Genomic DNA, 72,089 nt, shown 5'->3' with positions numbered 1-72,089 from the left:
ATGAAGAGGTCAATTAAATAGGTTTGATCATTCAGAAGTATTTCTAATTCTTTCTAATTCCTTGAGGGTCTATGATCAATGCTGACCTGGACCACACCACAGCTCAGAACAAAAACAAAAGAATAGCACTATTATGGCAGTAAGGAGGTAACTTTGCCATTCTTTATGCTTGGCTCTGCTCCTTGCTGTCATTTTCATATTCCAACTCACTGTGTGCACCCCCTTTCAATTAAATTCATCTCACATTAAACCCAAATAACCATTGGTGTCACCATTCCACCAGCTGTATCACAAAAAATAATTAGATGCAAATGACCTAAATGTAGTCTCTCAGGGGAGGGAGCAGTATATCCATTGGCTCACACAGGTTCATGATTCTGTAAAGCCCTGTAGTTGAAAATACAGCACTGTGTACTATAGCAGGTAGTGGTAATAGTGTTCTGTTGGTGCTGAAGCCCCACTACTGTCCATTGTCAGTCTAAATGGAAAACAACATCTCCCTAACAGACAATCTTAGCAATTTCATTTTGCAAATTATTTAGATTTGTGCTTCACAAACTAGAATGAAATCTTGATTTAAACCTTTTAAAAATGTGTAATATTCATTCAACCAAACTCAGGAGTTAACAGATTCCAAGCTGTACATGAACAAATAATGTGTTTCTCCTGGCAAACAGGACATGACTGATCGAATTCAATTAAATCCCAAAGTGAACAAGAACAGTAAGGCTGAGAGTGGGAGATAGAGACATGAACTTTAATGGGTACAATATTACCACAGTATTGATGGTTCTATTATAGCTGACACTGTAACACACACACATACTTAAACTACTACATACAACTGAAAGAGGGAGGAAAAATGTATATTATATATATGGCATATAATAATATGTATATTAAAATCCTTATTACCACTATCTCTATTATTCTACAAAATCTTGAGTGATACCTGGGAACTGTTCATAGATCACCGGATTATCACATCAAAAAGTTAAAAGTTCATTTTCTGTCTTAGCCTAGCTGTCACTCTTGCAGTCTGACCATTCCTCTTACTGCCATCTTTGTCTTTCTCAGTTTCCAACACTGTCTTACCACCCCACTATCTATATCAGCATCACTCAACCACTTGGCAGGCACAACCCCTGTCGTTGTATCACAATACAGTCTTCTCACATTATCACATCATAGTTCAGCTTGGAGGTGTGAAAAATTACTTATTAATTTCTATATAGAAAATTGCATCCTTCATTTGTATGTGTGCATCTGTTTCCAGAGTTTTAGTGTATAATTGTTGCTATGGATTGAATGATTAGTATCACACTTGGTGAAAATGATTTTCTGGACTGCTACCAACTCTGCACCTTGGGTGAAAATGACTCTCTGCAGACAGCAGATAGGATATCTCCTCTCAGCATAATTCAGAGGGCACTGCTCAGCTGTTAGCCTCTCATTCTCTACTGCTTATTACCAGACAGTGTGATGCACTGTGAAGTATTGTCTGTTATTGTTTGCCATTGTGTGCACAGAAGTACCTGTTGTCCCTCCTCTGTTGTGTCCTTCTCCGTCCTGCGAATATGTGCAGGGCTGTAACAGTTAACTGCTTTCCAGTGAGTACACACAATGTGCTTTTCTGATCTGATTAATGTACTAATTAAGACAGAGGAAACTTGCATCCCAGGGGCGGTTTCCGAGGCAATACTAATTAAATCTTGGAAGAATGAGTGATCCGCAATGTGATCGGATGTGACGCCAAATTGCGAAATGAAGATGCAAGGAGAGGGCGGCCCATTGCCAGAGTCGAGGGATCACACCCCGGCCTGTCTCTGCCTGCCCTGATCGCCAATTCCCATAATTCCCTTCTCTCACTCACTAACTCCCATATTCTTCTCTGCCATGGAGATCTGGACCATATTTGTCACTAGAGACATGTTTTTTTTTACATAAGGGCAACTGAAGTACTTACATCAAAAATATTAAAGTAGGGGTTCTTATTAGTTTACATTTTTCTGTGTTAGTGTCAGCCCACTCAATGTTTTTTTTTTCCCATTTTTTGGGCAAATCCACTGGGATTCAAACGAACAATGCTTAGATCTCAATAGCAGGCTCCGAGGCTCTAATTCAGAATGGAGCTTTTTAAGTTTTGTTGCCAGACATGTTCAACTGACTCAACTTCATGTCATCATACTATGTTTTTAATTTCATGATTTATTTAAGAACTGTATTCCTATATTAACATGCATAAAAACTGAGTGAATGGTAATAATTTCATATGAAATTGATGTGTGTTGTTAAAAGGTAGAGGTTTGCCAGAGTACAAAATTTATGCATTGGCATTCTATACTTTGTCAAATGAAACTATTTGAATTCATCTATCACTAGTACTAATCTGTTTATTGTCTAGCTTATATAAATTTGTAAATGTATGCACCACCTAATTCTGGGCAAATACAAGAATGTTTGAAAACCTGAATTATACATTAATTAATATTGCCTTATTCACATCTGTGTCTCACAGAAATAAAATGAAATTCCATCTCCACCTCCACCTGACAATCAATTATCAAACCCAGTGAGTATGCCACTACAGTGCATGTTATTGTACCTTGTCATTCCCTTTGGCCTGAGATTTCAAAGCATTTCAAAGGGAACTTTTAGGTGTCATTCATATGAAGCTATTAATTCTGTTAGAAAATAAGAAAAAATGAAAACATTCATTTCAAGACATGGCTGCATTCTTTTTTGGTGAAAAAACAGGGAAAAACGCAAGCAGATTCAACCCGACAGTTTCTGATATTAATCTATAGTTAGAAACTAGTTGATTGTCATTAATGAAATGACAAAATCCTGAGTAGGAAAGGAATGAATTATGTTAGCGTTCCCTATGAGTTTAAGGCATTTTTGCCCTGGCATTTCATTGAAGGCTCTGGTTGCTCAAAAAATTTTCTGGGGACAACAGACCTGATTACATCAGCAGCATATAATTGTAAAGGCTGTATTTGTGTATACTGCAATGTGACTTAGAAATATCAAGCGCCTTTGCAACAGACTAACATTTTGCAACATACATACAGTCCAACAGAGATTACCTTTAGGGCACATAAACTTCTTACCAGTATGGGTCTTTCTTAAGACATTACACACATGCTGTATGGAAATGGATGAGAAACCCAGAGATTACCCAGCACAATAGAAGTAATACAACTAGTCTTAGCTTTGCACACCTAAAGTACTTTCAAGGTGAATTTACAATTCTGTAACAAATTGAATTCAAGGAATAAACCATTAATACATCAAAACTGTATATGTGTACCAGGATAAAAGGGTGCCTTAAAGCATACATAGTTGATTACAATTGAACAAATAGCAAGGTGTGAATTATGGCGTATGTCTGATATATACAGTTATATTTCAAGTTGTGTTACTGTTGAAGTACTGTTTAATTATATACTGCTTGTGCTCTGAAAAGCTTTGAGAGAGCATGCTTTCATATTTTTATCATTCAAATCAATTCAAACATATCACACACCATGCTGTACTGTCTCAATCCTTACATACACAGTAGCAAAAAAAAGTTCAAAAATGACACCACCATGTACTGAGTGCAGTGATGTGAAATGAATTAGGAAGATTTGTAAATCCTGTGCATACACTCCCTCTAAAAGCGATCTGCTGTTTTTGAGGATTTTAAAAATTAAATTTTCTTTACATCATTGGGGAATTTCAGCATTAATGTACATAGTATCCTTCAAGCACAAATAGAATTTTCTAATCCATCCAGGGCAAACAGCCAACAGCTCTTGGTTTATTTATTGTTGGTACTTAATTTAATGTATCCTGGAAATATTACTTCAGATTCCAGGACATACTTTTAGAATCGTTACTAAACATAGAACATGATTGTAGGTCCCACGGAGGGTGTGTTTGTTTCTGGGATAGAGTGGGTAGATAGAGTTGGTAAGAGTGAATAAATGTGACCCTTGTGTTTTTATGGACCATAATTCATTATTTTGAGTAATAAAATTTTGCAGTGCTTGCAAGATTATAGTTCAACAAAAATAGAAAAACAGTTTTTTATACGTTTTTCGACTTACCTAGGGGTATGAACAAATACTGACCAAAGTGTATGTATGTAGTGTTAAATCATTTAGTCTGCATGTGACTGAAGCCAGCCTTGGTTTCAGGATGAGTCTAGGGTAGGTACTACAAACCCAGGTTCACACAGTCATTTTCAATGATGTGGCCTTGGGTGTTATGAAAGCTGTATACACATCAACCTGATGGCCCCTGACCAGCCAGGACTGGTGATTCAGGATTCATGACTGGACCATTCTTTACAGTAAATGGTACACAAATTCATTCACACCAGACTGATGATGCTTTTTGAATCCAATCTGATTCTGTAAAGGGAGAAGATAATATGCATCCCAAAGAAGCAGTGAAGCAGACCTTATCTTCATAACCCAGGATAAATGCTAATGTTTAGATCAAATTTGACCTGAATTTCCTTCTCATGTGGTGGTAATTTTGGGGATGGCAAAAAGATATTCTGAAATTAGCTGTTTAATTATGTAGTTTCATTTGTAAGATAATGGTACAATTTAAAAGATGACTCTAACCGCCTGCCTATATAAAGTCTGTGTAAATACAGTATACATATATAAATTTGGTGTACATTACATTACATTCATTTAGCAGATGCTTTTCTCCAGAGGGACATCCAGCACAAGAGAACAGAAGTGTATCCATTCAAGTTGAATGAGGAAAAGTATCAGATCAGGCTAACAACACTCCCAGACCAGTGGGTGTGAGCATAACACCATTCAAGCCCTACTACAAGTTAACTTTGCAACCTACCTTGAAAGCCTATAAACTAAGGGAAGCCAATTACACACATTACCATACATCACAGTCGTATTGGTTCCCATTAGCTTCCCTTTATATCTGAATGCTGAAAGTTGTACCTGCTCTTTTTGGAAACATATTTACTTCTTACGAGCTGTAAAAGCACAAATGGCCCTCATGTAGCACTGTCCTGCTCCCTTATAGGAGGCTAAAATGTGGTTGCTGACAGCAGACCAAGAATATACTCAGGAGAAGGAAAGCAAAAGAAGAGAAAGGTGTGAGTCAGAAAAGGACCAGTTCTGACCACAAATGGAGCTATGGTGACTGACATGTTGTCTCCCCATTACGGCAGGTTATGCAGGAGGATTGTTTCTGATGGATGGAGGTGGGTGTATAGGAGAGGAGCAGGCAGGGAAAAGATTCAGCCATCTGTTACACTTTCTCTTGATTTAGACACTATGCGGAACACAGCACACCTTGGAACTTGTTTCTGAAAATACAGTCGGAGACAAAGACAGCTTATCAAAAGGAATAGTTCTATTTCTGAGTTTTGACAGAATAACATGCATGTGATCGCAAGTATGAAGTTGTTTGACAAAGTGTTTTTTTCCCCTTCAGAATCAACTTGCAGCTTCTAATTTCAGACAGAGAAGAAGGGACAAGTGTGAAGGGATCCATTTAGCATGTGTCTGAGTGGAGCTTGAAGTAGGTTGATAGGATGGTGACTGATTATTCACATGATGAATCAAGTTGGTAGTGGAGGGTTCAGTCAATGAACCTGTGTTTGTTTGTATGGAACAATAAGGAGATAAATTTTCATCCATTCTGAGGGTAAATGAGGTTCTAAAATCCAGTGCACTCAGATTATAAGAACCATATCTTTCTGGGACATTTATACCCTTGTAAGAAGTCTAAAAAGTCTAAAAAGAAGAATTCTAAAAAGCGGAATTAAAAGTGAAATGATGAAATTGACATCTATTGACATCATACAGCATTTTTTCTCATGTAATATCTTTAGCTAAATCCTTACAGCAGGGAACAATCATGTACACAATATTTTTATAGAAATGTACATATTGTAAAATAAAAATGTCATTGGAGGCATTAGTTGTTTGAATGTCAAATGTGGTGAATGTAAGCATCCTGAACTGAATTCTTTCAAACATAAATGCTTTTGCGCACATGGATTCATTTTATCCCCGTGATAACTGGTGATGTGGAGGCTACAAAGCCACAGCACAGTTACTGTTTGATCCCAAACCTGTCCATTGTGACGGACAGCACACCAGTTGTAAGCGTGTTGCTGGTTTCCCTGTCCAACACATTGCATCGTCTTAAAGGCTCTCCAGGTCTTTTAGAATCTTATCAGAATAGATTACAGAATGCCCTGTTTCTCACCTTGATCTCTTGATTGGTGTTTTTCTTTGGCAGATAGCACTGTGCTTTTTCCTGCCACGTGAAAAACTGTTTACAGAAGAGATGTTCAGGCAGTTTTTTATTGTTTTTACATACATAGCAAAATACATTTGTATAGATAGATCATGTTAATTATGTATAGAAATTGTCAGAGTATGATAGAGTTACCCTAACTAAATAGAATGGGTAAGAATACCCTTAATAAGTGTGCGTACATGTATACATGCACATATATGCATTCATATGCGCATATATGCACAAACACACAAAGAAAAATATTATAGTTGTTGCAATTACTAATTTCTAATGCTAGATGTTGCAATTACTAATGCAGAATATGAGATTCGTGAATGGCTGAAATTCCCAGACCTTCTTATAAAGGGAGTGCATTGCATTACCATTATGCCTTTGAACTCATAAGTATGTATTCTTATAAAAAATCTAACAGACTGGTCCAGTGCCCAGCTGGTACCTATCTTTAATGCTTCACTTTATCCTTTTCAGTAATTTTTCAACCCACCAGACGGACAAAGGTTTTTTCCTGCCCTGAAAGAACGTACAGAAGGACGCACTAAAGTCCCCTGTAGTGTGCCTTTCAATGTCTTGAGAGAATATCAGGCAGATACAGTACATCAGGCAGCAGTTTGGCTTGCAACACAAAGGGTGAAGGTTCAAGTCCCAAGGAAACCACTGCTGTTAAAAAGGCCATCGGGGCAGCAGTCCTAGCACCCCCTTGAGACACTTTCTGTGAGGTGGCCGAACATGATTGTTCGGCCACCTGCTGAAATCCCTCCACTGGCTTCCTGTCGCTGCCAGGATCAGATTCAAGACCCTGACCCTCGCCTTCTCTGCAGTCAACAGGACAGCCCCTGCCTACCTCCAAGAACTCATCCAGCCCTACACACCAGCCCGACCCCTACGCTCAGCAGCAACTGGATGCCTTGCTCCCTGCATGGTCAAGGCAGGAGGTGCTCGTTCTGCCAGACATCGGCGTTTCGCCTACATCGCTCCCCAGTGGTGGAACGAACTCCCGGTCTCGCTACGGACAGCTCCTTCACCCCAGTCCTTCAGACGGGGCCTGAAGACGCACCTCTTCAGACTCTACCTGGACTGACCCAGCACACAATTGCTGCCCCCCCCCCCCCCGCCCATCAGTGCTGTCGTAAATTGCTGTGCTTTTTAAATTGTGCTTTTAAATTTTGTCTCTTGTTGCCGCCTTTACCCTGACACTCATTGTGCCGTTTGAAGTTGTTGAAGTTTGCCGTTCGAAAGTATATCGTACTAGTTGCCCTTTAGACTGTAATTGTAAAAATCTGATAGTACTGCGTCCTCAAACAGACCTTGCTCTCAGCTGAGAACTGTCTCATTGTGGAACTGTACACATCCTGTCCCCGTACTGTCGCTGTACCTACTGTATGCACTTTTGTAAGTCGCTTTGGATAAAAGCGTCTGCTAAATAAATAAATGTAAATGTAAATGTAAATGATTATAGCATTCTCATTATCTGTAATTCCACTCCAGCAATCCCATTGGGCAAGGGCACACCCATCAAACATCACCCCATAATCCTCAGCCTATCAAGATTGTCATCCACCTGACCAGTACAATGTTAATTGCAGCCCACCCCCTAGTGTGTGCCAAGTGGAAGAGAAGAAAAACAAGTACCTAAACTTCAACTTCTTGGAGATTTTCTAACTCTCTATGTGGGCCTCTGCAGCTCCTTTTTGGACTGATTATGCTTTCCTGACCTATGTGTGCTATGTGTGCATCTAACTGTGACTGCCTCAAGTTTTATCATTGCTGGTAGGATGAGAAAGACAGACTAGGAATTTGGCCAGAAAACCTCCTACTCTGTGTGTGGCATGAGGTCTTTAATAGGGTTAGGTATCGTTTGGGTTTTTTCTGATACTTTTAAAATGGTACTGGTGCCTAAACGGTGCCTGAACCGATACTTTAAAAAGAAAGTACAAAATGACGGTCGACAACATTAAAGAACAGCTTTTTTATTGCGAAGGCAAATTTGAACTTGAAATTGAACAATATATTACATGTTAACAGTTTAAGGTATTTACATAAGTATACTTAAATATATAAATATAAATAAATAAATACAAAACACTTAACAAATGTTAGCATTGTTAGCATATGTATTCACTCTTTATCTTCTTTGTAGCCATGTGTTTCTATCTACCACATGGAACCAGCATAGTGCTGTTGCTGTGATATCGACATTGAATAAATACGAGTGGCATTTTTTTCCCCCGGAAGCATTTCACATGGCCTCGGAAGACTGGAGGCATGCTCCCGCATCATTTATGACTAAAGGGAAAAAAATGCGGGAAGAAACCTAACGCCACATACCGAGGATAGCAGTTATTGCGCTAAAATGGCTATTCAATGTATTGTGACAGCTATAACGCCCAGCCCCAGCACCCTGGACCGAAATCTGCATTGCGATTCGGTCCAGTAGATACCAGTCGTATAGGAACCTAGTCTTTAATAACAATGGTTAATGAGAACCTCTGTGAAATGAAGTGTGAAACTGAGGGTGTGATGCTTGGGATTAAACAAAACAATCTGTAAAAATTTCAAAATGCTTGAGAGAGAGTCCTCACCTATCCCCAAAATCCAACTTTAAAAACGTTAATGAACAGTGTGTGTGATAAACTGTGCTAAATGTTGTGTTCATGGAGGATCTGCCACTATACCCACCAAGTTAAAAATATGCCTATAACAGATCTCTCTCAATCAAATTAATTTAAAACAGGAAAAATGCTTGAAATGTTGATTTCTGTGATTTGTGTTGTGGTCGACTTTTAAATCATTTATTCATTTTTTTAGTTCTCCTACTGTGTTGTTATGCATGCGGTGCATTGGATAGCACAGTTACAGTGCTGAGCAGAATAGAAGATGCCAAAAAAGGAATTTATTTTTTTGTAGAATGTTAACCAGCTAACAAGTAAAGGCAGTGAGGAGGGACAAGGAACCAAAACAGCCAAAACGAGAACCGACAAAACCCTGAAATGTAACTCAGAGAGACGATGACAATGGTGTCAAGAGGCAAGGCTCAGAGACACTTCCACAGAAGCTCACTGACAGGTCCCATTTCCTCAGATTCCAGATTCCCGTCTCATCAAGCATCAGTCAAACAAGGATTATATAAGATCTTGGCCTTGTTTGACCCTGTGTCTAGTGATCACCCGCAGTGTTCTGTTTTTTTTTTTCCCTCACTTTGTCATTGTTTTTTTCCATTTGTGTTGTTTCTCTCACATCAGTTTGATGTCTGGCCTCAGTCCTGACTGAGTCCTTTCTCTTCCACTTTTAATTGAGCTGAAAAAGGATTTTTTTTAGAAAAAAGGGAATTGTTTAATTCTGAGTGAACGTTTATGTAAGATTGTATTCATAGACTGAGGTTTTTCACCATTTCAAAGTAAGGGATGGTGAGGACCATCTGAACTTCCCTGCAGAGTTACAGCCTACCAGAAGAGCTGCCTTTTGTGCAAGACAATAGAAAATGCATCCAGTAACATTAAGTGCTGTTTGTCTACTTGCTGACAGCAGCTGTCTGAGTTTTGCATAAGTTCTTGAGGTCTTATCCTCAAAGATTTTTTTGCTATCTGCCAGTACCACACTCCCTTAGGGCAAACAGTATAGTAGATAACAGAGTTATTCTCCGGTGAGTCAAGGATTTTAATGTTGAGGTGAAAGATGAGGGCCAGACTGGTAACAGGATAATTACTCCTCAATTTAAACACACACACACACACACACACACACACACACAAACTGATATTCATGAAAAACAAATATGTTGCAAAACACAGAATATCCCAAATATTCATGAGAAGCAAATACACCATCTTTGTAAAAAAAAAAAAAAAAATTCCTATGGCCGTAGCCTAACAGTGAATGGCTATCAAAGCAGGGCTGCGAAGAACACCAGCTCACGTCTCCTTCTAAAACCTAAGTATGTTCTTCATGCAAACATTGCTCTATATTTGCAGAGTCTTTATTTTTCCAATCTGACAAACAGTGCATTGTTTTAGGTGACGATTTACACCAAGAAAAGCTACATAAACAATGAGGTAGCCACACCTGATGACCCACACAGGTGTTTCTGAATTAGGTTGAACCGTTGCTGGTTAAGATGGAAATGTCTCCTTACTGGCTCCATCCTGTGCATTATCTACGGCAGCAGCTTGGATGCCTTCACTGTCACGTTCACTCTCAGTTAACTCAACAGGTAGTTCTGCCTCATAAGAATGAAGGGCTTCATCATTTTCATGCTGACTTTGTCCATTCTGAGTACCACCAGCTGAAGAGGAGATATCAACATCTTGATTTGCTAAAGAAACCTCCTCCCAAGAACCTGCAAATTCATTCTGAGTCTGATATTCTGATATTCAACAGTCTGTTAAAATGAGTAAATTCAAAAAGTTAATCAATGATACAGATATCTACATGTTAACATTTAACCAGTTATTATAAAACAACAATCCTAATTTTGTCAGCTGTAATTCATCCATTACAGTTATCAGGTCATCACGGGTCAATGAGGTGTTGACTAGCCAGTTTGACCAGGTAGACTGCACATAGCCAATGCCTTCCTCCCCCTCTGAACACTATCTACCCGTGTCACAGTCAGCTCAGGCTGTATAGACTGAGAGTCTCACACATCCAGTACAGACCATGCCTCATGTTCTCACACTCAACCTGAAGATCTCACACTTTTCAGGGTGGATTTTTTTTTTCTTTTCTCATTTGCATTTATTGCCCCTTGCCAGAGCATCATTGGCAACAGGAATGCAATGAACAAGCCCTGTAACCATGAGCTAGCACATTGCGAATGAGGTGGCATCATTTCAGGTCAGCTCTGTTACTTACATACTCTGTATTATTGGAAGAAACACTGAGATATTTTGCTAATTGTGCCCAGGAAATTATTTCTAATGCACACTGATGGATTTTTAAGTGATGGAAAAGAACATGAATTTCTAGGAATGTTCCACTATGTTTAGCTAGCTTGCACAGAATTTCATTTCGTGGAGACAAAATGATGTCAGCCTGCCTGAAACTGCTTTGGTTACATTCATTTACTCAATTGAAAAGTAATTTTGAAATAAATTCCTATGAAGACTATACCCTGCTCCCATCACTGTGTGTTTACCTTCTGGTTAAATGACTAGCAAAGTGACGTAACCCTGGTTTCTCAGACTGGATAAGAGATAAAGAATAAAAAAATAGGGGGAGAAGTAAATGTTGGAAGACACCTTCTCTTTTTTAATCAATAAATTGAATCAATATTGTTGAGCTGTAGACCAGAGGTTTTCAAGTTATTTTGATGTTGTACCCTTTTTGGCCCAAGGGTTTAACTCAAGTGCCCCTCCTATAATGTTTGCCCCCCTCGGATTTATTACCTGTGATTATTTACCTTGACCCCAGGTAACCCCCTACAGGCCTCTGCAATGCGCCTGGGGCTATCTGTGCCAGTGCTTGAAAACCTCTGCCGTAGCTGCATGAGAATGCCAGCATCCCATCACTGTATGAATCATAGGGTTAAAGGAAGCTTCAAAGCTGTGTAGGGGAATTTTCAGAAATGTTCAGTCCCTGGAAAGAGAGAAGCTGAGAAGGTAGGGACAACTTAAAAGCACTGTTGTGAACATGCTTGTTTGTTTTGTTAAAGTAAGAAGTCCATCTTGTTACATTAGAAGTTAAATAAATTCACTGTTTTGATATATTGTAAATAATGTCCTTGATGTCACGTTTCACCACATCCTTTATGAAGCAGCTCAGATAAGATTCACTTCCAAACACCATTCTTCTCAACTGCACACAATCTGCCAAATATCCACTGTTTAATAACTTTTGTAATGACCCAGTATTGTTCCAGTGAACTCATTGACTTCTTTTTGGCAGATGAGTTTGAATTCTCTGTCGGCCATTTATCCACAGCTTGGCTAGCACAGCCTTGGTTGTATGTTGATGTACATATTGGAACTAAATTCACTCATATGCTTTCCTATCCTAACCCATGGTACACATTTTGCAAAGAGATAGTAAGGTTACTAATTTATACTTGCACCTGCCTTGGAAGAGGAGCTTTAATACAAGGATTTATTAGCAATTTCTTCTAATTGGCCTCCCTCTTTAGTACTTTGGCCCTGAGTACACCAGCCAAACACATTTCAAACTCAGCAAGCTTTTGATCCACCTGCTTTGAAAGAGGAGTAAAGAGACAATGTTGTGTAAAGATTCAAGAAAGGTCTAGCATCTCTGCTTGAGAGAGATGGCAAGCTTTATTTGAATGTTGCTTCCCCTCGACATGAAACCAGGCCACAGCTTTTATCATCATTGGCCCTACCCCTGGCTCAAGCTCATCGGTATTCCAAACCAGTGCTGTGCAAATCCCAGTAAATTACCCAGTCAATTTACCACCACCTAATAAAAGCCTCAACTTCTCTCAAACATGTGGGGAAAAATGGGACATTTCTTTACCACGTGTATCCGTGCCCTCTGATCCAGCTGCCCATCCCTGACAATGTACTAATTTAATGCTCTGAACAGCACAGGCATACACATGGCTGGGCTAAGGGGGCATCAGTCTCTACACTTTTGACCACAAAGCAAACCAACACAGTAAGCTCAGCTGCACTGTGGCATTGATGTTGACCCATAACCCATGACCATGACCCTGAAGATTAAAAAAAAAAAGTTACCAAGGCACAATCTAAATTCCCCCTCACTCACTCCACTACACAATGTCTCAGGCACAAACTGGCCCTAGGCTGCTGCAAGGGCTGTTCTGTTCCTGGGGAGAAAGTTAAGGTTACTGTAATCTACCCTTAGATGCATCTACTACACAGAGGAAGATAATGAATATTTTCAGGGAAGTTTGTCTTTGTCTTGTATCCTGAAATTATGGTATTATTGTATTTGGTAATGCAGTAAATATGCACAATAAATGCACATGACAAGAAAAAATACGTCACTCCACTAATAAATATTTCAGAGATAACAGATCACTTCACACAAAAGGGTGGAGGAGGGCAAGCAATCTGGACTACAGCCCTAGAGTGAATGATAATATGAAACACCAGTGAGAAGAAAATGGCCTCATCCAAAAGTCTTTTATTTTATAATAATAACTTTTCTGCAATCATACAGCCCTGCAACACAAGCTCCTCTTCATAATTTGTGCATTTATCAGAGGTCTGCTCTGTCATTAAGGAAAACAAATAGAAAAAAATGGCATTCCACTATGTAGAATTCCAATACAAGCAGCCCTGCAGAGTGTTTTTTTTTTTTTTTTTTATAGCACTCAAAGACTATACTGTATTCCCAGTTTGCTTGCCTCCTATCAAGGCTGGCAAATTTCAATGTCATATTTATGGTCAGATTTGCAAGCCACTTGCTACTTTATTCATAATTCATTCACCCTTGTATTTGTCTCCTTTATATGAAGAGGGCATAAACTGAACATGAGTATACAGAAATGACAAAAGATTTACATAAATATTGAGCTCGCATGCTGCCAGTGAATGACAACGTTCTACATCATGATAATGTGTGAGGAATGACACTTAACACGACAAGTGCCCTATCTTTTTTGGGAATTTTTTTTATGAAGTACTCATATACACAATTACACAAAACATCCTGCACTCCAAAGTGCTTCAGATCCAACACAGTCTGTGCATTAAAGTACACCTGTTCAGAATACTGAGAGGAAGTGAGTAGAGGAGAGGAGAGATGAACTACATGAGATTAGGCCCACCTAATTATGATCTTTTTTCAAATATCCATTAAAAAAAACCTTATACAAGGGCCACATAAACTGCATATTTTAAACCTCTGGGAGAGCACATTGCCTTAGCGTACATTCTGACATGAAGAATAGCTTCACAAAGAAACACCTTTTAGTGTTCAGTGTGGACAAAATTAAAAAGGATCCCAAATTAATATGGATGCTGTGTGAACTGTGAAGTGTGTGAGGTAAATATAATGACTAGCACATAAACAATGGATACTGAATACAGTATGATGGCTGAAGGTACGCATATGAAAATGTTGCAGTATAGCCAGAAATTTGCCAGCAGCATATGGGGAAAAAAACTGCCTTGAGCAAGGGAGACATGAGTCTGTTTAAAAGCAACTCTGCTGGGAGGAAACAGCAGCAACAAGAATTTGGCATCTCCCAGAAGCCCACAGGAGTAATGGATTTGAAGAAGTCACAGCTCAAACAACAAAACAGCTGCATGAGAAAGCACACTGGCAGGATGGGGGGAGGGGTCCTGAGGGCAGGAGGAAACAAGCTGGTCAGATCAAACAGTCAAAGGATTGGGACCAACTCAATCTGACTCAGATCAACATTCAGGTAAGGCAAAGGCTCTAGGAAAAAAAACAACCAGGAAAATGGGAAGCTGGGGAAAGAGAGCCAGGCCCTGTCAATCTGCCCAGCAAAGCAACAGGGTACCCAAGGGAATGATGTATTGCAAGTTCATCTGAGGGGCCCATAGGCCAGAACACGGTTCTCATAGAGGAAAAAAAAATAGACCACTGAATAAAAATGATAGCACAGACTCCCCAGGGTGCTTAAATGCAAGCTTCTGTGGCTGGGAACCGACTGTACTGTATATAACCCCAGTGTACTTGTATATAATTATTTGTGTCAGAATAGAGCTGACCATACATCTGAAAAAAAAAAAAAAAACAGAATGGCAGTCAGTGCTTGATTACCATATGATGGCAGCAGCTATGCATATGCGTTCTCACAGATGTGTCTCAGTACATCCATGCATACAGCCAAATGTCCGACACAATGAAATGCAATTCCTCAGGGCAGTACTCCTCTGCGACAGTGAACTAACGTTTCAAAGGAGCAGCATCCTGCCAGGCTGTCACCCGTGTCACAGTGAGCGTCGCCCTAATGAATTCTCCTCCGCCCGTGGTTATGCATGGAGGCATATTTAAATTTGCCGGCCTTGATTGCCGCTATGCTCCTGTAAACATACCTCAGTTTCCTGCCTTGTTGCTACTCATCATATGTGCTCCACACTGGTTCTGAACTACCCCGTCCCACCACAGCCTCCACCTGCCCCACCTGGGTTTTTGATGAAAGCGGGGTCTTTTTCATCCTCTGTTCTTACCCACATGAATATGAAATACGTTTATATTGTATAATACAGTATATTATAATATAGTATATTATATTGAGAAATATGGTGTTCAGCCCAAGAATATATTGCAAATTCATTTAAAATATGTGCAAAATAGCAAAGCAGAAATATATGGCAATATATCAAAATGCCAATAATTTACTTACCTGCAATGTGTTGATTGAACTAAAAAGTATATTCTCTAAAATATATTCTCAATGTATAATTTTATACAGATAGTAGGCATATGAGAAAGGAAACCAAAATGTTGAGAATGAAAGCCATAACTATAATGTAAATAAAGATTTGCTCCATGTTATGGCTGCATACACATTTCAGATTTAATGAATGTCCAAAGCTTACACATTACCCCACCAAAAATCATGGGACATGGGCAGTTATGAATAAAACATGCCTTTATTCCATGAAAGTAAGGCGTATTGGCCTCATCCTTAATGACTGCTTCGACATGTTGTGGAAGACTGTTCATTTATTTCTGATGGAAAGCAGACAGTATTGTGCTCTACCTCTTGTTTAAAATATTAGTAACCATATTAGCAGATACTGAAGAGCAGCTGTCTGAGCTGTGTAGCTCTCTGCTCTCGAAAAGCGAATTCAATCCAGCACATACAAGCACATTTCATTGATAAAAAATAATGCATGTGTAACAAAACACAGCATGAATCAGAGCAAACGTGAAGCCAAATAAAGAAATGAACAGTTGCAGCCTCAAAATAACAAGCTAACGGAGCGGGTTTCGCTCGATAGCCTTTGTGTCAGAGTCAATGAGAAGGAAGACTCATGCGGACACTTATGCTGGGGCTGCACCAATGGGACTCATTCCGATGAGATAGTCCAGAAGCAAAGCAGCGTGGTGTGGCTCGAAAGGTTGCCACATTCAGAACAATGATTCAAAGTCAGTAGTTTCTATGATGTGATCAAATTTCACCACCACGCTCCCACCACTCACAACTGTTAATGATACATATTATAAAACATGCATATGCACTGGAGCTGGTATTTATCCTGATGGCACAGTTGACCCATTTCTCTCATCTCTGTACGATATCACTGTCATGGCGGAGTTTTGAACTGCAGCCACCTCAAATTTCATTTTGGTTTACCAGCACAACCTCCCTGCCTCATCTGCTTCAACACAGTAGTTTCCACAACTGACCAATCTTTGATCTGATCTGAGATCTGGATCACCTGGGTGCTGTCTTATAATGAGTGATCAAAGAATATGTTTATTTTTGTTTAAAATCTAAGAGAATCAAATGCATTTAAATGGAGGTGGCAACAGAAGTCACGTGCATGGAAGTTATGTCATAGGCACTCATATAGACCAGTGTTTCCCAAGCTTCTCCTGGAGGACCCCTTGTCCTGCATGTTTTAGATCTCTCCCTGCTCCAACACAGCTGATTCAAATGATCAACTCGTTATGAACTCCTGAAGCTGAAGAATAACAAACTGATCATTTAAATCAGCTGTGTTGGAGCAGGGAAAGATCTAAAACATGCAGGGCAAGGGGTCCTCCAGCAGAGGTTTGGGAAACGTTGAGATATCGACAATTAACATCAGATGAAGAAAGCCTATGCTACTGTACCATAATGTCATACTCAGGTAATATGTAGCTATGGCTGCTACAGCCATATAGAACATAGAGTAAATGTAAATGTATTTCATCCTAAAGAAATGTGCTCTGGAAGACACAAAACAAATGTGCCAGAACATTCTGCATACTGTTGAACACCTGTGATACACTGACCTGGGGTAAAAAAACAAAAAAACAAACGTATTTATTGTATACAAACTATATTTTTTGTCAGCTTGGGTCTGCAGTGATGTTGGCTTCCAGCTGTTACCGAATGCATTCCTTTATGCTTCTTTCTGGTCTGCTTCCCTGTTATTTTTCACAACTTAATATTCTTTTCTTTTTCTAAACCAGCAGAGTTCTTGTCAACTGCTGTTTGGCAGATTGCTTTGTTTTTGGAGGCCAGAGGTTGGGATTGAGTCCCCCCATGCTGTGCCACGGTGCTTCTCAGGATCTCTTTTCAAACAGCACGCTGGGAGGGGTTTTTGCTGCTAATTTACAAAACTGAAGTTCTCTAAAGCGCAGCCAGCCGCCGCCGAGCCACAGAAATGACTACGGTGGAGACGCAGGGAGTGAGTACTGTACGCTGGCGGGTATCGATTTGTTTACCGGCAGCTCTGATCCAGCGAAGATGTCGTTCACATCTCAGACCCATTCAGCCAATCAAATGGAGCAGGAAATTGCTCTCTCCCAAATAATATAGAGAAGAAAGTCAATTAATAGCCGTCGTACCCTTCAGATATACAGAATTCAAGCAAAGCAGGCCATATTTTTTGGAGTAAGTAGAGCACATCAGAATGGTACAAATGGAAATGATTGCACCTCCCTCACACAACCCCTGATAGTCACTCATCACAGACATCAAAACCCGACAACTCCATCCTCAGTTGGTGAACTGACAGTGCAGAGCAATCTGTGGAATGTTGTTGCAATATTTTATGGTATGATTATGTTGTTACTGTTTTTTGCTGCTGCCTATTTTCTATCAAAAGCAAAGCAACTGAAAACAGCCAATTCCCAACTTGTAGCCAGCATCAGTGATTTTTAGGGGTGAATTACTTTGCCAGAAGTATTATGCCAAGTATGCCAACTCGAACATTTCGTTCAATTATACATATATATATAAATAACATTTTTCACATAGTTTCCATATATGACATTGTTCTGCCATGCCTTTAGCGAACTCCAATCTCCATTCCAGCTTTGCTTTCACATTTCTGATCCACTAAATATATCAACCATCCATTTTTGTTTTGAGATGCAATGCTAATTTCTGCATTGTAAACATCATATTGGGATATTGCCTGGTGGTGATATTCATATTGCTGGACATTTCACAGCTTTAGTTCACAAGTGATGGAGATATTTTTTCCTCTGCAAAAGATGTTGGCTACAGTATACAAGTAAGCAAATACACATAAATGAAGAGATGCATAAACTGTGACGAGAGCTGTTCTGTTTCTTTTAAAAACAAATGGCCCCCTCAAGCGTTAAGTTGCTTTGACAACATCCCTCTGTCACAACCACAGTTGCCACACAATTTTTTAACTGTTCTCTGTGGTTGAAATATTGCATCCATATGAAGGTATGTACAATGCCAGAGCCCTACTCAGGCTGTGTGAACTGTTTTCCCATGTTGGACACGCACAGCATGTGCCCCAGATGCACTTGCCACATGCAGTAAAACGGTGATGAGCGTTGCTCTGCATTGTTTTTTCTTTACTCTGGTGCTCCACAGGTCAGTCAGCAGGTAGCTCCTAATTTATCTGATGGTGTGAAGGTCCACTGGGCTTTCCAGGCAGAGGAGTCAGTGCCTGCTGCTGCAGCGTGTGACCCTGTGGACTCCGCATTAGTACGTCCCTTTTCCACAGCTGTAAAAAAATAAATAAATAAATAAGAATAACTGGCATGCCGTGGGTAGAGTGACCTCAGTTACTCCCCTGTGTTCCCTGTCTCTGCGCCTCTTGGTCTGAACATTGTCTTTAAATAATGAGGATATGACTAGCCACAGCAAACTGCTTCGAATTTGTGAGCATGCTATTTGTCAGAAGGAAGGGCAAGTGAGAGCATTCATTTTGATTTTAGGCTCAGGCTACCACTTATGACTCCACATACTGCATTGCTGGAAGGTGTGGCATGAATGTGAGCAGGGATGTGGCACAATACACATAATAATTTTTTTTCACATCTTTCACATCTCTGAGCACAATTACCTCAGTCTGCACATTCTTTCCAAATGATGCACTGCTTAAAACAATGTTCTGCAGCTGGCAGAACATTTGTTAAACTCAGGAGCCAGTTGCAAGCAATACCAAATGGTGCAGACACACATTGCATAACTGTTCCAAATTCTGTGATGTGAGAATATGGTACTGTGGAGTAGATGTGTGAAGAATATATTTAGGCTTTAAAGCCTGAAGGGTTCCGGTACGTTTTTAGGTTTCCAGGCCCGCAGGGCAGCAGAGACTGTTATGTCTATAGTTTGCTTTTCTTTTATAGTCTTCCAAGCCTATTTATTTTTTTTTTCTTTTCAGTTCTTGGGACATGTATCTTACAATGATGTCATCCAACTCTATTGAAATTATGTACATGTATCAGGTGCACCCTGTGGCTGTGCTTAAAATCACTTTCAGAGTGGTCACCCTGTGTCCAAGTCCAATGTGGTTTTGTATCAGTGGCTTGCTAGAATTCATAAGTCTTTTAGACAAAAAGCACCAGGTGATCATATTTGCTGCTTATAATCTCTAGTTTAGGGAGTCTGGACATTCACTGTGAAATTCACCTCTCATGTTCAGATTTGGTCACTGTTTACTGTAACCACAGCCCCTACATTTTGTCATCACGTGTTTCACATATTTTTGGTCACATTCATAAACCTCCAAGGCCTTCTAAAAGGCTTATTACTTCTAAAGTGTCATCCTTTGATCTAAATTTAAATATGATGGCTCATGTGGTATGACAGCCATATGGCATATGATGCAAAATGTGCAGATATGCATTGATGTCATTTGTCCTGGTCTGTGACAAGGATAACCCTAAAATAGTCAAAATGTATGATACATTATATGTGAATTGTCTCTAGCTATTCATTTTACAAATACATTCAGGCTATTTATTCAGCCATTGCTTAATATAAGAAAATGTATACATATATTGTGCTTTCATTTACTGTATTGTGTAAAATGCACATGGCAAAAGCTCTATACAGGTGCAAGGAAGATAAAATATACTAATAGAAATGACTGCAACTTCTGTGAACAGTCTTTGCAAATCAGACTAGACGTTCATCAGACCATCAAGCATGCAGTACATACATACTGCACATTATATATATACAGATAGCCTGCACCTGGTCCCAAAAAAAGATGAAATATGAACATGTAGATCAGTCAGTAAACGTTACATTATCTTTCACAATACCTACACAGAGTAAAGGAAGCTATTTTGTCATACAAGACACAATGCTGTGACCACAAACATTATTACAGTCAATGCTGAATCACATGCATAATAATTTAAAATCTGGAAGAGTGGATGCAGACTTCATGTGTGCAGTGGCTGTGACCCTGCTATTGTGTTCAGTCTGTTCCTCACAAAGCGGAGCTTTTCTCGGCACAGTACAATGCACTCTAATTTCTCCCCATCTATTAATTAAAACACAACAACAGAAAGGAGAAATCATAATGAGGTCTGAGTGCAGGCGGTTTGTGTGTGGCTGCCATATTTAATTTATCAAGACATGCTGCTCTACTGTGCCACTAGATTTATTCTCTTTTTGACTAATTTGTGATTCTAGTTACGGGTGTCTCCAATCAAAGGGAGTAAAATGTATAGGTAGTTCACCTTCCACACAGGTGACAGCAGATGTTCATTTAACTGGCGCATTTCGGAGACAGCAGACATCAAGTAAGATGAAAGCAAAGCGTGAACTCCACGGTTCTACTTCTCTTTGGTTTATTCTCTCGGCTCAGCTGTGAAGTAGGGGCCTTGTCTGGATTCGGGCACTCGGTTTTGTGCTTCCCCAGAGCTTAATTTTAGATACAGACGGGAGGTTGAGTGGTGGGAAGATCCATTCCAGGCTGCGTCTGAGATCATCCAGGCAGGAACTGCTGGGTCAGGATGGGATTAATGCCCCCAGTGCACGCTATGATGGATGAGAGCCCAGGCTTTTGGGGTGGTGTGGTGACCCAGACGTAGAGGCCACGTTGGTCGGCTTCACTCAGGCAGACAGAATGGTGCAGGGCAGAGAGGTCCAGATTAGCGCCATCAGATCAGTGTTAGGCGCAGTCAGATGCTCCTGGTCCACGCCATCAATCTACAGTAATTACGCAGTACACAACAGCAAGAGACAGAAAAAATTTAACAAGTATTATATACATACAAATATTATACATTTGTAGTATTTAAAGAAAACAGATCAATCTCAATATAGGAGTTCGAACAGCATCAGCTGCAATTCATCAACTGTCAACAGTTGGGTTAAAAATTGTACTTTTTAGTAATTGTATTGTTTTGGTTTAGCCCATGAAAATGGAAGTTACTCTTCAGTTTGTATTCTTAGATTTTGTTCTCCAAAGGTTTGGAAGCCAGGAAAATTCTATAATTCTTTGCAATCCCAAGACTTTTCTATTTTCTAGTTATCATCATTTTAGTAAAAAAAAAATAATCCAAGAGCAAGAATAAATGTTTGTACAATGTATAATTACAAATTTATTTATTTCAAAGAACAGTAATTATTCTTCAGTATGACTTCTAGCTCATATATTTGTCTCTTTAAAACAATGACCAATTTGTGACAGCAAATAAGCTAATCATTTTAGCTTTGTACCTCATAGATACAGCTAGCAATATTCATCTATCGTTGGTGTTATAGTCAACATGTAACATCCACACTTAGCTGATTTGTTCATAGAGATGATCCTGTTTTGTAAAGAGGTGATTGTTAGTCAGCTGATTGTTGATAGGCTAGTATCTGTGAAACTCAACACAGCTTCAACAACTTACTGTAGTATAGCAACTATTTTTAGTTTGAATGGGTGTTTCAATTTGGACATACTTTAAACTATAGAAATGCTCTAATTGGCCTGTAAAAGAAAGCCATGCAATTCCCAGGTTTTTCATCCAGTTGTTAGAGCAAATATTAACATGACCAATATGTAACAAAGGGGCACAGTTTATTCTGCGCATTCAAAAGAGCTGCAATTTCATACTAGCTGCATATGTTTAACACAATAAGTGAAGCATATAAATTATCACTGTCAAGATGTTCTGTGTTTCGTAAATGAGAAATAAGATAAACTTATTTTACATTGACAAAAAACTTTTGGCAATTTCTTTTCTCAGAACATAATTAAAAATACAGATCTGTTCAGTTACATAGACACACAGAATAGACACTGCAGAAACTATGAAATGTATTCTACATAAAATAGTTTAGAAATGAAATAACTAATTTGGTGTCACTGTCTTCACCAACCTTGCAGAGACCGCTTCTCTAATGGGGTCCATTTTTGCATACACTATGCATTCCTGCTCTTTATTATGCTGCACACTTCATACTCATATTTACTCACCTGTTTCTTCTTCCAGCTTTAATAACATTTTAAGAGAAGTGAGAGGAACACTAATCATATACCGACCGATCAGATCTCATTTATTTCTCAGTGATATTGCTCTTTTTCTGATGCTGTTGCTTTTTTCAAGCCAGTAAAAATGTGTTTAATCACTACTTCAATCAAGCCATGCCATGAGTCAATAGAGACCAGGAGGCCACAGCGGCGGAACAAATCGGCTTTGTGAGGATTGGTTTGTCAGCAGGGTTTCCTCGTCTCACAGCTGTCAGGCACCCTATGAAGACGCCTGTGAGCCACCCAGATGATATCAGTGACGTGTCTGTCCTACAATTGCATTTGCCTCAATGTGATGTGGGGCTTGTACTGTGAAAAACAGTTGCTGTAGACCTTTGAGTGTATAAGAGAATTGCATTCACCATGCCCAACACTCCTCTGTGAGTGCAGAGTTTGAGGCAAACCCTAATATTTGTGTGGTGATTCAAAAAGGCAAGGTGGAAGGGGGAGTATATAAAAAGATGCATGCATTTGCAATTAAATCAAGGAAATTACCCACTTTTTATGCAAGGCCTAATGTTATAGAATGAACAGATAATTCAAGAAACAAACTCTTCCAAAAAGGTATTAAATCTAGGTAATGAGACAAAAAAACAGGAAACTCAAACACTGAAGAAATAACTGTTTGCTTCACACCAGATAAATGTTAAGGTATCAATGCTCTCATAAGATTACAGATACAACACAAACACACCATGGAGAATCTATCATCAGTTTTCTGTTGTCTATTAGGGATCATGCTATAAACATTGTGTCTCTGTGCGTGTGTGTGTGTATATACTGTATTATATATAAATATAGATTTTAAAAACAAAACCATTTTTCATTGCGTAAATTAGAGCATAACAGCCCCAGTTAAAAATAACCCTCACAAATCATTAATCACAAAGCATATGAAGAGTAAACTGGAATTATACAGCCACATTACAGCACAACATGGGACACACATGTATTCTCTTCCCTTTGAGCTTAGTGTAGGTCTGATTCTGATCTCAGGTCAGTGGCAGGGTGAGACTATGATACTGTGTCCTGTCCCTAGATATTGTTCATGTTGAGGGAAACCTATTGGACCACAACCTCCTACCCAACCCACATGGCATAAACAGTCAAACAACCAAAACAAAAGCAGTGACAGTACACTACAGAATAATCAATAAAGCTGTGCATGAAATCTAACAATACCAACCCATCACTGCAGTCTAATCGACTATCTTAAGCCCCTTAACTTGCAGGACGCCATGTTTTTGCTCTGATCCTCACATTTCAATTCTTCATTTGTAAATTTTGCAAGCAGCTTATTCCATTAGTTTGTTATAGCTCATTTATCCATTTGATGTTTGCCTGTATTGCTTATAAATGTGTGACTTCCAAAAGAAAGTCATGACCAAAGAAACACACTATATATATAGAGAGAGGGGTAGATAGATAGACAGATAGATAACTGTTTGGAAATAAATCTGTTAAATTGTCTATCATACCCAACATTATAGATACATAAAACATATTTTATGACAAATGATACTACAGCAACTTCATGAGGTCTTGTACAGCGCAGAGCTGGCCTTTAAAAGTTCTCTTTTTGTCCAAATGACCCCCTGGTGGCCTAAATTTCAGTGCATTTTGTATTCATTAAAGTGTGTCCCAGTGTATCACAAGAATAAAAGCTGAAGAGTAAAGACTCCCATAATAAAACTAAACATAAAGTTATCACATTAAATCTAAATCCACATGTAGCTGTAATATTAGAAGTAGTAAATTTTGTACATTTCTATGAAGCCAAATATAAATGAATAGAGAACAATATTAGTACTGTATAAACACAAATGGCAATATGAAAATATGCCATGCATGATGCCACCACAAAATACAACATGGTACAATCAAAAGATTAAGCCTAGGGCCCTCATTCTCCCTACGGAAGACTCCCTTATGTAGTGTTGCTGTTTGAAAGCTGTCATGAGTGGGAGCTAAATGGGCATAATAAGAAAAATCACAGACAAACATGCAGTTTCATGTTTCATGCATGGTGAATGATTTTGGTGTGGCAGTTTTGATGTCCGTTGTTTTTTTCAACATTCAACATTTTTACTTGGGATTGTTAATTATTTATTAATGCTGTGGGAAATATGTCTAATTCAATTTTTTTTATGATTGGGATGTATTTAGTTGCCATAGATACCATGCAAAGGCAAGTTCTGCAGTTTATGGATTCATGTAAGTGCCTTGATAGTTTTTAATGAATTTTCGCGTTAATTAAATATTTCATTGGAATAATGTTGACGCCTAAACTCAGGCAATTCAGACTTCCTGTTGTCCATTAATGATGTCACAGCGGGGCAGAGTTCATTTTCAGAGGTAGCATAAAAGGCAACCAGGGCCTCAATAGAAACACAGTTTAGTGATGTATGATCAATTATCCATGGGTGGGGTGTCAGATTAACTGTGTTGGTTGGGAAAAGAAATGAATTAACCTTTAATCCTGCGTGTAGGTTGCCTCTCCTTCTCCTTCCCACTCCCTAGCTTGAGCGCAACTCTGAATACATGCTCTTATATATATCCCGGGGGGGGGGGGGGGGGGGGGGCTGTGGCGGTCTGAGAGGTGTAGTCATTTAATATTTTCTTTGATTCTCAATTCAAAGAGAAATGCAGACAGTTTTCTCAGATTTAGTCTGTCCACGAAGAAGTAGTATGTTGTAGTCAAATTAGTCAATGTTGGTTACTGGCCTTCACAAAAGCAGTTACTTGCAATATAAAAGAACACTGTTAATGACCTGAATGACCTGAATGAATGTCAAAATGAAAATTTGCAGCCAAAGTCTTTTCATGAAGAGCAAAACCTTGGATTCATTTTTTGAAACAATGGTCACATGATAGCAGTTTGGACAACTCTTTCTTTAGTTCTACCTGTAACGGAATAACTGGCAAGACCTCCATTTCAGCATAATGCTAGGGCCTGTACTGTCCCTAAGAACACAAAATGGCTATAATGCACGCTTTGGAATGGCCAACAGGACCTCATGCCTGCTGTGCAATTTTGAAAAGCTGGTGAAATGAAAAAAACACTTCTGAGAAATTTAGAGCAGTTTGGAGGCAATCTGTAAGTTGATTTATAGTTATGTATCTAAGACTTAGAACAAAACAACAAAAACAGCAACACATTTTTTCCTTTGTCAACAACAGACTGAGCTATGAACTGAAAGGTCATGAAAAGTTCTCTCTCAAATATCTTGGTTAAACTGGCTAAACTGTCCGATTCCTATTCATCTCCCTAGTCCCACAAGTGCATTCTACCATTTGGTAAGAGAATTATGTTTGTGGAGTGCATACTTTTTTAGTTAAAAATTGTTATTTGGAGAAAGGAGATCGCACATCAAGATGGAAAAAATAGCTATTCATGGTGACAAGTGTGAAAATGAAACAGTGCTGTCTGTGGTAATTGCTGTTCAACTTATACAAAAGTAAGTGTCTGGTTTGTACTGGCACCAAATGACAATACCTTCACATTGCAGGTTGTCTCACTATAGGCTTAGGAGCTCTTCCTATTGCTACTTAGCACATTAACGTGCCAATTCATGCAAAGAGAATACAGTGTTCTGATTTCTGTTGTCATCTTGTAACCAAGGAGTTTGCTGTGGTTTGCTTGAAATAGTCTCCACTCTGACTCAACCCTGAAGACCTAGCATAGCAATGTTAAAATAGCATGGTCAAACTTTTCCCTTGGGGGAAGGTAGACAGAGCAGCCATTCAGACCACAGCCCTGAAGTATTATGCCATTGTATGTCAAATGCTTATGGTAAAACCTGGTGCTTCCGAATGTGCTGCAGGCATAGATTGCTAAGACATTGAAATATAACACAGTGCTGACTTACTTGACAACATGGGAAAAAGGTAGCCAAAGGGTTTCATGTCTGCTGTTAAACATCTAAAATAAAAACATATGAGACAATACGGTGCAAGATTATTGTGCTAGAGGTTTTTCTAACTTTTCTAGGCAAAAAGATGATAACCTATTCAATTTCAAAGGCAAGAGCAGAGGAGGACAAACAAGTATGGCTAATGAGAAGTAAATTTAAAGCATAAAAGATTATTTTTGTCTTATGCTGATGTGTGCCATTGCAGTGTAGTTTCAGTATGTAGCTATGGAGAAGAAAACATCAAAGAAGGTATTTTACTAAGATTACTATCAAAATGGACATACATAACATGTAATAGTACTACAATCAAAAACTAAAATAGTTTATAATAATAATATAGTTTATATTATTTTTTCTTTGGTGTGAATATATGCAACTCGTACTTTTATATTTTTGTGTGCCTACATCGTATAAAGTTCATTTACAGTCACATTCAAAGTCAGTTAATGAAATGCAATAACCTTCATGCACATGCTACTGCTAATATGACAACTCCAAAGTCCTTTTCTTGAGATAATATAGACAAACACAGGACAATGTCTTGTTTCATTTACTGTCTGTGCTCCATTTGGAATTACCACTGTACAAAAGAAAAATGAAGTGGTCCATGGAACTAATTTGTTTGACATGAAAATATCGAACATAAAGTTTGCTGTCTCCATCTAGTTCCATGTCAGTCGGGTTTAATGAAGGCAACTTAATATTGAACGTGTCAAAACTGTAATTATGCTACATTAGTATTCATGTAAAAAGTCCATGTACCTACTATAAACTGCTACACCCTCTGGGCATAATTGCTTAATAAATACTGACTCTGAAGTCAATGTAATATTCCTGGTCTGATTCTCTTTCTCTGCACCTCTGTGTGACTGACTCCCAGCTAAGGTCACTCATCGTCATACACAATATTAGATCCAAATTTTCAGTGAGTGGCTAATATATATAATTACTACTTGTGTAATGAACAACTGCATACATTTAATGACACAATGAGTAAAATACTAATATACCTACACTAGATGTTTTGAGATGTTTTTACACATCTGTGGTTTGTGTTACTACAGGACACAATGCATCATTAACCCATACCAGATGCTGTCAGCTACCCCTAAACCTAACCACCCACACATCATACTGTCACTGAGTAGATACCCATGTAGTATTATGCATAGACAGATGAGTAGGCTGTTGGGCCAATGAGTAGGCTGTTGGGTGTACAACACAGCCATTTAATGGATGTGGTACAAGCTGAAGGTGTAGTATAGGTTATTACAGAAAAAGGCACTTCATACCCATTTCCTTATCACTGGTTTAACATTCAAGTGCAATAATCAACATGCAGTCATTACAAATACTGCAATTCCTCCCAAAGGTTAGGATCACAACTGCCATGAGGCATTATGAATTTATTGCCAGCTTGTGGATTCAAAACAGGAAGCAGAAGGTACATGGATAATTTACCCAGACTAGATAGCTACTGTGTGAGGATGTGGTTTGATTCATGTTTTGAACTCACTTCTGCCCTAAAAAAAAAAAACATTATCATTTGCTGCAGTTTTCCGGTTTTTGCAGGGAAATAAAAAAATAAATGTTTACCCTTTCAGCGTAGTCCTCTATGATTACAGAGGGGGCCTGCATGTCCTCGTTTCTCAGAGCTGCTGCTGTCCGCCTTCTATTTTTGTTCTACAGCTGACTACTTTTTGGCAATTTTCTACATCAGTCTGCAATGCCGGAGTGTGGCGTCAGAAAGCAGCTGGTGCTAACACAAGGGGCAAAACAACCGAGGCTGCATCTTCCTTTTATTTTTTCATGTGCCACGCATATGGTATAAATTCTGTTTTTTGTGTGATGGATGGTATACCTACACAGGTCCAACCTCACAACTGCCCTTCTCACAGCGGGACGCCAGTCCAAAAGGGCAGCTTCACATTTCACTGTGCCTTCGAGCGCCCCCAGAGTCAAGTTTACCCTTTGTTATTCTGATAAGACTGGTGTCCTTAGCAGTGACTGCACCTGGGCCCACTAATCCTCAAAAGGCAGACCCCCTGCTTCCCTCAAAAACCTAGGCAACCAGAGGGAACGTATCAACTAGTGAACTGGCACGCATACGTTGATAGAATCCTGACTGCAAGCCTTGCCGACTGCTAGCCACTATGTCCCTACTCCATTCTCCTTTTAGGCTATGTGCTCGGTATGGGGATCCTGCTGACTTAAGCAAAAAAGGAGGGATTATGAACCTCCACTGGCCCTGCCTCCCAGCCAGCCTTCCCACCCAGGACCGTCATACCCCCAGCCAGCACACAGAACCAGATCCACAGGTAAGTTATATATTATTAATAGTTGCATCAGTATTTATGACATATCACAGTTAAATTCCCTCACGCAAATCTACCCCAGGCTCACAGCTGTCGCTGAGCCCCTCCTCTCCTAAGTTACTCACCTAGGTAAGCCTGCTGAGCCTCGGAGGTCACTAAACAATTCTCACAGCATATTGTGCACTCTTGTTCACAATCTTCATAATTAGCACAAGCAGGGATTGCTATTTTAGCAGACTTTGTGATCCAACTAACCAGGCTAGTTGGTAAGTCATGCTTTTGTTTGTCCTTATGTTGCTGGGGCTATGCTTGGAAAGCCTCTCCCTTGTATAGCCCTGGAGGTGTCTGATGGTGGTTGTGCACCCACCCGCTCAGGCCCCACCGAGGCCCTGTCCAGGCCCCGCACCAGAAAGCCAGCCTGCAGGCCCACAGCCAGTTGAGCATGGCACCCACACATCACAAAGAAAGGGACATAACCACTCATGCCATGGACCATTTTATTTGATGCAGGCAGCTTCTCTGGCCATTTCCTGTAATTTCCATCTCATTGGAACCTTAGCAGAGAAAACAGGCTCATTAAAACATTAAAACATTCACAGGTCCCATTTGTTTGTGGGCGATACTGAGTGGTGCACATCATGGTCTTGCGAAGTCTACAAAACTGAACCAGGAGAGATGAAGACCACACTGCAGTTACGTCAAGAACAGCTGCTCCAGGTGCTGTGAATGGATCCTCTGACATTTAGGCAGGTAATATTTTAACCCTAGCACCTGAACAAGAAATCGTGAATTCACCTACATCCAGTCTGGGCTCAGAGTGTTCAGCAGCTAATTTGGAGCAGGGGTGATGTGAGCTCTAATGAGGCCAGTGAGAGTACCTGTACGTTTTGTACCCCCACATTCTGGGCTGATTAGAAGGGCTAGGAGCAAAGCTTCCCTCTTACTCCACATTGTGACCATCTCCCCCAACCCACATGTTACATTAAAGGCCACTGATGAAAGGCAAACAGAATACACATTTTACATCACAGACATTAAAGAACATACCTCTGGCTGTACCACTCAGCTCGCCCATGGTTAATGTAGCCATGGCAGGGAAAGTAAATAAATACATCTGAACGAACAGTTCTCCATCCATCTTTGGTATGGGTTTTCATTCAAACAGGAAAGATCCAGCTCTATCAACCTGTTTTGGTGAGGGTAAGCCGTATCATTGATGAAATTAATGGAACTCTAGAGTGTGCATTGTTCTAAAATTAGAGTTCAGGGACATGTTGTTGTCCCTATTGTATAACCTTTGTGGCCCTAAAAGTATTGAATTATCCAGAGAACTACAGGAAGTTCGGTATAGCCTAGGAAAAGCTGTGAGCAATTGTGGTGGAAAATCTTTGATAAAGTGTATACCCCATATGTAAATTATGAGTATTGCCACTTTCTCCCCCCCAGAGAACACTGCCTTCAGCATTGGCCCTCCCTGGAAGTCACCCCAGAACCTTCGTGCACTATGTACGCTTATTCTATCTTTTTTCTATGGTTTCATGGTCATGCCACCTTCGCTTATTGTATCTCCTCCCCCTGACATGCCCCTACAGCGTGTCAGCATGTTTTTGCCTCCTTTTAACATATGCATCCAATTTTAGTTTTATATTTTCTTTTAGGAGTCATACAGCCAGAAAATAAGAGCTGATTGCCTGCTTTGGCCTAGCTGACATCTACTGGCAAATGCTTGCAAACTGTATGTGGATTTACTGCAATTTGTCATAGTTGCCCATCATAGTAGTGCTGAGCTAACGGCCCCCCCTTTGCAGGGTTTAGTTCTTCTTTGTCTTGTTCCCGTGGCCCATCTCCTGGGCCGTGTCCAGACGGGGCCTAGTTCTTACATTAACCCTTTGCTTTAAGGCCTAACCTTGTAGCTTATGGCACATAGATATCTGTGTGCCTTCTTACAGTCTGCAGCACCGCGGTCTGGCTAACTGAGTTACTTAACCTTTTTTATTATTTAAATGTGGGCCTGGAAATAATGGTAATATTCCAGGCATATATGCTGTGTATTATTTAATTATATTTAAAAATCATATAGGTGTGGAGTGGAAATAATGGGAAATTTCAGAAGTGTTATGCTTAAAAATAATATACAATTAATGACTATGGAGTTTATGGGACTTTAGGCGGGGTAAATGTAACAGCTTAAAAATTAAATAATGGTGTATTAAATGGAAAATGGGATGATCTTGAAGGAGGAGCCTGGGAGGAGTTGGAAATTGTGGTCAGGGATAGGAGGAGTGAGAAAAGGCATAAAGGATGGATGTAGGCTGAGGGGAGGGCGGAGTGATTGGGGAGTGTTTGTGAATGCATACACACCGCATATACACCTGTTGCTCTGCGGACCAACCCGGTTTACTGTATGTGATTGATCACCATATGCAGTAAACCAAACAACCATGATTACATCAGACTCTGTGAGGACTTATTATTTTCCAGAAGGCATCAAAATGTCGAGGATGGTCTCCAAGAAGGTTCACATGAGGCTGAGCACTTGAGACCAGACCCAGATCTGAACAGAGGTTTAAACTCAAAATCATTACATTATTCTTCAGCCACATCAATATGGGGTATTCAGTTTGACTTTATGTGCTACAGCGCAAAAGTCCCCCATGTTTCAATAACATGGAGACAAAGCCCACATCCATAACAAGCAAAAATATGCCAAAACGCCAGAGAGTTGGGAGATGTCCGGGACCGGGAGATGTCCTCTTAAACAAAAGTATATGATGATGAATAAATGCAAGAAGGATGACAAACTAACAAAGCAAGAAAAAGGTGAGACTCTGGGCCACCCTACAACAGGACATTGGACTACAATGCAACTACAACATGACAACTCAAACAACAAATCAAGAAAATGATGCTGCCCACCAGTTTACAAACAGAGAAAAACAAAGGATAAAAATAAATACCAAAGAAACACCGAAGAGAGGTTAGCTAGAGCATCAGGAGAGAGAGATCCTTCTGTAGGTACCCATCCCTTAAAAAGGTGCTGCTTTGGTGACAGCAATCAGCACCAATTTGCAGGAAACATCTCTTCAGGTAGGCAGAGCAGTAACAGATACAGACTCCAGCTGGGGCATCACAATAAAATACTGTTGCAGCCCCTAGACTAACACAGTCTGTGTTTTGCACAAACGAAAAATGTATAGTGCCCCACAAACTGGCAATTTAATTAATGCAAAGAACAAAGACAAGTCCACTTTTTTTTTATTTTGTGTTAGGTACAAGAAGGAAGTGTTCATTTTAATTAATGGGGAGTAATAACATATTTTTAAGAAACATGCCATGGAGCAGACTAAGCTTTAGTCCCACTAGTGGTTTTGGATTAGGAGCATAATTATGACAGTACATTTTAAATTAAAAGAAGACCATTTTTATGCATCACTGTGAAATATATTTTAAGGAACACTCTTGAAACAATTTAATCAATTTTATGATACTCAGAATTGTATAGGAAAAAACTGACAAACCTGGTAATAAATAGGGGAACGCATAAATAACTGCAGAAATAATGGCTAAATAAATAAATATTACACATGCATGCATTTTTATTTTGGTAAGAATTTAGATAATTTTCGAGAAAATAAATGAATTAGGGGCTGCAGGCACCAACAGGGCTTTAAAATGGAACTTTGCCATAGACAAAACTATAACAAAAGATGATTCTGAGAAATGCAGCAAATATTAACAGGATAAGTAAATACTGACAAAATTAAAGAAATATTTTCCTATGTGTCAATGGTAGGGGAAAACCATTTACCAGTTGTTTACACACACAAACAAGCCATGCTGGAATGTGAGATAAGCTCTAATGTTGTGAAAAGTTCTTGGGCGTGGCTTGGTACAACCTGGGATGACCATGATAGGTAATTTTCACACATGTACAGTGTAAGACTGAATAATGTTCTACATATCAGGCATATTCACATTTAAAAACAGCCATGTTTGGCAGACATTCATATCACCATGTTTTCCTCTTTTGTGATACATTTATACTGCTGCCCCATTTGTTGTACATTTTTTTATTTGTGGTTGGTGTATGAGTTTTTACTCCAGCAAAGGTCAATCGACCAAAACTTTTTTGGAGGGTATTTATTTCAAGGCTCATTGTGGTGAAGGTTTATTTTTAATACTGGCCTGCTGATATGTAAAGGAGACCTGTCAATCAAATCCCCAGTGGGCAGATCCCCAGCATGTTATTGGTCCTATTGACATTATGCCAGCCCTCAAAGCCAAGTGAAATTGCGCCAGACACTTGGGTAGAAGTTTACCAACATGGATACTTTTAATATTACACATTCTTACAGGTTACATCACGTTGGCAAGAGCAAATCTGTTAACTAGCTGTGACTGTTGTAGTTGCAGTTTTAAACTACAGTAGAGTGGTCGCTTGCATTGTGCTGTTACATAACATTTGTACGCTTCTCCTGGACAATGAACACATCTGAGCTGTATCCAATACAGTCAGTCTAGACAGTGTGTACAAATTGATTGTGTTAGCTAAATGAGATATCCAGAGACTACAATGTAGGTCCTCCTCTCCTCATTGCTGTTAATTTGCCCTCTCAACAAAGTTGGAGTACATTTTTTTGTGCTTTCCAAAACTGCTTTATGTACGTCTAACAAGTTCACAGTTACTACATACTAATGAAAGCAGAAATCTCCCTTAACCTTTCCATAAATTCAACACCCAAAATGAGGGCTCCCCAAACAAGCCAGATGTATTTACAAATCCTACCTGTTCAAAACTGAGATTGTAAAACACTATGGCAGCATAAAAAATGTCCAAAGAATCATTGCTCATAGCCAGATGTGAAGCTAATAGCTCTCCAAAAACATACCAGGTAATTAATACATCCTATTTCCCAGCAAAACATTCTTTAATTTGTTATTATAAATCAGAAAGATGTGTTTTGACATTTCATGTACAAACCCCACAGGATCACTGATATGCACATCGGCTCTTGTTCACTGTTTGATATGCAGTTTTGTCCTAATGAGGCAGGTGGACTGGCCGCAATTGCGTTTACTGCCCTTTAGCCAAATTGCTCGTTACACAGTCTGAGTGGTCTAAACAGATAATGGTATGTTATGTTCACAAGTGTTCTTGCCATTGTTTTCTCTGAAGGCTTTGCCATCCAGTACAATATTGTGCTCCATACCAATTAACCACATTGTTTTGAATCACACAACCACAGGTAAACCTACTTACACAGGTTAACCAACCAACTTAACCAGCTGAAGAGATTCAGCTTCCTTGTATAGAAAGGAGAGTGATTGGATCATTATGTTTCTGAGTACGCTGAAACAGGAAGTGGGGAAATCTTAAATGAAAACATACGAGTGCAAGGAGACCATTTTATTTCAGCCACAGCACAGTAATCAAGCTACCATTACAATCAAATCAACTAACTCAAAAGTTATCTATTACCGAAGACACATCACACGCTCACCGAATCTTTCAGACTCATTTTCATTGTTATCTCTGTTTTTATATTGCTTTGGCATTTCTGTCTCAATCAATTCTGTTCCCACATGGGGAAATTGCTCTCCAGCTATGGCAACTGTCATTGTGCAATCATACTGAAGGCTAGAACAAATACAGACACACATTAATTTTTAAACAGCAAAACTATCAGTTTACAACAGTAAAATATAATGTAAGGAGGAATGAGGCTTGCTTAGATCCTAGTTTGGACATTTCATATAGCACTGCAATCAGCATTGTTTATCAGTGAGATCGATTCCTTTAAGGACATCATGCAATCCCATATAGATTCATGCTTATCCACAGGTTATGATGACACTTTCAAAGATGAAAGAGACAGCTCAGATACCTCCTGCTGGGGGAAAGTCCACTAAGCACAACAGGACCTGAAGTTGTTTGAAAAATCAATTAATTTTACTTACTGTGATAATAAACCTGTTACAGATCAGTAGTAAGCACAGTTATAGATTACAAGTTGATATTCCAATTCATTGTACCATGCAAATATTTATACATCATTTAGACACGCACATTCATATACAGGCAATACAAATGAATGAATAATGCAATAATGCTGTTATGAAGGAAAATAAGTAAATATTAATACCCTGCATCTCCTTCAGTGTAAAATTCCAGCCAAAGAAGATGCTGAAAACAGTCATTTAAACATTATATCGCTATACAGGTGTGTCACCAGCAGTTATTTTGCTACCTTTATTAATTCACAGTTTCATACAGTAAACGCAGTCTGGCCACTCCCATTCATAATCTGATCCACACCTTTCGATATTGATGGAAAGGTGTTTAAATCCATACCTCTCATTAACAGTCAACGGAGGGAATATCAACTAGGATTCAAATCAATAGCAATATTAAAGAGTCCAGGCCATGTCTGCCCATGCCTAATAGTGATCGTGATGTTGCTGTATCAACTGTAGCAAATCAAGTTAGCATTTACTATAAAAACTGTTTTTATAATTATTTCTGTTATTCAAACTGTACCTTCATCTCTGAACTATGGCATGTATTCTCTGGTTTGTGCATTTGTGTTTACAGCAGCTAATGTGTTTTAAAGAGGGAGTGGTACAAGGGAAAAAGTAAGTAGCTGTTAGTGAGCGAGAGGGAGACAGATAATCTGCTGTTGCTTTATGTGTCTCACTTAAGATATGTAAGGTCTCATTAGCTTTTTGCTGTCGTGTTCTGAAATCCAAGGACTGCATTAGGTAAACTACAAACTAAGGGTTATAATATTGAATATTATATTTATTTCAGGTTACATATTATTTAATATAAATAATATTTTACCTCTGGAACAGAATTGTGTTTGCTTCCACTACATTCAGAGGCCAGACAAAATAGGCCATAGCGCAACACAAATTTTCATGGCAGTCAAGTCTGTCATCCCAAAAAAAAAAAATTATTGTAAGAATCACATCTCTTTGCAGCAGATGCATGCTCAATGTGTGAGCATCACACAGCAACAAACACACCAGGAGGTATCCAAGCAGCGAGAGTCCTCAGCGACATATTTATCAGCCTCTTCCTCTTCAGACATCATTGTCTGGATCACTGCCTCCCTCGTCTAAGGCATGTACAATCTGAAACAGTAGTATTCAGGTTGTTGCAGTATTTGGCTGGTTTAGCAGAAGTTCAATCACTTAACTTCAGTATCAGCAACCCAATGTTGCAGATATTATTTACAGCAGTGTTGTTGTGCTTACCAAAAAAGTGGTATACTTTAATGTCGGTAGAATGTGGAAGGCTTCTAACTAAGCAGTTTTATTACTGCAGAGCATATAGACAGTCCCTGGTATTTTTCTAATGCTAAAGAGCTTACATTTGTAAAGTATTTGTCTCTAAGCACATGCCCTTACCTTTGCAAGTTCTGTGATCACAAAAATGAATGAACAAAATAACAATTTGCCATGAAAAAATGACTACATACTTTCCACCTATTTGTAGGTCAAAGTTTGAGACAAATGTTGATTAAATCCAGGGATAAGTGCTGAAACTGAAACTTAGCTTCCTGTCTGCAGGAGAAAAGCATCCAGTTAATCAAGTTAACCAAAGGTCGTCAGGCCCTTGATACAGCAGTTCCGAAAACTAAAAGAGGCTAAAAGAGACAGTGCACATCCATCATGTTCTCCTTATAATCCTGTTGATTCAGCATTTAGAGACAGAAGTCTCACAGTTGGAGCCTTCACTCGTATACAGACTGTATGTGTGCATATGTGTGTGTGTGTGTGTCTGTGTCTTTGTGCATGTAAAATGGGTAATTTTGTTGCAATGGTACTTTTTTGAATTTTAATCAGTTGGTTTACAGTTCCAACAAGCAGATTTTTGAGAGAGATGTATTATCGTAACTTTCATTACATAAGTCTTGTTTAAAACTGTGAAGAAGGAAATTGTAACATTGTTACATTGTACAATGCAAATTTCAATGAAACAACTGCATTAAATGATTTTTTAGCAAAGGCTAATATCAGAATCAGAATCAGACTTTATTTGCCAAGCATGCTTTCACACATGAAATGAATTTGACTCAGTGTCTCTCATAGTGTTTTCACTAGTGACAACAAGAAATACCAAACAACAGTGATACAACAAACAACAACAGTAATGCAGGACACATACATGGAATAAGGAATAATTAAGGAATGAAATTAAGGAAGGAATGAATAGAGAGCACTGAACTGAGGTAGCCTACCCTGTCACCATCTTCGTATCATAATATGCCATTATTGCTTAGATGAACTTTCACAATAGTAAAAATGTTATTCACATTTGATATTTTTCAATGATATAAAACTTCCACCTGTAATTTAGGTCTTCCATATGACTTTGGAGGAACATTCTATACTCATGGGAACAGTTTCCTTTAATTATGGTGGGACCTTTGGAAATGCCAGCTCCCAGTCTGTGAGTAACTTCAAAACCTGAATATAAAAAAGAGCAAAGAATAATAAAATGCAAGCAAATAATATTAATATTAAAGAGAAAGCAAATATATTATATACATTGTGCTGCAACCAGGGACTGTACTTCACACACCGCTGGCTCCGCCCCTTCCCAGCCAAGAGCAGCAACAAATTAGCCACACCTGGACTCAACAGCCCCTAGTTAAGGGCTCATCAAAGTCTGCAGACACCTATGTAGAATTTTCTAGAGTTAACAGAAGCATGAATGGTACTATGCAGTGAATAGCTGTGGGACATTCCTGGGGTCCATGACCTTTTTTGACCTGTTCCATAACTATTCTTTTGCCTGTTCCTTCTTGTGTGTCTCTGGTAAGCAGCTTAGCTGCCTGGAGGAATATTTAGGGACTGGCTCCTGTATTACGTAAGACTAGGGGAGCTAGATGTTTTGTTTCCTTGTTTCACAAGACCTGTATCTGTAGATGTTTCTTTTTCTGCTGTTTTGTGCTGTCCAATAATCCCTAGCAGTATCACCATGGGGAGCACATTTTCTGCATTTGTCTGCATATTATCATACACATCAACCCTGCCAGTGGCTTACCTTCCACAGTGTCACTGTAATAAATTTTTTTTTCAGGTTTGTTCTTCATTTGCAGCAATTATTGGGAATGTGTATTTCAATGCAACCAAACCTTCCGACTGAGCTTACAAATGTTCCATTGGGAGCAACAGATTTTAGTCTGCATGTTAAAATATGTTTTTTGTTGCATATTAACACAATTAGTATGATGGTTTTTATTGCATGGTATACCTGAACAACCCTGTAACACAATTCCCTTGCAATCGTATAGTAGCTATATATATATATGAAAGAGGTGATAGGCAATGTCAGCAAGTATGTGTTAGTCAGACGTTCTATGGGTTCATAATTAGCTGAAGACATGGTTGAGATTGACATGCTCCTACTCCAGATGTTGCATTTGTTTAGATGTGAATCCCCTTAATGGGTGCATACCCTGAATGCTGTTTTAAGTTCCAGCTGAGCTCTCAATTAATTAGGGTTGATTGAGCTGTTAGTTCCATGGAGCTTTAGGTTAGGTTATCTTTATTATCCCACTAGGGGAAAAATGTTTTGCAGCTAGGGTTCACATCCAACAAAATACAAAAGGACAACATCAACTACAAGATCAGCACAATAATCATAGTACAGTACATAGTACAGCCAGTACAGGGAATGGAAGTTCATACCAAGTTAAAAATAAACAAATAAATAAGTAAATAAATAAATATATTTCTCTAGCCAGCTAATAACCACATGTGATTCCTCTGTGTCACCTGTAAAACAAATAATTCCAGGTAGCTCAGCTCTGGAAAAGGTCTTACTGCTTTGTATGATATGCCTTTGGCAACACCAAACAATGGGTGACACCCATGTTAGGCTATACAGTCGAATAATTAGAACAATTATATATGTGTCTGGGGTGACTCAGAGGCAGTTGAGTTATGCTCATGGGTCTGGTTTGGGTTGTTTGTTTATTCAAACCTCCAGTCCTAATGCCTGCGGTGCATTAATTGTCACAGCAAAGAATCATGGATCATGCGACTGTCAAAAAGCTTACTGGCAAACACAGTGAGCCTACCCATATTCCTGGAGGTCGACCCATAGTTGACTTTTCAGTTTACTGGAAAGAACTTCACTTGTTTGTGGCAAGATGTAAAAACCAGATTTTTAAGAAGGGATTAACACGCTTCCTGATTTCAGCCTGTTGCGATATGATAGTATTTTTCCCGCAGGCCTCATCTTCATTTCTGGAACTGTTTGGCTCCCCAACTGGTCAGCCTGTACAACACCATTGGCTCTCTGGCAATTACATGACTGAAGTCCGGCAAGGCCATTGGCGATCTGTTCATCATGACTGGGGAGGACACAGCTGCTGCAGCCTACTCCTGCAGATTACACCGCCATATTTTCCATCTTGTTTAGCACATATGTCCACTGCAATCAGCCAGCTGGCATCCTGGTGTACCACAGCTCACCGTTTCCTGCTTTAGGGCCTCATTGCCACAGTAACCCATTTTTTCCTCACTGCTGTTCTGTATACAGAGTGTGTGTGCACACTGGGAAGTAGCAGGCAGCCATTTACAAACTCAGTGCTGTTAAAAGGACGAGTGGTATGGGTAATTTCACCTCTCCTCTCACCTGCTTGTCCTGTCCTCAGAGAGGAGCAGATGTGCTGGAGCTGCAGTGGATCCATTAATTAGTCTCTGCTTTCATGACAGTGAAAAAAACAGAATTATCAAGGAAACTATTATTGCGAGATATAGTGAAATAGATCATATATGTTATACAATATTTTGCAAAACTATAATGCCTTTGTTACGTTTTTTTTTTCCCTAATCCTGCCCTTTGAATAAGATGATTTTTGTTTACAGTGTTATATTGCCCAAGGGAGATCATTTCAGTGCATTTCAATGATGCAGCCTGTAAAAGAGACATGTAGTTTGTTGACAACAACCATTCTGTTTTGAAATAAGTGACAGCAGATGACCGTCCATCAACACCAGTAGACTGCACAGTAATCTTCTTAGTCTGTTTTGTATGTAGCATATAATCAGCAGCAGTAATTTGCTTCCTAATGCAGATCCTGATTCAATCCCAATGCTCTGATGTGGGTTTAGAAAGAGAAGAACAGTAGGAATAGTTTCACGCATACTGTGTTTACAGGGCTAGATTATGCCACCATCAATTAGATGGTGAGGAATGTGATAAGATTTCTTGTATGGATAATTCATTAAAAATGGGACTTTGAGTATCCCTATTACCTACACACAGAGCTGCTTAAGAAGCACCTCCTATCGGAAAGCAGTTCATTAATACCAGGAAGAAAATGTATTTCAAGGTTCCGTCTAACAAATAATAATTAAAGGTTAAATAAGTGAAAAAACAGATACCTATGGATATTTAGAGGACCTCACAGCACAGAGCAAATAATTACCATATGACAAACATACAAATAGAATATATTAATGTGCCCATTTATTAAATGTCACAGCACACAAAATAGAATTTTCTTCAAAAGTTATGGAAATACAAAAAGAGTTACAAGATGTACAAAATTGCTTGGGAGCGTAAAACACAAGAGGCTCCGATAAGGCTTAAGTTATAGTATATTATAGCTACACCTGCTGTTGTAGGAGGATAGTTATGGACATTATATTAAAGCTCTTAGAAGAATAATAAACAGGACACAAAAGCAAACACAATAGAGGTGTCTGCCACTTTTTTCAAAATGGTCAGACCACAGCATATTGCTGTTTTCCTATGGATTAAAAACAGTATACAAGCAACCTATTAAAATGAAAATCTGTTTGTAAACATACAAATAGAGTTGTGTGCTCAGTGAAACATCTGAGGTCCTAGAGGAGATTTAGATGCTAAAAGAGAGCAGGAAGGGATTGAGTCTTTGCCCTTCTATTTCACAAATGAGTTTTCACATTCATTAATGTTAAATAATTTAATCAGAGCTCTTTCTCATTAGCAGGCTTTCTCCTTAGCCCAATTTTCACAATTAAGACCACTGCATAGCCACTATCACAGGCCTGATCACCGAATACAGGTTAAATAAAACAATGTGTCCCCTGGCCTAAAATGCCACCTCACACTGGTGGCACTGGAAACACTGTACTAAATTTAGAAAATTTTACCCAAATGAACTTTTATTATGCATAATTTACATACAGATATGTCTGCAAAAATATATATGCAGTCTGTGTGGGGAGGGTATTTCTTCTCTTCCATTTTAAGGTTGTCTGCAGTCTTGTTTGCTCACTGTGTCTCATTTTACAGGTTTTTTATTCATGCTGCACAGCAAAACCTCTCTGAGGGCGACATTTAATTAACCTTAAAAACAAATTTCAAATGTAAAAACATGCTATGTGCATTCTATGTTCTAAGTATTTCCACCTAATAATTCATTCCAGCTATTGGAAATGTTAAAATGTCCCTTTAAAGTATTAATTTGGGCTAGCTTTGTATCAATTTACCCTTAATAGGTACCAGTACAGAAACTCCCCTTTTAAAAGTCCTCCCATGAAATAATACTTTAAGTTCCAGTTGTTTCAGTTTTGTACAGCTATCTGTCACTTTACATCACCTGTCCATTCTGTATTGCACACAGAAATGCAGTAGTTTGAAATCATGCTGCTGATTCTGAGCTGCAGGCTCTGCACAGTAATTTGCTCCTCAAAAAGGTAAGCGTGACAGGACAATATACCATTTTCTTAGAATTACATCACATTACATTAGCGGAGAACTTGATCAAGTTTATCTTTGTGCCAGAGACTGGCATAAACAATGTTTCTTTGTCACTTGATGACAAACTATACAACTTCAACAGCTTCTTTGGTAGTGACAGTTAAGTAGGATTAGAGCTCAAACAATAGGTTGGAGCCTTTTTTTGCCACACAAAACCTGCCAAGTATTTTTATTTATTGTGAAGATGTAGTAGATATTTAGGTTGCCTTTTTCTTTTTTAATATTTCTTTAAAATATCATATTCTATTTGAAAAGTAGGGCTAACATTGAGCACATGGAACAAGTAATGCCATAACAGATTTCTATTAATTTTTACAATGAATACAATACATATTCTTTGTTTATATTAAGGTCATCGCAAATATCTGAAGCATTCAGTTCTGTAAAAACCTAATGTTGCTCAATTTAACTATCTTATGTAATAAACTGGCAACAGTGTGACTTTTCAAAGCCAGCCTGCTATAGAAAGCCCACTTACATAATATAAACAGCACTCAACTTGTTCAGTTCTTATTGGTGGAGACCTTCCACTTGACGCTTCAGAGAAGAGTGTGTTTGCTACTAAAAGGCTACTTCCTTCTTTCGTGTTCACTTTTTTTATTGGGGATCTGTTGTCAAGGCATTGGATTTCTTCCTCTAGCAGGTCGCCTTGGCAAAGTCAATATGCAGGGAACACTGGGAAGGCATGCAGGTTGCTGGTGCATTGCATAGCAAGTAAGATTGTATGCCATAGATGCACAGAATGTACAAAGGCACCATCTTAAATACTTCTCTCAAACATGGTACTCAAGATCACATTAGGGCAACTAGTGCTTACTCAGACTGGAAGTATGTGAACCAACTTGCCATATTGAAAATTTATCTTTTGCCATTGAAAAATAGAAAGTGATCGTAACTACAATGATAACAACAATGATTTAGCTTGCTCACAAACTTTAGTGTTCACAGGCAATTTTTTCCAGGTAGACACTTTGCAGTATCCTCCATTGACAGTGAGGAATCTAGCCGTGGGTCGCCATTCCTGGGTTATTTTGATAATATGTTTGATCCATATATTCTTTTAAACTAATCTATTAGTTTGTAACTGACTGTAGGCTTTGAACCGTTTGATAGGTCACAGGTCGATAGCCTTCACAGCCACTGCATGAATTCAGTAAGTGCAAATATTTGGATTTTCCGAAACATATGAGTAATGACAGATGCATGGTCTATCTTTGTGCAATCTATTCAACATTGGACTCTGACCCCCGGATTCAGTCTTCTCTTGTTCTCAATTTTGACATTAACACTAAGAAGTACTACTTTTCCCCTTCAAAAACAGTGGTTTGGCAACAGTGGTTAAGTGAACCAAATCAATGAAAATAATTGTGTTTGTAAAAAAGAAACCCTTTCATTGATTTGTAAGTCAAAGTTAAGAACAAATGTTGATTGAATCTAGGAGGTTGGTCTTTTCACAGGGACCATTTATGCGTCTGAGTGAGTGGGTTAGTGCAAATTACGACACTGGGGCAGCTGCTCATCTGTGCTCAAACAAATGTGTAATGAAACAGCTCCATGCAGCAAATGTCATTTTAACCTCTGACTCCTTACACTGTATTCAGCTCCAAAAGCAACAGGAACAGGTAAAGATATCAAATCTCAACACATCTGCCTTGCAGAAAATAAGCGATTCAGGGACTTTTATAACCAGAGGTAGCACAGAAACAGCATCATATGGCAGCATTACATCAAGGACTCAGTTTAAATGCTACTCGTATGTCAACCTCTTGGTCACCACAGGTGTTGATTGTACGATATGATTATGTCGTGATGTTTTATACATATGTATATATTTTTATACGTATGTCTGCTAGTTTGTTCTGATGAAGGCCATTGCTGAATAGATTTGTGCACTGTCCATTCGAATAAAGATGTTTTGTTTTCCCTAGATGAGTGTCCTGTTTCTGGGGTCTCTGTTCACTCTGTCTCTGGACTTCACTCCTTTTGGGAATTTGACCTTTTTCTGTTCCATTGACATTTAACATCCCATATGGCAAGTGTTGTGAGTTATGTTGAAGCCACTCACAATGTTAGCAAGAGGATCACTTAGCCAAACGGCACTGTGGTGCACTTTCCTGTCTCTTAGGTGTGCTATCCTCATCCTCTGAAACAAACTTCTTCCGATGACAGCATGCCAACTATAAAAATGACAGTGGAGGACATTCATTGCAAGATGATAACTACACACAGAGCTACAAAGAGCATGAATCTTCCAGGACCCTTGATTCTACATTTGAGCAGAGCAGACTGTCATTGTGGAACTTTCATAAGCTCATATATGCAAAGGCTCACATACTGTGGCTAACCATGTCTTACATAAAATAAGTTTTCCAGCCATGGACCCATATCCAGGACTACTTGCCATTTTATATATGACTAATTTAGATTTTACACAGGACCTATGGAGGCAAATTACATTAATTAACCCTTTTGCATGTGACTTATATTATGCTCTGTAGCGTGCATGTTACGTTACATGGTTATGGTTATGTTTTCATTAGCGTTATTAAGCTTCTCATAGTTTTCACTGCTGCATTTGCTATACTATGTAACATTAAATCACAGTTTCCTCCTACCTAATGTTAGCTAGAATTTTTCCAGTCTAGTGTTCTAATCACACCGGTTTGACCGTATGCATGAAAGGGCTAATCACACTGGCGTGACCATACATGCGAAAGGGTTAAGGGAGCAGAGCACCTAGTAGTCCGGGGATGTGGACAGATCTGTGATAGCATAAAATCAACCAGTCCTTCTACCGAGGAAAAATAGAGAACGCATATTCCGCTGACACATAAATTACCCCAGAGTCATGGCCACACCACACAGAAAGTGGAAAGAAAAGAAAATATGTTCCAGATTTCATAATATAGGTTAGAACAGTTAACAAAATAAATGAGTCCATTCTGGTTCCTTCGTAGCCTTGCTATGGTGACACCAGCCACCTCCCTTCTGTACTCCTCCCCAGGTAAGTGTACCACTCCCCCCAGGTAAGTACACAGCCATCTAAAACACTCCCCACAGCAGTCCGCACACTCCTGCCCTCCATTCATGGCTGTCATTGCCCTTTCTCCTTCCCTCTCTCCCTCCCTTTCTCCCTCCTTCTCTGCAGCTGGTCTCTGGCCTCCTCCTCCTTGCCGGCTTGTTGTCACAGAGCTCACAGGAAAAGTGTGGGAAGCAGACCGGGGCTCATACCACAGGCCGTCCCTCATGCCCTGCTGCATTCTGGTCTTTTAAAATAGACATTGGCCCAACACACACTCAGGAAACACACCCCCCTGGCAAATAATGGGCCAATGGAATCGCGGAGGGAGAAGGTGTCCTACCTGCGCTAACAGGTGCTAACGGGAAATAATTAGCACATCACCACACCTGCTCACCCCCTCCTGGAGTCATTCGCTCTCCTTAGCACATTACAGATCCAGACCTCTGCTGGCGACACAAGGAAGGAGGAAAAAAGCATGCATTAAGCCCATGCTCTGACAGCAGGCCTGTGCTAATTAAAACAGGGCAGCAGTGGAGTATTTCATTCCTGTGCGTCCCTGTTTCTCCAGGAAAGCTGAAGGAGTTGTGCAAAGTCGCCGGCAAACTCAGCCAGCAGCCCAGCGTTATCACTTCATTACAGCCAGCAACTCAGCAAGGTGTGGGGACCTGCACTTCCTGGCTCCTCCACTGTCTCCTCTGCATCTGGCAGGTTATCGATTTGTAAATATTCCATTAGGAGACTCCTGGTGCTTAAATGCAGCCAGTCTTGACTCAGGAAGGCAACAGCAGAATCTTGAGTGGATTAAAATGATGCCCTGGTGGTTTGACTGCAAATGGGCTGCAGCCAAACAGCGACACAGTGACAGTATGTGCGCACGTGCGTGTGTGTGTGTGTGTGTGTGTGTGTGTGTGTGTGTATGTGTGTGTGTGTGTGTGTGTGTAGTGTGTGTGTGTGGATGTGTGTGCATGTGTGTGCGTGTTTATTAGGAGAGTCACAGTCTGTTCCTCTCCCTAGCAGCCATTACGCACAGCTCAATAGCTCAAGCTTCTGCTTCACACACAATAGCCCAATATGCATGAACACTCTCTGTGAAAAGTATCAAATGGATTTCCAGGCAACAAGTGGCTCCATTACCCGCAGAGATAGCTGTAACTTCTCCCCTGCCTGATGAAATTCTAATTAAGCTCCATCACGCCTCATCAACCTCTTTTACTGCCTCGCGCCATCTGTATTGTCAAAAAACTTGTTCATACAACACAAGCTATTGAATACAGGCAGATACTTTTGGGTGAAAGAAAAGGCTTGAAGCGATAATATTTTTCCTCTTGTAACACAGAGAGTGAGAGAGAACCACTCGTATGCAGTTAGAATGGGTGACACCGATGTGACCTGACTGGACCTGGGCTCTGAGGCTGATGGAAGCAATGTGATTCTTTTGGAGATAATGGGTCAGGGAATCAAAGCAAAGCCAAGCCAGAATAATACAACAGTGGTGAATGAAAAAAAGATCAGGAATACTGTTGGTCTGTGGAAATATGAATGGCAAGGAATTGGCTGATTTACCTTGTGCAGCTGCCAAGCACACAGTGGTGCTGTTTTGGTTTTCAAAGAGAGATTCATATTTCTTTTAGCAACAGCATTCTGTAGTAATTTTCAGAGGCAAACGAGGCACACAGTCCTGGCAGACGTGCTTTTTTCCTATTTCGTCCAGAAAGTCCCTTCAGTAGAACTGAAAGACACTATTTACCTCTGGAGGCCATTGAAGAATGTGCATCAGAAAGCCAAGAGCACAGGTTCTGCGCACCATCTCCACAGTTGGCGCTTTATCTGGACAATTGTTGAATGGTTAATCATGTATTCCACAAGGAGACTCCCCTGTTGCCAGTGTTGAACCGTGAGGGGGAGCTGCATAAGTGTTAAGTGCATTATTCAGCGGCCTCACTGCAAGCAGCATGGAAACATCAAAGTTTCTTTGCACTCATGTGACACTGGTGCCTTGTATTTTAGTTTGTGAATCTGTGTCCATGTGTGCATGTTTGCATATTAGCAGAGTGCTGCAGACCAAGTCTCCCCAGGTTTCTGGCAGACCAAACTGAATAATGCTAGCCCCAGTGAGACACAATAGCCTATATGTGAATGGTCTTAATAAAAGATGCTGAACACCCCGCCCTCCCCCTGGAAGTAAGTGCTTCCTTTGCTGTAGACACAGCGGTCGACAGTCTCCCTGTGTGATGCTGCTGTAATGAAGATCCATCATGCTCCATCAACTGCATTTTATGGCTCATGCCATTTGTGTCCCCATACAATTGGTTTATCTTTTTTTCCCCCTTTACCAAACGCACGAGTAACTTTCTGCTGGCAGCTTGTCAGAAAGCTTTGAGCAATGTCTCAGGTTGGTTCACACTCTTCATTTCTTCATTTCCCTCATAAAATCATAACTACTGATTAATATGATATGAAAAAGTTCAAACTGTTTTGGACATTCAGTCTTATGGTGTATGCTTTTACTCTTAATGACCAACAACGTCTGGGCCTTTTTAGGCCACCAAGCACCAAAGGTGAGGGAGTTTTTTTTTTCATTTTTATTTTGTTTGGGTTTTTCCTGGAGGAAACTAATGCCCATTACTGAAAGATAATATAGTCTTGTTTATAGATCTTAGCTTACAGTCCTTTTCAGAAAGCCAGCAAAGGGTTTGTTTTTGAACTCATGTGTAATGGGGAATATCTCCCTGTACTTAATGTTCTCACATCCTGTTTGAACAGCTACCCGGAAAGGCTAAATACCCAAGCTGACACATGAGATGTAAGCAGCTTGCAGGTGTCTAACTCCATTATTGCACGTTATGTACGCCAGAATGTCCATCATGCCTGATTGAGTTTGTCTTTGCCCTGCGTTTGGGATTAGACGGGTTACGTTGATTGACCAGTGCTGTGGGCACAGGTGCTGACCAAGGTCGCATTTGCATGCATAGGGCTACACTTTAAGGCAGAGGACAGCAGAGTGTGCAGGGACCACATAAGAAAGGTATGAGGGGTGGCGCTTCTCTTGATTTTAACCCCTTAGTCACTCCTGCTTGTTAAAATGATAGATTTCGTTTGGTTTAGTGGAAAGATTAGTAAAAATATTTTGTATCTTGTGTTGTTTTGCTATCCAGTTGGATGGTGTATATAGAGTGATGCATTCTGTCACCCGGGTTTAACCTCAATCCCACTGTTGTGTGATTCTCCCTCTCTGCTCTCACGTCCTCCTGTTGTTCAGATGCCAATCACTGAATCCTCTCACTAGTCCTCACAGGCAAGGGCACCCTGAAGGATAAGTAACTATAACTAATATTCTCAGTCTATATAAATCACTATTTTCCCTTTTTTAAGGAACCCTCTTCCATATCATAACCGTGTCCACTTTCAAATTGTGAAATATCAGAACATGTATAATAATAACAATAATAATAATAATAAGAAGAAGAAGAAGAAGAATTAAGAATAATAATCAGGTGTAATACCTGAAAAAGAACCTGAAAAACACTTTCCAGAAATCTGCATTTCCATGACTTTATAATCCTGATTTTTTTCTCCAGTTGCATATTTAGTATGAATCTGATTCATCAGATAATGTCCTCATCAAACATGTCATGCTTACAAAAGAAAAACACTCTGCTGTAGAAGATTTAGTTAAAGATGTAAATACATGCTTATTACATAAGAAATCCACTAATGCAATGCAAATGCATAGTGGATGCCAAGTTTTCATCTGAGCATCAGGTGCCATTCAGTCGCATTTTAAGTGATCACATACATCAGATACAGAAGGACTGATTGCAAACACGCCCCTAAAATACAGCCAAAAAAGAGCACTTTCATTGGGCAGCAAGAAATGATTTATATTAAATGTTATTCCCCTGCATATACATCTGTTTAAAATGAGGATCATGTCAACCATTTTTTGTGCAATGTCAAAGTGATCTTTAAAACCAAGGCTTTTATGTGATATGATTAGGTGATCTGTGTGAGGTGATCTGTTGCTGTCTGGACAGCCCATGTTCTATTGCATACATAAACTGTACATGTGGAAAACCATTCTTTAAAGGGAAAGTTCACAACATGCACACCAGAGAAGGGAGGAGTGACACAACACCACAGTGGATAGTCAGGTTCATAGTCTGCCTGAATAATGCAAATTTACAGTACTGTAATCACGTGCAAAAAAAAGGGACACTCATTCTACTAAAATATATTAGACTGTCTGAGGTACTGAGAGAATCCTCAGCAGCCCATTGACTGGTGAATACAAGCTGTTGAAAGTAAACCCCCACACAGTGCCTTACCAATTAACTGAGGGGCATGTCCTCGAAAGTCCTGTCAATGTAGGGCAAGTAAGACCACTGTAACCATTGTATTTGCATTTTTTGTCTTTTTCGGTTTGGTTGGTTTTGCTTTTTTTTTTTGGGGGGGGGGGGGGGGGGGGGGGGGGGGGGGGGGGGGGGTGGTTATTTTCTGTTTCTGTTTTGACTCAAAAGCTATTGCCATATTAACAACTTTGAAGCATGGTGTATCCAGGTTTTTACATGAATCCATCAGGTACTGGGGTAGCAATGTAGCATAGCGGGAAGGAGTAGGGCTTGGAAACAAAAGGTTGCTGGTTTTATTCCCCACCGGGGCACTGATGTTGTACCCTTGGGCAAGGTACCTAACCCACAATTGCCTCAGTAAAATATACAGCTGTATAAATGGATAAAATTTTAACATATGTAAGCCGCTCTGGATAACAGCATCCACTAAATGACAGTAACGTATCATGATCCAGGTCACACCATCCGTACTACATATTGCTCGCAGTACCTGTAATCTTGGAACAAATCATGATATAGGTGGTTACCTATCAACCATTTTATCTCATGTAAATGAAGAAGTCATGTGATCAATAATTCAGTTCAAATAATCACAACATGCTTTAACTCATTAACAATGTATGTAATTACAGTAGTAGTGCCAGTCAAATCACATACCCACGCACATTCCTAACATGTAAGTGGGTAATTAGCTTGTTGTGAGGTAACTAGCTAGTTATATACACACATGCCATGTGTGATTATATTTGTGAAGAGATACTCAACAACAACTACGGAATGTGCTTCTTGTCAATCACTTATTGCTAAAGTAATGACTTCCACAGCATCATCCATACCAAATTAGAACTTAAACACTGTTACCAGCAGATACCCATGGGCTTTAAAATAATTAGTAATGGGCCAAATACACACATAAATCTATATGAAATAGAAAGGCTGTATTATTTTGGCATTACCAAGGTGATCACAGAGTGGACATAACTTTCATTACAGGTAAGTTGACAACGTATATAAATAACCAGTGTATTTCAGTTCAGAGTTAAAAAGATCATTTTTGTATTTATTACAGTTCTCCTTTGTCATTATTTGTTCCCTGATCACTTCACTAAGAATGTTAAGTCTTTTGTTAAATGTAAGGCTTTTGCAGTGGTTCAGATAGGACGGGACCAAAAATTCAGCTTTAACATGCATGACCATGGTCTTACTTCACAGCACCCCACACAGTGAACAAAGAATTGGGAATGGCCCCAATGCAACACAATCAGCTGGAACAAAAAGGAGAGTGCCCCTTGTCAGGTGGGGTTAGCTTTCACCAGTGACCAGGTCGGTGGTTCATTGGTTAGGTTTGAGCAACAGCAATCCTCTGAACACCTCAAAGTTCAATCCAATTTGCTGTGCACACTCTGGGGCCATAAGCCACTTAACTGTGTTAAAGACTGTGCTCCCAAACTGAGATTTGGCTGTCATTCCTGGAACAGAAAAACCACAGCAACAACCTGTCCCAGGAGCCTGGATTCAACCAGTTTCCTGCCCTGTCCAGGCCATATAGAACATTCTGAGCTTCCCCAGGAATTCTGGAATATCCTTCATCACAATCAGCATCATCCAGAAAGAAAACAGAGATATCTTACTTTACAAATTCCCCTTCCAACATGTGAGGTACAGAATTTTTTTCCTTTTGTTTCAGTGCACTCACCATCAGTGATTTTTATACATGTGGACAATTCCTGTCTTAAAGACAGCGAGGTAGTTGTCGGGAGGGAAACACAATTAGAGCTCTAATTAGACAACTCCCTCCTCCATTGTCAGTAAAGATCAATGAGGCAGACAAAAAGTATTATTTTCAAAGTACAGTGCATTCTTTGCAGCACTGACCTCCAGATCCTTGGCGCAGCTTCGCGTTTCCCTGAAAGCCCACCTGACCACCTTTTGCTGTCTACTTTCATCCTGATTTCTTTCCTTTCAGAGCTACATGCATTAGACAGTGTCAGATTGCATGTTCAGGTATTTCACATCTGAAACCCACCGTCCCTGAGAAAGCCACACAGAACAAAGAAACAGCATCTGTGAGCTCTGACCCTGTTTATATCACCAGGGAAGATGCTTTGAGTGAATTAGCATCCCCACCTGACAGCACTAATTGGGATGTATTACCGTGGACAGGAGTAGCGGGAGCATGCTGTAAACACATAATGCACGTGGGGCAATCAAGAGAGCTTACTGTTATAACCTTGTCAAAGAGCTGTCCTTTTCAAACATCAACAATGAATTAATCTTTCCTGCACCATGATGAGAAATAACAAACAGTGCTTTAAAGCATTTCAGGACATACGTTGTATTAACTAATCCACGGCAAAGCACACATTCAGTACGATGAAGAGTGCATTTGCACGCAAAACCCCAAGCATATTCAAGAAGATCATCTGTCATGTACACTTAATCACTGATTCCACAACCACAAGGTAAAATTTGACAAATCTTAAGTTTGTTGCCCCCTGAATGATTTTGTGTGGATAACGGTACATTGTATCTAAAGGCCTGGCTTGTGTGCATATAAAAGTGGAGCATCATTAGTGCAAAGCAGAAAAAAAGCTTGTGAACGGCAATGTAAACAAAGGCAGCATGGGATACGTGTATAACGGAGCGCTGTCATAGCCACGTTGAGGCCCGGGACTCGTCTGCGCAAATCCTGGGATCACGAGGAGGATGAACGCTCGGAGAGGAGGCGGCTGGCCTCCCGAACCCCCCCCCCCCCCCCCCGGAGATCCGCAGGAGACCCAGAGAAGGGCTTTGAAGTGCGAAATTAAGGATGGTCGTGTCTTAAAGACTGAGAAAGCAGAGATTTGCACAGTGATGTCCCAAGAAGTACCTGCTCCTCCGCGCTGATAGCTGGAAGCAATTGATCTGATGTGATACCGTTCTTTTTAATGACAATCTCCGCAGACCCCTGAGATGACACTGAGGAGTTTACTTCAAAACAGGATGCAAGAACAAAACTTTCATAGTGCTGGCTGTAAACATAGCAGGCTGGAGATATGCAAATAAAAATGTTTTTTTTTTTTATTCCTGCAGAGGAGATAACCTCAGAGTCTCAGAGTTAGAGTCGGCCGGGCTCTATTCTGAATCCAATTAACAAACACAACAAAGCAACCATAGAAGATCCTAAAAATACTCCAATGAAATTTCTATTTTACAATAAAAAGCACTAATCCTTTCACCTGCTGATCAGACAAAAGATTAAAAGGGAAATTAAGCACAGATGCGAAATAAAACTAAATTGCTCATTAGAAGCTAATTGTATCGCAAGGCTGACCATATTATTTCTCTATAGTTGCTTTCTCTGTTAATGAACGTGCATAAATGAGGGGTTGAATTTGGAAATGTCATTGAATTCAGGTTAAAGAAAAAAGGCATATTTTTGGTGAAACTGATCCTCTATGTCCATACTCTGTCTTTGTATGTTAACCCATTTACCATACTGTAGCTCTTTGTGTGCATGACATACAGGGCATTACGTAATAAACCAGACCTCAGTGCCATTGCTGTAACATACTGCTCATTAGTGTCATTGCTGCATAGTGTCGAGTGCATCACAGTGGCAACTTACCTTTATTGTCCTGACCTGTTTTTGATTGCTTGCAAATTGCACAAAGGAAACACTTCCATGTTAGACACAATTAAGCAAAGAGGAATTGGCTGCTCAAGATGCTAACTAAAACTGGCAAGCATGTTAACCATGAAAAGCATGTCCAGGGCCGCTATAGTACTATGTCTCCTGTGTTTGTACTGCCTGTACAGTACATTGCCTGGATTTCATTTACAATCATACTTGTGAATCTGTGTAGTAATATACAAAAAAGGGTGGGACTGAATATAGCTACATCAATTTCATTTCATTTTATGTCTACTGTAGGCTTATTTAGAGCTCAGGGCAAAAAAGAACAGAGCATCACTGATCACACATCTGATAAACAATTAAAGCAATTCCCCATATAACCCAAAGGAGAAATCAGAGATGCTCTATTGGACCATATTATAGATTCATATATCAGATATTGCATAACTGACTGGTTATTGAGAGGACAACAACACAGGCGCAAGGGAAAAGGTGGGAAAATGTACCCTCTGTCCCCTAGTGGTGAACCAAGGAAAGGTTTTACTAGCAGATCCATTTTGGCAGATAACAGGGCTGAGTTAACTTTAGAGGAAGCTAACCTGCAACAGCTGTACATGATTTACTGTCTTAGGGAGGTAGGCATGGGATCTGGTGTAGCATAGGGCCTCAGGGATGAGATTTCACCATGCCAAACAATGCCTGGAGGCTTTCCTGCAGAGGTATTTCCCACAGGGTGTTTACGGTAGCCCAGACCTCCCAGAAGGTTCCCAATGGTTTGTTCATATGCATTGGCTGCCCAAAGCTTCAGGAGGTTATGACTGCCAATTTATAATGTCAATTCATAATCTCAGTTATAATGTCCTGACTCCCTCCACCTGATGCCATGTCTTCATAATGCTGGCACTGTCACAGGCAGTTTTATTCAGATACCCCATGGAGATACTTGGCCTGTGCTAATCTCAGAGAAGCCTTCAAATTCATAATGCAGTTCAGGTTAAAATGCATTATTTAGTTTAGGTATATATTTCTATACATGGTGGGTAAATAATTTTGGCAGCCAGTGTATAATGCAGTAACACTATTGCAGCCTCTGCCTCCAAGAACAAAAGAATGAAAAGCCTGCAGTTGGTCTCTAAACAGCAAGCTGCTCTGCTCTGCCTGTTGAGCAGCGTGGTAGCGTGCCTTTGGGGGAGAAGATTTATTTGATGTTTGATGTGTTTGTATTTTTTTACCCATTTTTTGTTTGTATGACATTGTGCCGGTCTCTCTTTGTCTGATGACAGCTCTTTGTGTTTGGATTTCCCCCTTGAGTCTCTCACCGTCCAGTCAAATCCATTTCGAGGTTGTGAGCCATGCTTTTTTGTTTTCAGTTTGTTTTTCTTTTTTTTTCAATTGACATGTTGACAGGAAAAAAGCAGCAACTCTATAACTTTTTTCATTTTCAGGACAAACACTATACCTGCACACTCTCTAAAAATCCATGGACCCAAGAGAGTGCATGCTCATCTGTTTGTGTGCCTACAGTTTATAATATTGCCCTAGCTGAACCAGTACTATGTGTGTTACATTTTGCATTCTTGTCATTTAGCAAGTGCTCTTGTCCAGAGCAACTTGCCAAAAAAGAGAACAAAATGCACCTAATAAATTTACATGGGAGGCAATAGGTATAGGACACAGCTGAACAAGTTCAAACATGTTTCAGTTCCTTACACAGTTTTGTGATAACTTGCATGTAAGCAAGTGCAGTACAACATACCCTACACTAAAATTACCCAAATAAGGTAGGGCAACTCAGGAGTGGGGAAGCCAAGGTGCAATCTGAAGAGGAGGGTCTTCAATCTGCAACAGAAAATAGCCAGCAACTCCTCTGTCCTGCCTATTATGGGAAGGTTGTTCTACCACATCAGAACAGACAGAAGACGTGACTGGGATGAGCAACAACAAAAGAGACGAATGGCCATTTTGCTCAGGGTTGCAGAACAGAATGATCCAGCTGGTGTGTGAAGTATAATGTTCGACTGCTGATCAGGGGGAGAGCCGTTCCCCTCACCTCCCGGTAGGCTAACGCATCACTGGAAGCCAGTGTGGGGAGATTATGAAGAGTGAGACCTGTTAAAAGATGTGGTGCTTTCTCACTTTTCCCACCTGGTTTATATGATCCATTCCCTCTGAGTACTGCAGCTCCAACATTATCGCAGGATTCATTCTTCACCTGCATCAGGAACATAAGTTTGAATGTCTCTGAAGTTGGCCTCTCTTTTCACTGCTTCTGAAGTGCTTTCTGCAGAAATATGACGATGTAGGTTTAGGGTATGAACTCTAAATTGCATGGATTAATTGCTCTGAATAATAATTACACTAAAGTAAACAATGGGGTCAATGGATTTCACAGGAGATGCTTTGTCTTTTTTGTTGTGTCATCAGAAACGGGTAACAAGGACTGCTCACGCAGGCAAAACGCGCCTCACTCTGCTGATATTAAAAACATCATTGGGTTTTCCCCTTTTTATTAAAGCAGTGTTTGTCCAGACTGGCGGTCTCTACTGCACCACCAGTCAGTGGCTGGTAGACTTGGCAAAAAAAATACAAAATAGGCAGAATAAAACAAATCCCTTTACTCTGGTGAACCTCTGAGATCTTGTACATAAGGAGATGCCTGTTAGTGCTAGCTCCCTTTGAGTGGAGCCTCCAATAAGAAGCCCCTGTCAATGCATGGGGCGCACTGCCTGACCTTGTTGACCTCCACACAAGTGAAACTCTCCTGAGCGCTTCTCTGCTTCAGGTTCAGACAAAGCCCTTTCCGGGTTTGCTTGTTTGGGTTGGCTTTCTACACTTTTTGTGCAGCTTGGTAGGCTCTCTCGTTCTAATGTACCATGGGACCTCAAAAGACCCTTTGGTGAAAAGAGCTTGTGAGACTACTCCACACTTTAGACCAGAGGGTCCATTTCCAGCAGAGCTCTTTCGGCTCTTTTCACAGGCTTGTGAGAGGGTAGCAGAGGACAAGTCTGTTAGAGGGTGGTGGTTCTTTCATATCATCTCTCTCCTGGGCATGGATTCCCTGGGAGACCATCTCCATGTAGGGAGAACATTAACATAGGATGAAACAAAAGGTTGACCCACTTGCCAATAATAAAGTATTACTCCACAGCTCTCTGGTAGGGACAACCACTGGTATTAGTACTGTTAGGCATGTGCATGTCCATTAAGTTCAAGCCTTACACTGTGTTCTGGGCATGGCCCAGTTCATTCTGACCAGACTCAGGAGGAGGAGAAGGAAATAAACATCCGTGTACACTATAGTGATGAATGAAATGATGAAGATGAATAAAGATGATAATGCAGGCCTACCTTAGTAATGTTTTCATTCCTGCTATCCACCACTTTAAATGTGCTTATAACATAAGCAAGTTATCTATTCAGCTGTTCTTACCAAGATATTTATCTTGCCTGCTTTTGTACGTGTGTGTGTGTATAGCTGCGAGCACGTAAACATTATATTGGAAGCATGAAAAGAATGCAATCTGTACGACCACTTCTAATACAATGTCCTTAACAAAAACTATCGACTACATGATGCAATATAGACAGCAAAGGAGGTACTATCCACTTTCTCTACATGTGTGCGCAGTTGTGAGTGTGAGAGTTGTTTGTTTTCACACTTAAACAGTGGTATGCCTGGGCACACTACTGTGACTGTGGGCCCAAAATTTGGTGATATGCCCCTGAAGAAACTGTGAACAAGGCACTCTCCCTTGTATGAAGAACCTTAATGTAATGTTAATGTAACTGTTAATATTAATCTAAACAGTAAACTTTAATTGTATCAGCTGTGTTTCCTCTGCAGAAGCTTAAAGTGAAATTCAGAGTGAAAATCAGACTCAATAGATTTTTTTCCACTTCTGTTTTGGTCATGATATTGCAACCAAAACAGTTTCAAAGTAACACACCACTTTATCCTGACAAATTGGACATTTAAGGCCAAAAAAGCTTTTAAGAATGCTTCCTATTTAAAATCCAAGCAATCCACACTGTGACATTGGGAATCGAGGTGCCATCCAAACATTAAATACTGATCAGTTAAGGCTGGTACATGGGCATTTTCTGATCCCTGAGATCATTCCTTGAAGGAGGCTATAGTGACCAGTTTTGCTGAATCATAGTAATGATGCTGAGGATCACACACCACCCCATTCTCCTCATTCTCTGAATGACAATGAAAAGGTATACTAGAAACAAATTCAACTGCCCTATGTTTCTATGCTACATTAAAATGAACCTAGAACAGAACATTACTTTTGAACACAAAAAGAACGCTTTTTGACTGCTATGGAGCTAGGTCATCAAACTTTGATGCTGTGAGAGTTGCTACCAATAACGTAGATAAACTGAGATCTTACAAAGAAAGGTAATCTGCGGGTTTTATTGTTTAATAAGGAAAAGTATTGCCTCTCAGAACCGCAGTGAAGTATGGACTCAGTGTCCTGCACAGAGTGAGGCTCAAACCAGTGAGAACTTAACAACCAGACTGCTCCAAATCCCAACCCCATTTTCTTTGTTGTATATTGAAGGAAGGGAAAATGAATGTTCTCTGATCTGACCTTGTCTTTATTGTTGCTGTACTGAGTGCTAAACACGCTGGCCTCCCAACAGGTGATCACATGGTTTTGCTCCCTTCATGTATTAATCCTCCCTATATGAATCATCTCACTGCTGGGCACGCTGTTGTAGTATGATTTCAGATAACCGCAGTGATATTTGAACAATAGGAGTTTTATAGAGGTGGAATATTAATCTCTTAATACGCTTTCAGAAATGTTAATACCTCTTCTCTTTCTCTCTCTTATTGACCCAGGTAGGATGGCATTTTCTTTAATTCAGACAAGACAAGCCTCTTACTGTAGCATTTTGACACAAGGGCTGCCTTTTAAAGAGTTTTTAAGGCTCCTTTTTCTGGAGAAGTTGACATTATAGGGAGTCGCCAGGGAGGCTGTTCTACTAACATCAGCAGCCTGTCTCTATTCATGGAGATTTCGGAGTGAGCGGAGGCTTATCTTGGTCAAACTGCAGACCCCTTGAGAGTCATAAGCCCCCGCACCCTGTGAAGGGAAAATGATGATGTGTGCGATAAGCCGGATTTGAGCCACATCCCGGTATGGGTGTGACCACCTGATACGGCCCCACCGGGGACAGAGGGCCAGCGAGGACGCAACTGCTGACCTCTGGGACCACCTGTTAGCATGTGCTCTGAATCAATAATGGTCAGATCCTTTCTCAATGCCGGTAATGTTAGCAACACACTCCCACCACTGTTTTGTGGGCTAATCCTCTTCTGTTGTGAAGAGCATCAGTTGTTTTAACTGTGTATGAATAGCACTTAACCTGCATAGTTTTTAGCATGCATTTCATATTGAATACCATCAGGCACACTGAATGATTGATAACATGTAGAAGGGCATGTTCAATTCACAAATGCTCATTTTGCAAACCAAATATGAATTTTAACCATGTTGAGATCTTAGGCTTAGTAAACCTGGTGGCTGTAATATTAGTGTGTCCTGCAATTAATTGTCAATGTGACATGAGACATTATTAAGAATATGTCGCCATACTATACCACACCATAATCACTACATCTCCCCTACCATTCAGACCGTTTTTCCAGTTCCCTCTGTCACTAGCAGTATTGCTATTTAAATTAAAGATTTGTCTCTTTTTGTAAATCCAGCACATGAATGCTCATATCATGTGTGAGATAATATCATGTTCCTCTGTTTCCTGTAATTCACCTTTGGTCATGGGTTCTGCAGAATCTTTGGGACAATGATACAATTGTTTAATTTCAGGTCCCCAAAGCATCTCATGGATTGGACCTCAGGCTGTCAATCAGAGCCTTTGTTTCATTCACACACACACTATATGAATGAAATAAAGTTTCTGATTGACAGTCTGTGGCCCACTCAATGACTTTCTTTGGGGACCTGAAATTAAACAATTGCATCGCAGTCCCAGGTCCAAAGGTGAATTACTAGCATAGAGTAACATGGTGAGGGATTTACAGGGCACAATACAATTTCAGTTATTGTGAAGGGTTAAATTGTGTGATATAATCTGAACACAAGTTGCCTCTAATGTATTGTATTCACATCTGTAAAGCCTCCAAGTATGTAAGTGATTCAGTACCTGCATTGCAACTGTAAGCTCAAAGCCTCTAGCATCCAATGTTGTCATAGTAACCTTCACAAAAGGTTGGTCTAAGGCTCAACTACTCAGTGCTGATGGGCTGTAGCATGCAACAATATTGCACATGATCTAATTAAGTTCTCTCTAAGGGTAATGCCACCTCTGTCACATCTGTAGCTATTTTCACTTACCTCCTCAAGCCTTTGCAGGAAAGTTGTTTTATACCTTGCCACAGACGTGTGATTTCAGGCAGAATGATCATATTAGTGAAGTTAGAGAGTGAATATTTAAGGAGCATTTTAAGGGCAAGTTCACTTGCAAGTGATTTGCGTCATGGTCCAGTTTCAAAATACCTTTTTTCTTTCAGTTCAGGTTTTCAAATTAGGAACATCAACCAGTCCATAAATCAATAGCAAAGTGGAACAAGCTGCGCTGACAGAAGATTGAATCCAGATCAATGTGTATTAGTCAAGTCTTGCCTTTCAAGAGTCATCTCGGCCACATGAGACTGCCTGTTTCTACAGTCCTCCAAGGAGCCAAGAAACATGCAGATGAGCTGTCCGCAAACTAGTTTTGTTTTCATGTCTATGACTCTTTTGTTTCACAGTAGGTATTTCAACCCCAAAATCCACAAATGTGAAAGGAGTGGTGGATTATCGGTTTTCACCTTTCCCCTGCATCTCATCCTCATTGTCTACTTAGCTCGCTAGACTCCTGTTGGAACCATCCTGGATTTCATAAATGTTCATATTTAATTTGTGATTCATTCACATTTTATGCATGCCATCTCACCTGTATTAGAGCATGTATCCTTTTCCAAAGATGACAGCAGAGTCAGACAGCTACACACATTCCCCTCACAGATAACCTCCTCCATTTGCTTTCTTTCAGGCTTTTGAATAACAGGGACTGTAAAGAAAAAAGGGAATAAGTCCTTTTCACCATGATGAATAAATACTTTGCTGTGTCTGGAGAAGTGAACCAAGGGAGACTAATGCGATCACAAATTATCATTCTCTTGTCTCCAATAAGGATCAGTTCTGCCAATATGGGCCCTTTTTCAACATATCTTGTCTTAGAAATATTATTCAGTTTGTCTATGTGATTCTCTGACAGAAATTCACAGTGTATTTTGAAGCCATCAATATTTTTGCCATACTTTTCTTGCTGCCATCCATGACTGTACAGATATTGCTACACCACCAATGATTCAAGTAATATCAACAAATACTATCATCACAAAGTGTTTGTCTACTGAACTTCAAACAAAATGGATCACTGCATGTGTGCATGTCTTTAAAAAAGAATGCAGGTTTGGGATATGGATTGATCTTAAACATCATCATCATTAATGGCTGACCTGGATACGATTGTTGTATAAGCATTACATCACCTCATTAGTCAGAGAGGTGATTGGTCACCCTCCCTACACACTGAACAGTCCTGCCCACACAGAGTATAAACACAGCCAAACACTGGCTCTCTGTTTTTGGTTATGCTCAAAAGAGTGCAAGACCATCACACACTGACAGACCTTTTGTTAATCTGAGACATTCCTTTAGCACAAATTGAAACCATTGTCAGAAATAATATATGAGTGCTGTCTGTCATGGAGATGTGCACTGTTTTTTTTTTTTGAATGCTCTTTTCCCATAATATTGTGCAGCCATTCAGAAAGCATTTCTCGTACAGGTGCTTTAAAGTCAAAGATGTCTGGTGCACACCTACCTTTCTTCCATAACCTTTGGCTTTAATAGCAGCACCTGTCAACAGCTCGTCACAGGCTCCGAGGTGGTGCTTGGCAGATATTTGTTTTGTATAAAAGTAGCGCTGACCTGACGGACAATTGTAAAACCTTTCCAGAATAACAGGCATGGGAAGTCTCATATGAAGGAAAATCATTATGTCATTTTACAGTTTTATCAAGCTTTACAGATTTTATTTTATAGTGTAAATTGTGCAAACATGTTTGAGAGCACTGTCAATATGGCAAAACAGTGACTGGGCAGGAGCGATAACAGGGGAGATCACAGGGGGACTTTGGCAAGCTCACATAAACGTAAAATGAGGGGTGTGTTTTACCAGTAAGTAACCACTTGTTACTTAAGTTACAATATGTTTTTGTAAAGGGCACATTTTCTTAACAATCCTAAGCATTATAACAATGGTATCTTTTAAAATATATATGCATATTAAATTTTGGATTTTTGTTGTCAGGTAAATTAGATTAAATAGTCGTCATTTTAAAGTAACTAAAGATATCTACAGGGCTGAACTGATTAGTGGATTCTTTTTTTTCTGTGAGAGAGATTAGCAGCTGAGTAGGTTAGCTAGGACCTTCTTGTTCTCCTGAATCATGTTGATTTCCATAACTAAGGCGGTTTAGACTGAATCAGTCATTGAGGGAAATGTCTTGAAAAGGCAGACCTAACATTTCATTGGATTTTCTCATAATAATGAAATAATGCTCATAACTTATAAGACTTTGATGTAATTCCAATTATTACAGTAATAAGACACCCTAACCCATCTTATGCATGTCCAGTTTGGAGCTAACCTTAGTTATGATTTCTTATACAGAAGCTATTTTATGAAAATGAAAGGAATTAGCAGGTAGTATGCAATGGTCCTGTTAATCTGAGTCTGAAAGAGGTTCTATTGTGAGAAACAGCTATGGAATTAAAAGACAATTGATGTTTTCATGTTCACATTCCCTAGAGAATGACATAGTTTTCACAAATACAAGAGTACAGTTTAGAATGTGGTTTCAAATATAACTGGTGATCCTGCCAGTAGCCATACCACCATAGCCCCATGTCTATGCCTCATGCATACAGCTAGGTAGGTTTGGGTTTGGGTTTGAGTTTGATTGGTTTATTCCAGTAGGGGGACAGTCTTCCCAAAATTGTTGACCAAACTTGACCAAATTGTTTCCCTTTCCTTGATGGGGACACTACTGTGGGAGATGTCTTAATTCAGATGAGACCTTAGACTAAGGTCCTTGTTCAGCGTAGTCATTGTATGTAACATGACACTTATTACAAGATATATATCAAGCAAGAAATACTCTTCTTCAAATTAGAGGTTGACAGAAACATCTTAATTTCAGTGTGAGTTTTAGAATTTGCTGCAGTTTTTTGCCACACAACCATTTTAAACTTCCACTGAAAAGATGCTAGAAACTCAGAGTTTGTAGTGTACAATGCAAAACAATCAAATTGCAGCACATAGCTGACTGGAAGGCTCATTAGAGAGACAATTCACAACAATTTGGTATTTAAGAAAGTATGCTAATGTCCATTTAAATTTTAAACAAAGGAATTGTAGGGCACACCAGTGGGTAAATATGAGCATAAGCAATGACTTTAAGGTCAACAAAAACAAGCTTTTGTAATGTATTGTGACTCAGCTGAGAATAAAATGTCACACCATTTCCTGATGGTGATCAAATTTTATGAAATCACTGAAAACTTCATAGCCAAAAAGATTGCTTGTGGCAGTTCTAGGTATAACTATAATATAATTTTATTTCATTTATTTTCTGCAATTTTGAATCTAAAATGCTGCTATGACTGTTATATTAAAACATCTTTTTGTAATATTTTTATATGTTATTCAGAAGAATATCATTTGTTAATAACTATGTTTCTGAGTTCATGATAGACTAATATTTCTACTACCATTACTACTAATAATAATAACCACTATTACCATTCATGATAGTAGCAGGTCATCTGTAAAACAAGCAATGAAACATAATGGATTACTCATATCTACACATGGAACTATAGATTAAGTTTTTGAGTGAGGTCATGATAATCATTTCGGGTTTCTGCAAGAGAGATGTATAGTTCTCATAATATCTCTTTCATCTCTTGAAAATTCTTTCTTGCATTCCCCATTCCTACTCCCTGTCTCTCAGCTATGACTGAGCCCTACCACAAATAACAAAATGTATTTTGACTGCTTGTATTTACATTGACTGCTCCTCTAATCTTTGTCTGCAGTGCATTGTAAAATATACACTGACCGCTGCAAAGTTGTCACTCGGCTTTATGCAGTCCCCTGTGTCCACTGAGCTGCTGTTGGCTGGTGTGGTGTTTTATAGTTATTGATACGGTCAATACAGTGATGCTTGGGCATGCAGTGGATGGATTAGGTTAAAGTCGAAATTCTCTGCAGAGCAAAGGCTGCAAATATTAGCTCTCTGCAAGCGTGTCTGATCAAGAAATGCTTGCAGCAGGGTGGATCTTTTCTCTGATAGTGTCCTTTTCTTTCACGCTTTTTTGTTCTTTAAATGTAAGTTTCCTACCCCCTCTCTCTCTATCACAATGTTCCGTTAGATCTAAGCAGGACTTCCTTTTCACGCTCCATAACTGTAATGTTCACGGAGGGTGTATGGAGAGAGAACACGACATCATTTTTCACTGTGTTAGATGAGACTCCAGCTGTTGTCCTTGTATATTATGCATGAGTCAGACAGATGCATCAGGTGAACAGCGTTGTGGGAAGCCACTTGAACTTTTCACAAGATTCATTTAGTCTGAATATAACAAACTACAGGGAGGTTTGAATGGGAATATAAAAAAAAATCATTATGGCTTTGACCAAAATGTGACCCCCTAATTTTAATGTAATAATGTAATCATTCAATCTGAGGATGGACTGCTGAATGGGTGTGTGTCTCACACATGCCTTGGTGAAGAATTAACATTAGCCCCTGCATTCTCACATATAAGTGCACAGGGAAATGGAACTTATTGCATGAAAAAATAGTTTTAAATGCAAATGTCTGGTGCTGTTTAGTCCAGCATGCTGGTAATCCTTTACATAATGTTAAAGCGATCACAGCTTTAGCTCTCAGTGTGTACAAAGCCATGTAGTATGTACGCGCTGTGTAAGTGTTTTAATGGGGAGCATTAATCATGGCCTGTCTTAATCACGACAAATGCTCCGTCATATCGGTGATCAAGCGAGTGTCGGGTGGGCCACCTCCCGCCTACTCCTCTGCCTCCTCTGCCCCTCCTCCCTGCCCCCCCCAGCTCTGAGACATGAAGCCCCGTCAGTTCTCAGAGTGATCATCCGCGATAATTCGGACATTGCGATGACAGTTGTTATCTGTCCTAGCTCGGACACCGGGCTGTCAGGGGTGTTTGATTGAGTGGTAGGAGAAATCGAGGGGGCAGGGCAGTGTGCCGGTCCCTGGGCTGCAGCAGTGATTGATTGGTGGTGCTCAAGCACAGTACCTCGCCTTCGTCAATAGAAATTAACCTGGTTAGCATTGAGTGAGGACCAATTCCACTGTGGTTCTCTCTCTCTCACTCTCTCAGTCTCCAGCTTGGTGACGTGTGTCAGTACACCTCAGATACTCCTCCACTGTCATTTGCCTGATACAGTGAACTCCTCTCCCCCTCCCCCCACCTTCACACACACCCATCCTGGAAACAGACAGGAACTTAAGGGATCAAAGCTTTATTTATACTCTTAAATAAGGCAAGAGACAGTGCTCACAGCCTTTCCATTACAGGGCCAACCAGATCCATACATCCATTCACACAGGCTGACATATTAGTACACGTCCAGCAGAAAGATGCATATATATATATATATATATATATATATATATATATATATATATATATATATATATATATATATATGTACTGTGCAAAAGTTTTAGGCACTTGTGAATTCAGAATGATGTAAATTCAGAATGCTTTCAAAATAATGAAATGAATAGTTTTTAATGCATGTATTAACAACATACAAAGTGCACGAAAAAAAAATCAATAGTTAAATCAATATTTAGTATGACCACCCTTGGCTTTCAAAACATCACCAATTCGCTTAGGTATACTTGCGCACAGTTTTGTAAGGTACTCAGCAGGTAGGTTTTTCCAAGCATCTTGGAGAACTTGCCATAGTTCTTCTATGGATTTTGGCTGTTTCAATTCTTTCTGTTTCTTCATGTACCCAGACTGACTCGATGATGATGTTGAGATCAGGGCTTTGTGGGGGCCACACCCTCCTTGTTCCTCTTTTTGGTGAAGATAGTTTTTTATCACTCTGGCTGTATGTTTGGGGTCATTGTCATGCTGCAGAATGAATTTAGGACCAATTAGACACCTCCCTGATGGTAATGCATGATTGATAAGAATGTGCTCGTATTTCTCAGCATTGAGGAGGCCACTAATTCTGACCAAATCCCCAACTCCATTTGCAGCAATGCAGCCCCAAACCTGCAAGAAACCTCCACCATGCTTTACTGTTGCCTGCAGGCACTCATCCTTGTAGTGTTCTCCAGCCCTTCGATGAATGAACAGCCTTCCTCTAGAGCCAAATATTTCAAATTTGGACTCATCAGTCCAGAGCACCTGCTGCCATTGTGCTGCATCCCAGGTCTTGTGTTTTCGTGCATAAATGAGTCGTTTGGCTTTGTTTCCACGTCTGAGGAATGGCTTTTTGGCTGCAAGTCTTCCCTTGAGACCACTTCTGACCAGACTTGTCCAGACTGTAGATGAGTGTACCAGGGTCCCTGTGGTTGCTGCCAGCTCTGAGCTGATGGCACTGCTTGACAGCTTCCGATTGCGGAAGGACGTCAACTTTATGTGTCTTTCATCTGCTGAACTAAGTTTCCTTGGCCGACCACTGTGTTTCTGGTCCTCAACCTTGCGGTTTCTTTGTGCTTCTTCAGAAGAGCTTGGATAGCACATCTGGAAATACCTGTCTGCCTTGGAGTATATGCCTACAAAAAAGGTTTGGAGGGTCTGGAAGGTTTTGTGTTAGCCACTTTCTTTCTTTATTTAGTCTTAGTGGCACATTTCACTATTTTCAAAAGAAATGTTCGGAAATCTAAAATATATTTGCTATTGACTCACTAATGGAGAAGAACTGTTTTACGTGCCTAAGACTTTTGCACAGTACAGTATATATATATATATATATATATATATATATATATATATATATATATATATATATCTTTAATCCTTCAAGCACTTAAAAGTACTTGGTGGATGGCATCTGTCACTGGCGTTAATTCTCTTTCTAATATTACATAGCAGGAGATTGCCCTGTTAATCTTCTCGACATGCTTATTCCGCTTGGTAACATCCCTTATAACCTAGCTAGACCCTTTTAAGTGCCTGGAAATGTGCTCAAAAGCCCTCTCTCTAACAAACTCAGACACTGGCAGACAGACACATGGAGAGCTGCGGAGATATTCTGTGCTCACGCAAAGCCAATTACTTTCGACATTGCACTGACATGGAAACATTCATACATGTATGATGAATGAAAGCTGTTTAAGTTGTGTGAAGGGGCAATTATTTTGAAAGCCTTGAAAAGGTTCAATTTTTTCGATTTCCTTCTGGGGTTTTATTTAGGAACGATAAGCCTGTTACAGCATATGAGAGATTTGGTCTCTGGCCTTGGAGTCAAACAGTTCTGTGAGAGTACCACCCCAAAAAAGATACTTTCTGAGGTTAGCTTGTGAGAAAAGCAACTCAACTTGCTAAAAGTACCTTTTATGTTTACAGACAACAAACGGTCTGTCATGCAGTAAGTATCGGTTTTGCAGTGACATTTATACAGGATTTGAACAGCCATTCTTCCTCTGGTACTCACTCTGCTGTAACTTCTCCAACTGTTTATTGGAATAATAACTCCAGTGATGTTTTTTCTCCTTGAGTCTGTGATTATGTGATCATGCTTTAAAGGCAAACCAAAGAGCAAACATTTCTTTCCTTTGTGATATAAACATTTTGGGCACAGTCCCAATACCAATATGCATCTGACTCTTTGAAGATAAGGATCTGTCACTGATATAGGTCTGTATCAAATATATATGTACTCTGATTTTGTCAATGGCAAAGGACAAATTAATAATTAAATATAAATTAGTTTAGCCATGCTTTATAAATGTGCAGAGCATTGGATGAATTTGATATTTGATACATATACCCATATAACCACTCCCTGTGCAACATTCAGGGTTGGTTGAATGGGTTGAATGGTTCAGAATTAAATTAAATTGCCACAAATACTTCCACAGTGTTCACAGTGTATCTGCAAACAGTATTTTACCTTCATAATTCCAGCCTAATGTTACACAGCTACACTGACAACCTTATCAGGTTTGCAATGTAATGTTAAAAGAAATCCAACTGATATGCAACTGTATATTACAATTATAACAAAGTCTTGCACAGAGAAAAATGTAACGATCAATATTTTTATAATACATTTAAGTTACAAATAATTTTCTCCTCCTCCTCTTCTTCTCAGTGCAAATACAGTGATTGTCACATATACAGTGCCATGTTCTGATGCTGTCTTGTTTTACTGTCAGACAGTCCAGTCCTGATCCAGTTCCATTGTCAGTTCCATTGTCAGTTGATCCCTGAAAGTTTACTCTTGCTTTGTGTTCATATATTTCCTTTCAGTCATGTGCCATTGTTAACTTAAGTCTCTATTACTCAGGGTAAAGCAATGGACTCAAGTGTTGGCTTCAGTAAAGGCCTGCACTATGCAGGGTATGATGGTGACAGATTAACAGTTCACAGGGTCCATTTATTAATTTGTTTCCCTGAAGTTAGCTCACGTTTTCTAAGGCATGGAGGTCCTCGTGTGGGTTCCCCAAGAGGCATTGTAGCTTCTTTGCCGGTTCCCATTTCATCTCATACTAGGATTGTGGTGTGAAATATCCATACTTGAACTTGTGACCTTCTGCCCCACATAATGTACGTTTTGTGACTTGTGTCTGCTTTCAGCCCACCAAATAGACCCAGTTTACCTACTCAGCAGACATTAATGACCCTTACTTGGTCTAGGGGGAGCTGTAACTATTACTGACACATTGTGAAATAACAACCACCCAATTTGCAGATGGTTAAGTGTCTGAGTATTTCTCCCTGATTGGATTTTTTAATCGTTAGACAATTGTTAGCACTCATGAACTCACATAGACTATGGTGCTTTGTCTTAACCATGTCTCTTATCATTCTTCAACCAGATCTTTCAGATTATGAATCCCAATCTACAGACTGCCTAGAGTTCACAGTAAACCCTTTCCTAAGAGATCAAGCAGCTTGCCACCTCAGATGATTAACACATCAGCTGTGCAAATATAAGCATGTGTTCATCACAACAGTCTGGACGTTGGACAATAAGATATTCCCCTTTGGTGGGACCCACTGAGGGCCCAAGCCCTCCTCCTGGCTTCTGGACTCAGGTCTGCGGAGCACCGTCCCTTACCCCTCAAAGGAATTCAACTGGTTTGGGCCAAATCGGCTCTGGGCTGTCAATTTGAGTTTTAAGCAGGAGATGTAATCGAAGACGTGGCTTTAGAGAGGGATTTACTCCTAAAGCATCCGTCTTTCACTTAACTAATGCAGTGGACGTGCTGTAATCTTCAGCCATCTCCATGATTAACAGCAAGCCAGGATACGCTTTGAAACACCCAGCCTCCCTGGCACACGGCATGGAAAAAAAGCCCTGCGTAGGGAGTCCAGAGTCCCCCCCACCCTCCCCTCCGAACCTTGCTTCGCCCTGCCACTGGTTGGCTAGCCTCCAATACCCTGAAAATGGGCCATAACTTTGAGAACATGGCAGCCCCTTTGCTTACACATGTCAGGCTCCCTAAGTATTCCTGTTCCATTTTTTTTCCCCAGGAACAGAGCAGGATGTCTGTTGCCGCAGTCGCTCTATTTCAATGCCACTCTGTAGTGCTGCAAAGAGTGCTGTCCTTTCATGAGGGTCTGTTTCAGGGCGGCACTGATGACACTGAATCCAAAAAACAGGTCTAAACGCATTGCATTAATTTAAGTACTTCCCAAGTGTTTCACCAGAACACAGACTGACCCAATGTTCCTGCCTGACCAGCCCAATTCCCTCCTCTCCCTCTTCTCAATCTCATTCCTACCCCCTGTCTAAGTTGATCTCCACCTGGCCCCTCCTCTTCTGTGGCACGGGGTAGGGCACACTCACACCCCAGCAGACAGTTAATTAGAGGAGCGGTTTGACTTGACGGAGAGCCGAGTTCACAGAGGATAAGAACCCTCGCGTTCTGCCCAGCTCCTCCTCAGGACTCTGCAGCAGATGCTTGCGGAGCTCAGATCTGGGTGGATTACAGAAGCTAACAGATGCTCGTAATGTTATCACCAGTCAGGGCACTGAGCCCGCATGTGTGTGTGTGTGTGTGTGTGTGTGTGTGTGTGTCTGTTGGTGACGGGGGAGGCTTCATGCTTAGCCATCCCACTCACACAACGTGTACCCCCTGCCATTTTTAACAAGATAAAACTCTGTGGCTGGCACTGAATAGGGGAAAAGCTGTAAATAATAATGAGCCAGCCCTCAATCTCTGCCACTGACATAGCATGGCAGAAGAAGAATGCTGTCCACTTAAACACAAGTGGAAATGCCCAGGTCTTCATTCCATAAGGCAATGTGGTGAAATAATGCAGTGTCGCAGGATGCAGTTGTAATGTTGACTTGGCAGAGTTTCATCAGATTGTGGCTCCTCTCTGATTTGGCCGAGCTCCTCTTATATGCCCCCGGGCGGTCCAGTCAGCAAGAGATGCTGTGATGTTGAGCGGGACGCAGACACACAGGACCCCTCCAGGGAAGAAGCGCGAGTGTCTGCCCCAGCTGTGATGCTCATTACTCAGGCTCTCACTTTATGACACCCAGCCTCCCCCTAGCATTCCCTCTGTCTCTCCGAGATGCGGTCAGCCACGCTGTCCTCTATAGATTTTTCTTTTTGGTGTGTGTATGTGTGCTGGAAAGGAATTTACCACATCTCTGTCATAACACATACCATAATACTGATATGAATGTTTGAAAGCGAAAATATGCAAAAATGTTCATATATGAGTGGGCACCACCCACACTCTCACACATTTGCACAGCAGCTTGCAAGTACACACACTTGTACAATTGCATGCATGCATTTATGTGTATCCAGGGTTTGGAGGGTTTTGTCTCTATTCAGAATGTTTTTGAGGCACACACTGCACTACGACAAAGTGAGCAGATCGGTGAGTCACTCACACAGAATGTATTGACCGACAGTCACACACATACACACACACACACACACAGGCACTTTATGACTTCATGAGGCTGGCTCTGACACAGGCACACTCGCATCTGTGTCAGGGATGATGCAGGCACTCTCCTCGCTGTAGCCTGACTGTTTCATCAGGAGCGTGAGACAGACAGCACAGCAGGCAGGCTGGCTGCTGAATCTCAATGCGTTTGTCTGTGAGGCTCTTCCCTTTCGCTTGCACCTGAGATCACCGATCATACTGCAAACCTGCCGCACCGCCCCCCTCCCCCGTTCCGCCTGTTCTGTCTCTCCTCCCTCTCCTCCCTCACTCTTGCCATCCCTCCCTCCTCATCCCATCCCTCTCTTTAACCACCGCTCTTAGCATTCCCTCCCTTCCCTCCGCACTCACTCACAGTTCCGTTCAGTGAGCAGACAAGGGAGTCACTGCCAGACCACATCTCTGGGAACTGAGTCAGGCCCTTCCATCACTACAGAACATTCATTTAGGAGAGTCACTTACATGTACGCGCAATCATGTGTTTGCAATATGGTTGCAGATCGCTAAATTGTGATGCAGATGTTTCCATGGTGACAGTGATCTGGATCTTTGGTCACTGTCAGTGCATTTAATTGCTGCGAGGGTCTTTTGATCTGCCATTAGTGAAAACCAGATGCAGTTACATGTACATAGCTCATGTAGGTATGTCTCTTTAAATTTATTATTTTGAGTAATGTTAGGTAAGTACCACCAGCCAGCTTATTGCATTCATGCATCACTAGATGAATAGCTACTATAGATTTTAGAGATCAACAGAGATACTAAACAATATGTTTTGAAAAAATACAGAGTGAAACAATGCTTCATTATTATTATTATTATTATTATTATTATTAATAATAATAATAATAATAATATTGGTCATAGGATTTCGATCTGAGAAATTAATGGCATTGTGTCATGGATGAATGACCACAGTATGATAAACAATTTGAGTGTGTGCATCTCAAGAGTTCCCTTAATTAACTTCAGATGTGTATTGATCTTCATTTCCCTTCTTATTTTGCTATAGAAGTCAATTACAGTCCGCCAGACCCAGGGCAGCAAAATTAACAGCTCTTCAGTTTAAACTCTTGAGTGATGCCACACAGATAAGCAGACAGCTACAACTAGGAAGTACCGCAGAGAGATTAGGAGATAGGTGATAGCTACTTATCAATGGTAGCCAAGATGGTTATTGATCGCAAAGAAACTCTCGCAAAGAAAGGTACCATCACAAGACAGCATTGAGACAAGAGGAAGCCATCATTTAAATGATCAATGTTATTAATGCAGGCTAAATGTTTTGCTGCATACCATGAAGACATAGCTTCCATTTACACCATGATTTAGAGGATGGGGACAGATGAAATTCATGAACATTTTCTTTTTTCCCTTCCTGTGATGGAACAGCGCACTGCCAGTGGCATCACCTTTGTGACTGGTCGTAACCACACATCAGGTTTTCCTTTCACTTCAGGCCTTTAATGTTTACAAATGTATTGATAGGACATATTTGTGTGACTAGCATGAAAGGCACTAAAAGAGTTAGATAACAAACTAAAAGAGTTCCATAACAAAAGAGAACACAAAGTAGTTAGACTTATAATCTGCTGTCATATACCGGGATGTTCCATAACAAAGACAAGGCTACTTATCAGGCGCATTGCGACAGGCCTATGTTTTCATCTGGCCTTGTAAATGGAACATGCTGTACTGTACTGTGCTGCTGCGCTGGGGTCTTTCAGCACATACAGCGTCATACAATTTTCTGGGTGTGCAGGGAACACAAGACTCTCACCACACGTGCCTGGGGAGCAGTGTCCTCACGGACTGAAACATTTTGCTCCCCGGCTGTGTCACGCAACCCTGGACCAACCGGGTCGTGACCAGCCATTTGGCCCTGATCGCTGCGTCAAGGCGGCAGACAGCGGGAATCACACAGCATGTCCTAACTCTGTGGACAGGAGCATTTTACCCAAAAAGAAAGCATGTCACATTGACTTAGGGATGACGCAAGCCAGGCGCTGGTCTGCTTCTGCTCCTCTCTCCCTCGTGCGGAGGACATGCATGCTCGCGATCTGTGAGGAAGACTCACAAGGCGGCAGTGGCCAGAGCACCCATAGCAAAATCACTCCAGGGCTGAGTCAGAGAACTGGAGGCAGGAGCAGGCCCCAAGCTGTGCACTAGTGTCTGTGCTTGTGTG

This window comes from Megalops cyprinoides, chromosome 5 (assembly GCF_013368585.1).
Source record: "Megalops cyprinoides isolate fMegCyp1 chromosome 5, fMegCyp1.pri, whole genome shotgun sequence".
Taxonomy (NCBI): domain Eukaryota; kingdom Metazoa; phylum Chordata; class Actinopteri; order Elopiformes; family Megalopidae; genus Megalops; species Megalops cyprinoides.
Note: the sequence above shows the minus strand (reverse complement) of the source record.